The sequence below is a fragment of the Ammospiza caudacuta genome, chromosome 9 (assembly GCF_027887145.1).
Source record: "Ammospiza caudacuta isolate bAmmCau1 chromosome 9, bAmmCau1.pri, whole genome shotgun sequence".
Classification (NCBI taxonomy): domain Eukaryota; kingdom Metazoa; phylum Chordata; class Aves; order Passeriformes; family Passerellidae; genus Ammospiza; species Ammospiza caudacuta.
This window is the reverse complement of record NC_080601.1, coordinates 22,679,699-22,749,427: the sequence shown is the minus strand read 5'-3', so window position 1 is coordinate 22,749,427 and position 69,729 is coordinate 22,679,699. Positions and strand designations below refer to the sequence as shown.

At 39.4% G+C, this 69,729-nt stretch overlaps 2 protein-coding genes and 1 long non-coding RNA gene across 4 annotated transcripts; 1 reads left to right on the top strand and 2 right to left on the bottom strand.

The window, feature by feature from the left end:
• Positions 1-6,117: 6,117 nt before the first annotated feature.
• On the bottom strand, positions 6,118-34,455 carry TNKS2 (tankyrase 2). 2 transcript variants are annotated; one of them, XM_058810912.1, is made up of 27 exons: positions 34,244-34,455; positions 29,853-30,077; positions 28,827-28,922; positions 28,146-28,182; positions 27,762-27,837; positions 26,346-26,440; positions 25,729-25,795; positions 23,870-24,056; positions 22,819-22,940; positions 22,237-22,328; positions 22,072-22,150; positions 20,973-21,144; positions 20,246-20,325; positions 19,134-19,279; positions 18,541-18,706; positions 18,037-18,256; positions 17,530-17,639; positions 16,653-16,841; positions 15,617-15,869; positions 14,921-15,003; positions 14,366-14,486; positions 12,326-12,423; positions 11,605-11,679; positions 10,516-10,621; positions 9,706-9,892; positions 8,169-8,325; positions 6,118-7,872 (listed from the first exon to the last, which is right to left on the bottom strand). In XM_058810912.1, the coding sequence occupies exons 1-27, from the start codon at positions 34,446-34,448 to the stop codon at positions 7,810-7,812; spliced, it is 3,507 nt and encodes a 1,168-aa protein (XP_058666895.1). In that variant the 5' UTR covers positions 34,449-34,455; the 3' UTR covers positions 6,118-7,809. The 2 variants fall into 2 exon arrangements, with proteins under 2 accessions (XP_058666895.1, XP_058666896.1); XM_058810913.1 differs by lacking the exon at positions 34,244-34,455 and adding an exon at positions 33,740-33,952.
• Positions 34,456-39,374: 4,919 nt separating this feature from the next.
• On the bottom strand, positions 39,375-64,292 carry LOC131561215 (uncharacterized). Its single transcript, XR_009275053.1, has 4 exons — positions 64,207-64,292; positions 51,340-51,412; positions 50,365-50,416; positions 39,375-39,444 (listed from the first exon to the last, which is right to left on the bottom strand). It is a non-coding gene; the product is annotated as an uncharacterized LOC131561215 (long non-coding RNA).
• PPP1R3C (protein phosphatase 1 regulatory subunit 3C) lies at positions 55,750-59,887 on the top strand. Its single transcript, XM_058810428.1, has 2 exons — positions 55,750-55,842; positions 57,363-59,887. Exon 2 carries the CDS (start codon positions 57,364-57,366, stop codon positions 58,306-58,308), a length of 945 nt encoding a protein of 314 aa, XP_058666411.1. The 5' UTR covers positions 55,750-55,842; position 57,363; the 3' UTR covers positions 58,309-59,887.
• Positions 64,293-69,729: the final 5,437 nt, after the last annotated feature.

Sequence of the window (69,729 nt, the reverse complement as noted above, 5' to 3'; positions counted from 1 at the left end):
GCTCAGGGGTGGTGGAAATATCCATTTCTATCCCTGGAAACATTCAAGTTGGACAGGGCTCTGAGCAACCTGATGACATAGTTGAAGATGTCCCTGCTCATTGCAGGGGTTTGGACTAGAGGATTTTTAAGGGTCCCTTCCTACCCTACTATTCTAGGATTCTGTAATAATTTGCTTTTAAAAGATGTATATTGAAAATACCACAGCAGAACTTTTTGTGTGAAGTTACCTGGGACCAAGGTGGATGAACCTCACTTTTATGAACTGAAATGTCTTTCAGTTTCTCAATGGATATTGTGACTATCACAGAACTCCATGTCAAATCACTTTATTACAGCACTGGGCTGAAAAAAGAAATGAGACAAAATTATAAAGAATGCTGTAGAGAAGCAGGGATTTCCAGCAATAAAAATGGCACGTGACTGTGTGCTATTACAGGTACAGACATCCCCATGGAAACTGCTGTTCATTTAGGATGTGTGCATTCCTGTCACAAGCCACCCACATCACTTCATTTTAGATCATGAAGCTGCAGCCCCACAGAACAGATTTCTCTGCTTGTTCAGAGGGTCTAGAGAGGGGCAGGCTCTAACTGAGAAGCTGAGCTGCTTAATGCTGGCAAATCCTTGCTCTCTGCAACAGGGGAGAAGGTGCAAAAAGCAGCCACAGTTAAATAATTCAGATGGGTCTAAAGAGACAGAATGCTGCAAAGAAGAAGAAACCCAAATGAAGTCAGTTTTAAAACTTAAGGACATAATGAATTTGCTTGGGAAATCCTGGTTGCATTTTGCCATTAGAATTAGATATGACGAGGGAGAATGCATTGTGTCTGATGAGATGATAACTATTCCAACTCAATAACCTAAAATCACTATTGCTAAATGATGATATAAATGTAGTTCTGACTAATTTTCTGGACACTAACAGAATTAAGAGGCAAATGTGTGTTCACAGGTTTGAGATAATTCATTAAAACTAAAACTAGTAGGTCAGTGAGTCCATTATTTTAAGTAGGTTAAAGATGCTGAACCACAAACTCCAGAAAATAAGTACTGTAAATTCTGTCCAGTGGAGGAGACATATTAAACATTATTTTGTAGTCTGTTTCTTTTTTTAAAGGAAAACATATTATTTATTGATATTGCAGTAAAACATCTGTAATACATAACAGTGGACCCTATCACACAATAATATCTAAGCTATTAATTGTACAAAGTCACACCATTTTTCTTTCTTCTTTATAAAATACTAAACACAGCTGAAACTTGACATATGAAATATTTAACTCATACATTTTGTTCAACTGCTTTACTGAACTAGCATTTCTGAGAGAGGGAAGTCTCAGAAGACATAGAGGAGGCATACCTAAACCCAAGAGTTTATGGACTATTTTTATATGACTCCTTGGCTTTTAAAATTTGCCACCAGGTTCTTGTATCTCTTGCAAAGTATTGCCATGATTTCAGTATTTCTGCTGGACTACCTCCCTACAGCTGACACATGGTACTCACGTGAATAAAACTATCCAAAACTTTAAAGCATGTCCCTGAAGAACTCTATTTACACTAAGTGCCAAATTTTCCTTCTAACTGAAACATTCTACTTAACTGCTCCAGGTCTGAAACTACTATTATTTCTTTCTGCATTTTATAAATATATGTTCTTTTTATTAGTGTTTCCAAATTTATAATTCACTAAGAACACTTTAAATAATAGGTTGGTATTTCAGAAGTGCTTTGGAATATGGTTTAATATACAATTACATAAAAAAGTAGGTTTCCATATTTGTCCAGTCCTATCCATAATGGGTTATTTCCATTAGAATTCCCCTGGGACTTATCTGCTCTGTGCTAATATTGAGAATTGCTTGAAATGAGCTAGCTCATCATTCTGCCTATCCACCTCATTTTGAGTCTGATTATACAAATGCCAAGAGGCTTTTAAAGCTGCCCAAAATGCTTACATGGCATATATATGTAGGATGTTGGATAGAAGGTTCACTGTAAGGTTTTTTTTTATTTCAGAAATTCAGCAATCTGACACACTGACAAAAAAGAGCAGCGTGTTTCTCTAATTTTTCCTCCTTATCAAGACACTTGGTGCCTTTCACTCTAATTTAGTGTGGATGATTTCCTTGACCTTGTGGTGTAACACTGACCTGATTTTCTCTGTTAATGCAGTTGCCACCACTCTGAGATGCTCAGTCAATTGCACCCACAACCCTGCTCCCTTCCTCTTTTTTAAACCTCATTTTTTTCTTAAGGTCTGTTCTGCACCTTCAGACATCCATCTCTCTAGTAATGTGCTAAATGGTTCTCCATTCAGAGATTTAATCCCAATAGGAGAATGTTTTCTTAAAACCTATCATTTCGCAGTTTCTAGTGCATTTTCACATTCCTAATCTTTTGAAATAAACTTTAACATTACCTCATTTAGTTTGAAGTCAGATTCATTTCACTGTCTGATTACCTGTTTTAGAAACTTGGCATTAAAAAACACCTTTGGCACAATGTGCTTCAGGGGCCTCATGTCATTACTGGAACTATGCTGCTGTCTACACAAATTGCACTTATTTATGTGGTTTTTAATTATTTCTAAATCTTGAAGTTTTAGTACCCAACTGCTAAGTGTTTTTTTTCCCTAAATACTGAATTAGACTTTGTTCAACAGAAACAAATGCTCTAATGAATACTTATTATTCAAAGTAAACCTCTTTAATTTCAAATCTAATTAGTTTATCTCATGTTTGCTATGCTTCAGTAAAATACTTTCAAATAGGGAACTATGATAAGTCATCATATGCAGGTTTATTTATTTAAAGATGACACTTTTGCACTGCTTAGTAGCTAACTCTGTCATTAATTGAAACAATACTTAATGCTGTCAGCTTCTACTTTGACTAAAAAGCTATTAGATACAATATCCGCCTCAGCTGGGTCATAAATTTATATAGACTAATTGATTTACTGTTACTAATTTTGCAACAAAATCAGTTTTTACCTTTCATAGAATCCCAGAATCAGTAAGATTGGAAAAGCCCTCGAAGATTGAGTCCAAACTATTTGCTTAATTTATTTACCTGCTTAATTTACTTACCAGCTTCTTTATCAGGTTAGTAAGAAATTCTATTTCTGTACACATCTATTGATCTATGATGCGCACAGCCTCAGAAAATTGAATAGATTTCTTGTGAAAGAAATAAATATGAATTAATAAATTTATTGTGAAATAAGCTTCCAAATGCATTGCTGGCAAAGTTACCTTTTGAAGAGGAGCTGGACAGCACAAAGCCAGACATTTCTGGCCCTGACAAAAACTAGTTCCCAATCCACTTCACAGGCTACTTTTATAAACTATTCAATATTAACCCTTCCCCACATGCACCACTCCAGTTCTGTACACAGTATTAGCAGGTGACACAAAGCCGCTTTTCCAACTATTAAAGGCCTCCATCACACATTCTTAGGCACTGGTGCATCTTCTTTTGCTCCTTAAACAATTCACATTTGTTTTACATGTTAAGGTCTGCAAATACTTCGTGGTCTTTTGAAAACTGCAAATGGTCCTACCTTAAAAACTCTGCACGCAAGTGTTCCCCTGGCTGTGTCACTGCACATGTCAGGAGCCACCCCAATCACCTTGGGTGCCGCTCAGGAAGACTCCAGCTGAAGCACACTCATAAATGAACCAGCTTTATCAACATTGCAGATGGAGAGATGGAACTCACCTCCACTTCCTTCGAATTTCCTGGCTGCATTAAAATCCCCACCTTCCCAAATACATCCTACCATTATACAGAATCCAGGGGGTTTTCTGCTTGCCTCTGATAAATCAATGCTTCAAAACCAAAGTTTTGAAGATCTGTTGCGCAAGACACTTGCCTTTGGTATTCAAACTCTATTTCTTTTCTTGCACACAGTTCACCAGGTCTAACATTAATGTTTTGAATTGGCTGCAAATTTTCCCTTTCTAAAACATGTGTTCTTCTCAAAAGGAGCCTCATAATGTCCATACATCAGTGTTTGTTTGCTTTTTTATGTCAAATGTAAATTGGGAACCTGATATACCATGACTACTTTGGTCATTCTCAACAATTATATTTGTTATTCCTAACATGCCTTTTCAGGGTGTATAGAATTTGCCTTTTTTTGCAGGTTACTATTTCTTCTATTCTCTCCTTTCTGTCTGTCTTCTCTCAGTTGCCATCCTTGCCCTCTTTAGGGCAGAACTTGTTATCTTCAAACCAATCACCTACATGCTTTTTCTTTTGTGTCCTGCTCTGGCTGCCTGTAGCTTTTTCTGATCTAGTGAGCCACAGGGAGAGGGAAGAAAGCCCTTGATACTCTCAGAAGCAGCAGTGCTTATGCTTGCTACACTGGGACAGGAGGAGGGACACACCTCCCCTCATGCCCTGCACGGTAACACCACCACCTCACCTCCTTCTGCAACTTAAGCACAGCTCCAAGAACCAGAGAGGGGCACGCCTCAGCCAGCCTCACTTCCAGGTCACTGAAGGCAAGAAAGCAACCTTCAGCTCAATACCAATCAAGTCTCTATTTTTTAAACTGGAAGGCAGAAGGAAAGCCACTCATGGGGCTGTTTCCAGTGAAAGAGAAAACCCATTTTATTATATGAAGTTCAGGAGATGGGCCAAAGAAGGGGACATGGCTCCTAGGCTGCAGCACTCTCACTGACAATAATGTTCTGCAAGAAAAAACACCTTCATTTAAATTTTTCTTTCAGAGACTGAGCAAGAGTATGTGTATGCACAGATACACATATGTGGCTAATGAGCAAGTTCAGGGTAGAAAGGACAGCAGTAATTCCTTTATACACTCTGTCATTTGCATTCTAAATGAGTGCCAACATACCTCTGTAACATGCACTGTATGGGTAATCAACTTTTTCAATTATATAAGAGTGTGGCTGAATTTTGTTTTTTGATTTCTAAGAACTAAAGTTTAACTTCTGAGTAAGTTTTTTAATAAAAGATCCTAATATTTCCAATTTGGTTAGTTGTATAATTTCTTTTTATACTAATTATTTAATTAAACAAAACCAAATCTAATGCAAAATGGAAAGTTAATTTTTACAACCCAGATAGGTGGAATTTTCAAAAGCAATTTTATCAGAAGTTATGTTTCCAAGACCCTTTAAAGATTTTCATTACCCTTGATCTTAGAAAACATTTGCTGTCCTGCCCTCTAGTGCTTATGTCTATTTAAGTCTTATATACAAACCTGTTTTTGGAAACCTACCAAATAAATGGTCCTATTGAAATAAAATTACTTACTTATTGCAATACTACCAGTGATCTAAACAGCTCCTTCTGTTGTTTCTCAGGTATGTATAACACCCATGCAGTTATCTGAAAGGTAAGACTCTTCAGGTTACTTTTCATTTTACCAAACCAATGTAAGCAAGTTTTCTTTCTCAGTTCTGGACCATATAATGGAGTTCGAAGTGCACAAATTGTAGCTGACTTCTGAGTTTATTACTAAAACATTTTCACTACTAGCTAAAGCTGTTAGTTAGCCACATATAAAACTACAGGTTTTCACAGTATTTACAGGTTTTCATTCACATTAAATGCTCTTCTACTTAATGCAATTAATTTTGCCTCCAGTGATGCAGTTTGTTACAGCATTGTGCATACTTACATTTAAAACAATGGGTTAACATACTACATCTGTAATTACTCCCAAGCTACCAGAAAACCAGTGAATTAAATTTATTTAGTGTTAAATGGATATGGAATGTCATACAGTACATGTAAAGACACTTCAAGATGAGTAAAGCAGAACTAATTGCACAAGGGATTAAAGGTTCACCTCAACAGTCAGTATTATCAAATCATTACAGCTTCCATCTTCAGAGTGCAAGGTATGTCATGCAAAAAAACAGCTCAAAAAATCCCCAAACAGACAAAACCAACATTGTGGTACCACTTAAAATGCTATCATACCACAATATTTTACAAGACATTAGGTGATCATTCATATAGAATGAAGCATTTTAGCAATAACAAAAAAGTTTTAAACATAATTAACAGATTTTGCATGAACACAAATTCCAGCATTACTATACCTAAGGAACAGGCAACATGCTGGGAGAAAGTACCTAAAAATCAAAGCCTTTTTTATTCATAGCCAATATTACCTTCTGCAAGAATTCTGCAATCTTATTCAATTTCCTTACATAACTGGGTAAGGTTCAATACATTTTTACATAGAGCATAATCACATAACCACCACATCAGCAAGAGGATTTCATTATCTTGATCAGTTACTACATTTAAAACCATGGTAAGATAACATGCCCTGCAAACAAATTGTCTTCTGGGACAGTGTTCTGTATGTAGAAATATTAAACAACTAAAATATACTCCTACCCACTTTAACCCCAAGTAACTTATAATTTGTATTTACATATTTTTGAAATATGTAGGTAAAAACTGCAGATGGCAGGAAAGCAGAACACACAGAGAGCTGTGACAGCGCTGACAGAGCGGGTGGTGCAGCCAGGAGCCCCCAGTGACACCTGGGCAGGGGCTGCACCTTCTGCACTCTTGCTCTGCCCAAGGGGCCTCAGCTGCTGTGGCAGAGCTGCTCCTCCCCTCCCAGCAGTTCCACTCAGCTGAAAGCAGACAAACACACCCTACACACCTGCTTCAACCACAGCTTCAATGTTAACATGGACAAGACACAGGAGATGAGAGGATGGCTTTTAATATGTCCACCTTGCAATGCTCATATTCTGAGGGCACCAACAGGTAGATTAATCTACCAAAAAAGCATACAAAAAAGGCCAAGTTGTTTGCCCTCATATTAGGAATAAACTAACTTCCTGGCTTAAAAGTAAGAGAAACTCAAGAAAGAGCTTCTTGAGGTCAAATTTCCATCTATATTCAAAGAAAATAATTTACTAAAACTGTAACTTGCAAGGTCTACTAGCCTTGAAGTGAGGATACAGGTTAACTATACCTATAGTTAAATAAAAGACTTCAGAAGGCATTTTACGGAAATAAAATATGCAACTCTAGGAAGTAGGTGGAAAAACACTTTAGTATTTGTCTGAAACATTCTATTTTCATAGCCCATCATTCTCAGGAATGTATATTTCATAAATAAAAATACAGAACAAAAATTTGTGTACTCAATCTAAATAATGAATATTGGATATTTCTAAGCATCTTCAGATAAAATTTGCTTTCTCCCCCAAAATTAAGTGATAAAACCTGAAAAAATTGACTTTTCAAATCTATCTTGCATGAGAAAACACAGATGAACAAACCAACAACTGGAAAGAACATTTTGTACAAGATTGCAGTTCTAAAACACTTATATTACAAAGCAATGTAAATAAATACCAGGCTAGTACAAAAGCTCTTATTTACAGTTTTACAAATGAAAACGTTTTCAGTGTAAATGCAGTGTTTTAAAGAACACAATATTAGTAAAATGAGTTCCTGTATAGACCATTACAATTTCTGCATGGTTTGAATGCAGTATTGTATAAAATCATTGTTTAAAGTTAATTTTTGTTTATAATTTAGTACAGCCAAACCCCAGTTTATGCCTGGAATGGTATCTGTTAAAGTGCTGAAAAAGAGGACATTTCTGAAATTTTAGAAAAACATACTGTACATTATTAAAGCTTTATCAAGTCAAAACTGGTGTATTTTGTTCACATTTGCTACCACACCACCTGGGAATGGGAAGTTTTTCAACAAAAAGTTGTTATTTTTGGGATGGCAGCCATTGCTATCTTCGCATCCGAAGTCTGATGGTTTCCCACAAGTAACTCGTCTTAAGCTTCAGTGATGGCTTCAGGTTTCATAATCTGGTAAGTAATCAAGTATTCTGGATAAGCCTGGAAAAGTGACAAACACATTGTTTATTACTATTTGATTCTCTGGATGAATTAATAATGTTTGTTAAGGAGGAGAAAAAATCAACACCAAAGGAAAAAACGGCAAAACGCCAAAGGTAAAATTCCCTGGATCATTCAGGAAACATGCATCCTTTCACCTGCAACCACAGCTGGAGTTTGTTTAAAAACAAAATCAAGCCCTAGCACCCACAAACCTAGGGAAAAAGCCCCCAGTGCATGACATGCCTTGGAAAAGACAAAATAGAGTCTATAAAACCAACCCAAAAGCTCTTTACCTGCTCTCCTCTGTAAATGACGTATTCTGCCAATGCCAATCCGTTGACACTGGGCCGCCCGGTCACTGAGTGATGTCCTGGGGGAGAATGAGCCATCTTCATGGCACTGAACTGCAGGAAGGACTTGCCCAACGTTACACGACAGAACAGCAACTGCCTGTGTTGAAAGGGAAAAAGAACCATGAATGCACAATGCTTATGACTCTGAACCTTGAAGCCACTTCAGCTTTCATAGCTCATAAATTTCTAGATTCTGTTCTGCTGAACAAAAGTTGCACTCACTTTGGAAAGCTCTAGTCCAAGGAAAGGGTTGGTAGTAATACGGAAAAATGTTTATCTTAGTTACTGGAAACAGCATGTTTAACAATGTACTCAGAGACTGCCACCACCTTTTCTTTGTCTGTTACTTATTTTAAAATTTTGGGCTTTTTAGGAAAAAGTTTTTTATCCCCTCCCCCATTACTCATCCTGACAATATAATTCACAATGTTCTAAATTAGATTTGTATCCAACAGCCAAGTCAACATCAAGGCCAAGGCAAACTCCAGGTCAATGCAAAACACCTCAGACTAGCATTTACCAGTTTGTAATGCTGTTTTCACTATTAAAAGACTCAACAAAGGCTCTTATTTCTGTACACATGTACCTACTGCAATGACAATGGAATCCTGGCATTTTTATGGACCAAGGTTATGTATCACCTCACTCTGCCAGAACTTTTGCTTTTCTCACTCTTTGCAGAAGACAAACTAAAAATCCCTTCTTATTCAAAACTTTAAAAAGCATGAAGAGACTCTGACATCCTCTGTAACTCTGGAAGAAGATCCTCATTATTTGAGAGTCCCAGAATAGAGTAAGCAACATGAAAAGGGGGAGAGACTCAAAGGAGGATCCTGGAAGGAAGACTTTATCTTTGTATACCAATGTAAAAGAGGATGTACACAAACACTAAATATTCTTCTGGTTGAAATGACTGCCACCACCAAAACTGACTCCATGACCTAAGAGTTTATTCTGAACTGATGGTGTTGCTAAGATGTTCTTGTTGAAAAGTGGATTCAAGAACTCAGTTGGTGGCAGCACCCACAAATCCACATCTCTATTTCAGAATGTGAAAAAGCAGTGATGTGAGGTGAGTGCTGACTGTTACAAAGTACATCCTCCTCAAAGAAATACTGCATCTGAATATCTCTGAATTTCTCCTTCCTCTGTAACAGACAAAGAACTAAACTGTCAAACTGCCTCTTTCACATAAGCATCTAGCAGATCCTCTTCATTCTCTGGCTTCCTAAGTCTGATTTTTACACTAAGTTAAGGGCAAAGATGTGGTTAAATGCACTTAAGATGGTTGAAAGTTCTTTAGGACTTTGAAATGTCAAAGTTTTCTGAAAGTTTCTATTAGGCCCAGCATTCAGCACACAGAGAGTACTGAGGAAGTCTGGTTAGCAAGCAAACCTCTCTTCAGAGAGAGACTGCTGCATTGATAATCTAGGACACAATATGCAAAAGAAAAATCAGATTCTTTCAAGGGACTTACCTGTGGCAGACATAGCAAGATCTATCTTTGTGGATTGGACATCCAGTGCCACCTCCAATTCCATACACATACTGATTGCTTTTGGAAGAATTTTCAGCAAAATAAATCCCAGCTCCAAACATGCCGCCTATATAGGCATGTCTCTCATCAAAGCCTTTGTGAATGATTGCATTCACAAATGGGGAGCCTAAGAGAGAGGAAGTAAAACACTGAAAATACAGTACACACGCTTTTGTATGTGTCACAACTCAATCACTCGTTCCCAGTGTGTTGGGAACTATATAGCCCTCCTTGTGAACATGCACTGTGAACTTTGCTCACCAGGACAAACTCTGTATTTGTGTACAGGAAAGGCTTCAACTGGCTTTACCTTGCTAATGATAAGCTATCTTTGGAATGCTTAACAAAACTAACTTATCAACTTATAAAACCAAGAAAACAAAAAAATCCCACCCCAAAACAATTCTTAACAGAATAAAGTTTGACCTTTAATCATTTTGGTCATACAGCTGACAAAACAGACTCAAGGAGGCACAAAACTTAACCTTCATTCATAATTACTGAAATGTTTTCACTTAGATCTTTGAAGTCTCCTTTGGGGAGAGACAAGGAGGTGCAAATTTCAGAAGAACAGTACAGTACATTGTATCATCCCTTGTGAAAGACACAAACACTTGTTCATAAAAAACTCATGTAAAACCTGGAACGTACTTCCACTGAGGAAATTTACTTTGTTTGAGACAGTTGAAACCCTCCAATAAAGAGTGGTGCTGATGAAATAAGTTCATAAAGTACATTTCAAATTCTCACCATGAAACAGCATCCTTTCATTGGCATGGTTATGGTTCTCTTCAGAGACCTCTTTCCTCCTGTGTGTGTATCTTTCCCATAGTTTTTTGTTGCACACTTTCTGAATCTGAAACAGTCAAAGTGACACCAAAAATCTCAGTTCACTTCACTGGACACATACTCTATAGCCACTACAGTACAGTTACACTGTCACTGCAATGAGATTATTTTTCTTGGGACTCAATGAAACACAAATTGAGTTACCCTGCACAAACTGATTGTTGTTTTATGACAAGTAAGTAATAACTATATACTTAAGAATCAATTCATTTTACAGAGCTCCTTGTTAATAATCCTTAAATTAAATAGGCTCTAATTGAAATTTAACAGGTTCAGTCACAATTTTTCGTGATGCCGAATCAATAGGAAAAAGATCAATCAATAAATTAAGAAATGCCTTCCATGAAGATTTGTGAAGCACTTCTAAAAGAAAGTAAATGACATACTCCCCACAGAAGTATGCTGGGCATTGCAAAGTCTTGTGCATGCAAATATAGCATAGCAATTCCACTGTAACTTCAGTTAAGAATTAAACTTAGTAGCATTTACTTGCAAATCAAAATATTTATGATATTAATGATAATTACAATAACTTCAGAGGGAAAGCCACATAAATACAAACCAAAATTCCATTAGATTATTTAAACTCATCTACTGCCTGTTTTTTTACACTTGTTTGATGTTAAATCAAGCCAAAATAAGAGTTCAAAAGTTTTGCTTTTTCTTCTTCTCTTTCTTTCCTGCCATTCTCCCTCAAAAGACACCCTCTTCTGTTTCTTATAAAGCTTCCTACCTTTTCCTTCAAACATTCTCCGGTTTTCAGTGACATTTTCCTATGTCAATTTCTTCCTGATCATTAACCCATAAATACCTTTTCTGTATAAATTAAGTCTTTGAATTTCCCTGGAAAGTGATTTTTATCCTATGCATATCTCAAAATGGCACATCTTGTCACTTTATGGAACTCAGGTGTAGAACATTTTACAGATATGTTACTTTAAGACAAAGCTCCAAACGTGTAAAACCACTGGCCACAAAAAACTCAGGCACCTTTAAGATGTTGTATCTATTGAAGACTCCACCAGCATGTCCTCCATCTCTGTGCTCTCGGACAGTACTCTGCATCTGAAAATGGAGAATTTAAAGAGGATGACATTCCTGCAGAAGATCTTCAACACGTTTCCTTTACACAAGTCAAGTAACGAAAATAATGAATTATGTATTAACACAATTAAAAATCACAAGAGAAATTTTTAGGTGACTCATTGTTAAGTAATGTCAGATTTTGTGAATGCACAGGAATATGTTTAATGATTTAAAAAAAACCCAAAACAGTATTGACTAGACTGCTCCATGGTCTAGTCTTCAAACTGGAGAAGATTGTCACTTATCTCTTTAAAATTGTATTTGTTCAGAATTTTGCCTTGTGTGATTATGGCACGTTGAAAGGAAGTGATGTAAAACTGTCTATGACAAACAGGCAATCAATTGGTAGCACAGAATTTATGTTATATTGAAGATACTTGATATATAGTACAGGTTTTAAAAATACTACAAGCAATAATAACGTAAGAAAGAAAAAAGTTACAGACATCATGACCACACATTATAAGTGGTGCAGTCAAAGTTGGGAGTCTGAAGTATCCTTATGCAGGTTTTACTTAAACTTAGTGATGTTTACTCACTGTTAAACTGTATAGCAATGCTTCCTTAGCTGCTTCTCTAGCAGCAATAGCAAAAATACTGAGAGACTACAAAGAATGGCATTTACCTCTTCTTCTACAGACTGAAATTCCTTGTCTTCAGTGGAAAGGTCTATGAGAATAGTTCCGCTAGCAGAAGTATTTAGAGTCAGGTATGGGTTCAGTCCTGTGAATGCAATAAAACAAAAACACAGAAAAATATATGTGAATTTAATAAAACACAGTCTCAGAAACCACAACTGTTTTCTCTCATCTGTGGACACTGATCCTTCTCTCAGCAAGAATCATCATTTCAGATGCACTAACCCATTTATCCATGCTTAGCTCAGTATACTAGTACACACAACAGGGGAAATACTTGTAAACACTGCTTACTTCAGGTCATTTCAACTCTAGGCAGTGACACAGTGAGCAACCAGTCCCTGTACAGAGTCCACAACTACTGGTGGCAGAGGCATCATGAATGGGAAGAGCAACCTGAAGCACTAATTTGGTAGGAGTACTTTTCCCATGGTCATGCACAGAGAACTGACAAAGAACTACGTCTGTCAATCCAACATGCTTGAGCCTGGTATTGAAAGCCTAAAAGATACTTAATGTTTAAAAAAACTTCTCTATCTTTCTAAATATGAAAAAAAAATTGGAATTTTACACAGAATCCAATGTCAGTTTGCATTGGATAAACTGCAATCACAACTGGCAAGTAATGGGAGCGTAATTACTGGATACAAGAATATGAAGACTGTGTGTATCAAGTGTCTTTCCTGGCCATGGCCTTTCCAGGCAACTAACAGGTGACCAGAATTAAACATTGGGTCTGCCATGAGCTCTTTAAAAGGAATAATCTGGGGAAAGTGGAAGTTACAGATTCATGCACAGTCTGGAGCCTCATGTTAGCAGTGTGCAACTGGAATAGTGCTCAGGAGAAACAAAGTGGCAAGAACCAAAATAAAGCTCATCCACTACTAACCTCAAAACAATGGTTATACTTCAGGAAGAGATGCCATATGTACAAATACACACATGTTCAAAAACACATCAGGCCTACTTAAAAGGCAAAGTATACAGTTAGTGGCTGTGTAAACTTTGAACTCAAACAAGACACGAGGCCGAAATCACACCTTAAAACTAACTTTTATCCAAATTACTCATGAGTCTGCCCAGAAAGACCTGACAATTAAGAGAAAATTATGCAGATTCATTTAAATACTTCATTATCAGGAAAAGAATTATCTTAGGGCTGGTTCTTACTGTTTTAAGGAACAAAAAGTAATTTAGAGCTTGGGATAGTGACTCATTATATGGAGTGAAAATTTTAGAATGAGATTTCAAAAATGGTGAATCAGGAAGGGAGAAAATCCTAGCAATTCTAATTTATTTCATTTCTGTGAAACATAGCAATACAACAGTAAGTGATATTTCAAGGAGTCAAAGAAGAAAAATAGATTTGGAGGCTTTTATTTGCCTTCTCTGCAGCCATAGTTAAATGAAGCATACTGAATGATGATGAATTCACAACTGCTGGGACTGTGCTGGTATCAAGACTCCTGCACAACTAAAGAGGCTTTAGCAGTAATTTCAATGCAAACTAAAGATGTTGAAAAAAGCAATTAGGTTAATTTTGGTTCACTGAAAGCACACCAACTCTATTTTTAAAGAAAAGTGTAAGAATTTCATCTGCTCTGAGTGAGCAGGCAGCACTCTGTGGCAGGACCCAACAAACAGGACATAACAGGCCTGAACTTGTCAAGAGAATGTGCTCTGCTCGTCAGAGTGCTCTGATGAAGATAAATATTCCCTATGTCAAGGAGCTTATGAGCATTTTGCACTAAGTCAACACTCTACTTATATAAACAAAAAAGAGTAACCACAGAGAAAAAAAATAAAGCAGAGAACTGAAAGGCAAGATTCACAGTAATTCACAGCATAAATAAAAGTACCCAAGTTTCCAGTCAGAAGACATTCTTACCATTTAAAGTGCCACTTTCTAGGTCAGGTTTTATTGCCAACTCTTTTTTAATGAGGTACAATTTGGAATAACATAAGTAATTAATAAAAATTGATTATGTAAAGGCAGTATTATGTGATAATTTAAAATAAGCATATACCTTGTTGTCCAGAAATAAGTCTTTCAACTCCTTTGATGATTTTATGCCTATGGCCATAAGCATTAATGCCAATTTCCTTCAATTCTTTGTGTCCCATTTCAACCAATATGTCCAATGTTATCTATAATGAAAGCAAGACCATGTTTTTTGTACCAGAACAAATGCCAGTGACAGTGAAAATGTACCTCACAATAGCTGTGAGAAAAAGCAAGTGTGAAAAGAACAGGAACATTAGAGGCTTCAGTGTATTATTTTTGTATTTCACTTTTACTCAACTGCTTTCTTCTAACTTTTTGTCTTAAGTAAACATGCTACAAACTACAAACTGTAACTTACATTGCTTGCGTTACATATATGTTAATATATACACATCTATTTTAAGATACATTTTTTAATATAGCAATTAAAAATTTAGTTACGGTCCCTTCCTTCACCCCACTCATTCTGACTGTCACACATTGAAAATATGTCTTATTACATTATACTAATATACAGTTACTATTTATTCCATTGCTTTCCAGCCCAGACTATCAGGAAATAAATATAACCACTTACCTGCTCTCTCTCAAATATGTCAATTAGATGTTCAAGGCCAAGGTTCCGCACAAACTGATTAATGCTAAAATCTACACCTGAAACTGGGCAAGAAGAAAAACACAATGTACATTCATATCTGTATGGTAAAATAAGGCATACACATCTGTCTGTGGCAACAATGAGAGAAGCAGAAATTCCTGGTCTTTTGCAGATGTAGGTTAAATATTAAATATCACTAATCAGTAGCAATCTGCTCTTCTACCTCCCTAAGAGCAGTCTTTGCCACAGAACGAGGCAACCAGCTACCAGAAATGCACATTACTACAGAAAATGTATGGACAAGTAAAATGTCATAGAAGTAACCTTTTTAAGATACTTTGATCTAAGAACAGCCTCTTAAAAACCACATAAAGTTTGAAGTAAAATACTGCTTGGTATGCAGCCAAATTTCATTTGACTTCTCTTTTAAAACACAATTCACCATATTGGTTCTGTTCAGAAAAAAAAAAAAAAAAATTATCGGCTCTGTAAGGGGAAAACAGTAAAATCTTACACTGCAAGACCTTCAGACTTCTGTTCCTCATTAATGACATCATAAGGAATCTAACTATTGTGTATGCTATAATATCTCGATGAATGTATGGGAAACTTCACACCTTTGTGTTCTTTTCACCAGTTGTTAAGAAATGCTATTCCCTCCTGAGAAAGCCTCACCTTCTTTTTTCTCCAGAACAGTAGCTCCCTCTGCACAGTTTGTACCAACAACAGAGGGAAGTTCAGAAAAACTACCAGACAAGTTGTCAAGACTACTTGCAGCAGACAGACTGGATGGACTGGATGGAACAGAAGAGAGGGAATCAGCTGCAGAGCCTGTAGTCTGAGACACACTTATAACCTGAGGTTTGTAGCAAGTCGGTAAGGCAGAAGGAGGCATTGCTGCAGTCAGTAACGCACTGACATCGTCTGCCTAAAGAGCAGAAAACAACTCATTAAAACAGACAAACACTTCTGCACAATGTTTTTTCCTAGAATGCACTATCATTATATGAGATTTCTTAAGTACACTGCAAAATAATACTGGGAAAATATGCATTTTACAGTATACATTTACATTTTACAATATACATTTTGCAGCTTACAAACGGCCTTTTCTGCCCAAAGCATAAATAAAATTGCAAAATGTCTATATGTAAAAGCTGTAAAAAGGTAAAGACTTCAGTATTTCTAAAAAAAAAATCTAAGGGCAGTTAAACAGAATTAACTTGCTATGAAAGAAGCTTCTACTGGCAACCAGAATTTATGAAACAAAACAATTTCTCTAAGTGTAGCTTTGGATTACATTATAACACTTAGAAAGAACACCCCAAGAACTTAACAGACAGATAATTTCTTACATTTATGCTACTACAAGGTTTACTTATATTTTATTGTCACAATTTTTGTATTAGTCAAACTGTAAGCCCTGAATTCAAAGCATCACATTACAACCATTAATCCATTTTGTTAACATTCTGAGGTTTTTTCATCCCCAGTGCATACTGAAATAAGATGCCTAAAGCAAGAAATTATTTAAGGAGAGTTTATAAAGCTCTATTGACTTCTCTTGCCAGGCACATACAAACTCCACAGAAACCACAGTATTTTTGATTTTGCAGAAGTGGTTGCATTACTGTTTTTTTAAAGGATAGTTTTAAATGAGGTGTCACACATAAATAAGTACGGATTTCCCAAGAGGAGCCCCATCACTTACAGTGACCAGGTCCAATGGTGTTTGTCCTTCTTGGTTTTTCAGAGTAGGATCAGCCCCATGTGCCAGTAACAAGGCACAGAGCTGAGTCCTGCCTTTCTGGGCTGCTTCGTGAAGTGGTGTGAAAGCCCATTTGTCTGTAGCATTCACACATGCATTATATTTTATAAGTAAAGCTGCTACATCAACATGCTGGAAAAGTGAAAAACACCTGTTAAATTCCAAGGTACCACAGTGTACTAAAATAATTCAGAACTATTACTGTTATTTCTCTATAATCAGAATAATTCTGAATTTTCCTATAATGCATTTAATTATGATTTTAGAAAGTATTAAAGCAATGTGTTTTCTTCCTCACCTATGACATATCAGCAAAAAGATAAGTAAGATCTGTTCTTTTGTGAAAAAAGGATAGAGTAAAACAAAATTCCAAATCCAGAGGAATCTGAAGGAAAAAAAGCCTGATTCTGAACTTCCAGTTTGGAAAGTTCTCCAACTGTTTTGGCTAAAGAGTTGATTCAAGGACAAAGATTCAGGAAGTTCACAAAAAGAATTGCTGTCTCAACAGCATTCATATAAGTGAAAGCGAGATCTTCCTGACACAATTTCACTGGCACAGGTAAGGAAAGGCATTTTACAGTACACCTTTCAGCCTGCTGGCTTTTTAGGCATTCATGGTCAGAAAACTCCACTCGTGACTTTACAAATTTATGAGTCTTTACCTACAACATAAGCTGTGATCTGATTATTCATTCTGTGTCTTACAAATAAGATTACACTATAACTCAACAGCAAAAGCCTTCTACAGGGGCTCAAAATGCTGTCAATGAAATGTACCATTTTTAAAAAAATAAAGTCTCAGAAAGTTTGAGCTATTTACCCCATAAGATGCTGCATTATGCAGAGGAATCAAGCCTCCTTTATCCTGTGCATTCACATCTGCTCCATGCTGCAACAGGTATTCTGCAACCTCCAAATTATTGTAACCAGCTGGAATTGCAGAAGGACAGAATGAATAGAATTACAACACCACCCCCAACAGGCTGTGGAGAAGTTAATAATTAACTTAAATTACTTGAAAGTAAATTAAATTGTCAGTCCCAGTGAAGACTGTGCAATACCTATTATGAAGCACAGCATTACCTTAAGAATATTTGGTTTTAAAACCTGCCAATAAACAATAAAAGACCCTCTCTGGCTAGACAGAACAGGAAAATAATTAAACAGTTTGAAAAGCAACCCAAAATTAATATGCATAAGAATTTAATTTTTTTAAAGAAAAGGTACAGAATCCTCCAGCTTGAGGCTACGCTATAACTTGTGTAGACATAGAAAGTTCAGGCACAGTAATTAGTAACCAATCAAACTAGTTAATTAGAGCACTGACCTGCTAAATGTAGTGGTGTAGAATGCCGTCCTTGTGTGTCCCGACAGTTGACATTGTCAGGTGAACAGAGCTTTTTTACTCGGGCCAAACAACCTTTCTTGGCAGCATCTAGGAGAGCTGCATCTCCTCTAAGCAGGTCTTGAATATCAGTATCACCATCTTTAACAAGGTCTAGAGGAGTATTTCCGTCCCTGTTTTTCTTTGTAGGGTCAGCTCCATGCTGTGCACACCAAAAACAGGTGGTCAGGATGTCAGTAGAATAAACATGATGCATCTTAGGCATCTATAATGCCTTGTTGAGCAAGTATTCTGACACATATTGGAATCCTGAAGAGAGCCTTCCATTTACTGTGTGAAAAAGGCCAACACAGGTACTAACAGTATCCCTTTTCCTAAAAACATTTAACTACAATAAATTAGGAACCACAAATCAATTTCTAAAACTTAAATGGACTTTGAAAGTGAACAAGAAAGAAATGTACCTCCCTCCAGCATATGTAATACCTGTAACAGGAGTTTGCAAATCTCGTATTTTCCTTTTGCTGCAGCTTCATGCAAGGGAGTGAATTTCCACAAGTCAGCTACGTTGACAACGGCACCATGTTTAACCAACAGCTCTGCAACTTCATAGTGACCGTATGAGCAGGCGTTATGTAAAGGGACAAGTCCTCTGGAAACAATCAGAAGAAGAGGAAAACTCTCTTTAAAAACAGGGTATTTTTTCAACAATATAAACTTAAAACACTTCAATATAAACTTAAAACACAATGCATCTTTGACCATATCAAACCATAACAAATTATTTCCCTACCCCCGCCAACAGTCTAATACCGTAGGAACACCTACTGCAGTAAAAACTTAATCAGCAGGGCACTAAAGAGAAGTAAAAGCACAAGGCCAGAGAAATTCTTGATACTCTAATATTAAGTACTGCAAAATGCTTTTGGATATTCTTAACATTTTCATTCTAACAGAAGTTTCCATGAAAATAAAAATACGTCTTAAGAAAAATGGGATGCTTATCAGTTAGCAATATTCAAAAGCTGACAGATATGACCAATTACAATTGCCAAGAAAATATATATTCAAGCATTTACCCCTTATCTTTTGCATGTACATCAGCTCCATGCTGAAGAAGATACTCCACAACAGATACTCTGTTGTACCCAGCTGCAAAATGAAGTGGTGTAGACTGACGTCCTTCAATATCTCTGCAGTTCACACTCTGGACTGTACACAGCTTCTGTGAATTTCCCCAAACAAAACATGTCACTATATGCAGTGTCAACACTTCTAATTTAGTCATAGAACATTGTTATACCCATCAATTTTGCACAACCGTTTTCAATAAAGAAAAGTATTTTTACAGTCTTTACTTTTTACAGATTTCATCCTGAGGAAAAAATCCACCTGCCCCCATATCCACACCTCTGACTTTAATTAATGCTTTTTATATAAGGTATCTGGAGGTGATGAATATTGTACTCTGCAATCTGTAGTAACTGTGCAATACAAAGGATTTAGGATTGATCATAATTCTAAAACAGTCAGTGAAGGATTGGTTGATTGCTTGCTTTGAGAAATTATACACTGGCATATAATTCTGTGCTACTTTGGCTGGGGTGCAGTTAATTTTCTTCACAGTGGCTGGTATAGGGTTGTGTTTTGGATTTGTGCTGCACACAGGGCTGATAACACAGACATGTTGTTGTGATTGCTGAGCAGGGCTCAGACAAAGCCAAGGCCTTTTTGTGCTGCCACGCTGGCCAGGAGGCCGAGGGGAGACACAGCCAGGACAGGTGACCCCAACTGACCAAAGGGCTGCTCCAGAGCAGATGGCATCATGCTCAGAACATACAGTGGGGGAACAAGGAGGAAGGGAGGAGACATTTGGAGTGATGGAGTTTGTCTTCTGAAGTCACTGTTATCCAAGATGGGGCCCTGCTCTCCTGGGGATGGCTGAACACCTGCCTGCCCATGGGAAGTAGTGAAATAACTCCTTGCTCTGCTTTGCTTGTGTGTGTGGCTTTTGTTTTCTCCATTAAGCTGCCTTAGTCTCAGCCCACGAGTTTTCCAGCTTTTACCCTTCTGATTCTCTTCTGATCCTGCTGGGGGGAAATTGACCAAACATCTGTGTGGGGCTCGGTTGCTGGCTGAGGTTAAACCATGACAAATTCCCTCTTCTTTTTAAGGAGAGGTTTAAGCTTACTTTTACAGTATCCACATCTCCAGCCTTTGCAGCCTCCAGCAACTGTCGATCTGCATCAGAATTACCTAATGGGATACCTTCTGCAAAATAAATGAGATTGCATGACAGGTAAGTGTAGGCAGTTGAAGAAATTTGTTAAGACAGGAAATAACTTGAGTTTTTTTAAAGGGAAATCCTTCAAATAAAGTAAACTAATTACCGACAAGTTTTGTCTCTGTTTACTATCTACAACAATAGCTGCTAGAGCTAATGGTGTTTAACCATCAGCTAATGGGAAGTTAACTTCAGCAGCAGGCTTCCTGTATGTTTTGGAATATTGTCGAACCAACAAAGCATTCTTATTTCTGTTTCAGAATTAGACCAGATCAAGTTTATGTATGTATTATAATGTCCAAACCTTACTCTTGAAAATCCACCTACACTGCTGCCTCCACTCACAAATGCAAATCAAGCATTTTGTGTTTTAGAAACTCATTTTCTACTTTCAAGATTCCCCCTACCCTATGTCAGGATTTTAAGAAAATTATTCCAGGTGACTATACCCCAAATCTTCATATCTGATTATTCAGACAGTAAATGATATTGTTAAGTAGGAAGTAAAACATCACCTAGTAGCGTCTTTCATAGAACATTTTTTTTTGTTGACTAGTCTTCACTATTATTTGGCAGCACCTAGAACAGCAAGTAAAACAAAGCACCTCAGTGGATGCTGAATAACTCAGCATACCTTGTAGTAGCTGTTGCACACTTTCAGTCCCCATTTGTAAGGCTGTAAAGCCCTGCAGAGACACGATGGAAGGATCACATCCAGAACTCAGCAGCAACCTGCATGTCTGAAGATGACCACAATGTGCTGCTCTATGAAGAGAGGTCTGGCCAAGATTATCTAATGCATTAACCTAAAAAATAACACAGACAAGAAATACCACCATCAAGCTGGTATTAAGATGTTTTCATTGCTGACTGGGAACATTTCACAAATAGCATCCTTACTATACTAAAAAGAACATATTTAGTGTATTTCCAAAGGTGATGACATTTCAAACAAAAACAGTTCATAAAGTAGCCTCCTTTTAGAGGTATGGGAATAATCCACTGCATTTTTACCACAAACAGGAGTAATTCACTACTTTGCTCCTTGCAGTACTAACTCCAATGCTAACATGTAGAACAGCTTCTACCTTGCATTGGCTTACTGTAGTTTCTCAGACTGAGGGCTTCCTATCTGTTGGTTCAAAGTGTATTCAACAATTTAAAACTCTGCACCTAAACCCTACTTTTATTCCCTACTCTTCCTCTGTTTTTGAAAAACTTCATACAGTCAGGCTACAATCAAATTTCTATGAGAGAGATTCAACTCAGTCTTGGAGGATTCAAGCACTAGAGTCTCTCCACATTTTCTTTCTGTGGAAGTTTGAACTAAATACTGTATTATGAATTAACATTTTGTTTTAATTTTACTTTTTACTGCATACAACATCATGTAAAGTCTGTCACACAGTTCAGTTTAGCTTCTTGCTGTTCATATACACCCCTCACTTTTCTTCCCCATGTATTCCATTATTCCTGCTGGACAATGAAACATTGAATAAGACACTTTGAAAGTTTTCCATTCCCAGAGAGAACTACATCCTCACTTCTTGAAAACAGGACCAAACCAATGATGATTTTGTAATGTACAAGGCTGTACTGATGGATTGATGGCCTGTAGCTGAAGTCTCCAAATCTAGAACCTTCCAAAACAAATTATTTTACAAAAACTTCCACTCTCATGGTGTGAAAACCTGTATAGTACATGAATGTCAACAGAAGTATGATACTCATACCTTAGCTTCATGTTTCACAACTACTTCAACAACATCATTATGAGCTTTTTCTGATGCCACATGCAGAGGAGTCAAGAAGCTTAAAAAAAAAAGAGAATAATTCAAAATGTATTTTGTAAAATCTTCTAAACAAACAGTTAATAGCATTCATTTGTAACCACTCACTCTTTTGTTTTTTCATTGATATTGGCTCCTTTCCTCAGCAGCAATTCACATACTTGTTTCCTCTTAGGATACGGAGATGCAGCAGCACAGTGCTATAAACATGAAAGAGTTTACAATTAACAACCAGCTAGCAATACCCAGGTTTTGCTGATCAGCAGGCAGTTAAGAGCTGGTGGTGTACAAAGACAACAGAAAAAATCCCCAAAACCTGCAGACACTTATTAATTTGGAAGATTCTACGTGGGCTTTCGGATTTACTCTGGTATTTTCAAGAACTCCCCTAATAACTGCCGGAAACCATCAAAACAAAGCTAGCACATATAGCTTGCTGTTGCTTAAGATAAGACTGTTCTACAAAACCCAGTCATTTAGACAATCTTAACAGGCCTAAATAATTTATGTCAGTCTTAACATAAAGAACAAAATATCAGTCAGTGTTATTTGCTTAGCTAGACACTGTGTATTCCAGCTTGGTCTGAATTACAGCACTTGACACTGCAGTATTTATTGCTAAACTATTACCTAGTGTGCTTAGGTTAGTCACAATATATACAAAGCCATTAATAAATCCTGAGTTATTACCAATGCTGTCTCATGTGTCTGAGGATGCTTGAAGTTCACTGTTTCCAAAGAAAGATGTTTCTTTATACGAGCTACATCTGATTCTCTTGCAGCCTGCAGCAGTGAGTGACCTTTGAATTCATCTTCAAAAACAAAGAAATACATAGCAGAGGGTTACACTCCTTGGCTCAAGAAGGATCAAGAGAATTGCTTCTTTCAGTTGAAAAAAAGGAAATTAATTGTATTCAGCAGACCATGGAGCACACATTTCCAAGTCTGACTCAAGCTATTACATCAACTGACAGAACTTGTTAGTTAAGTCAAAACACTACACAGCTTTGGCTTTGTTTCTAAACCAAAGCCAGACAAATCCAAACTGGCTGCACAAGATCTATTTCACTCACCTCTTTATAGGTTCTACTGTTCACACAGGTACTAACTCAGGCACATAAAAATCTCTACTTCTGATCTATTTCTGGAAAATAATTTCTAGATGCTTTCATGAAGCCTAGTGTAGTATTTACTGACAATTTTTGTAAATACCCCAGAAAGTTATTGTTTCAACCACTAAAGGACAGAATCTGAGTTCGCTCTTTTCACTCTTCAAGTTTGTTGGACAAAAATCAATGCCCTTCATCAGGTTTTTTCAACTTTCAGTGATTGTGGCACACTCAAATGTATTCAGCATTCTAAACAGTTCCTCTTTTCTTCAAAGAAAAAACTGTGGAATAAAATTTAATATTTCAACACTCTTAATGCAATGACAGGAACAAGTATGGGATATGAAAGTGTATTGGCAAGGTCATGAGGGAAAGCATTTAATAGGGGAAAAGCTGCAAAACCCACCACAAGCACTTGACTATAAAACTGACAGTAAAAATATTTTAAATGCTTTCATTCAGAAAATATAGCAGTTTCAAATTATAAACAGTGAAATATACTGTGTAACACTGCACAATTACTGTCAAAGCATAAGCATGTTCCAAATCTGGTTTCTGGCAGATCACTGTCTAGGGAATCTAATGACACATTACAAGCTGTAACTGCAGAACTGATCCCACTTGATACTCACATGCTAATCGTTCTTTTAACTGGGGCGTTGGAGCCAAATCAATGGTGCTTTTGTTGTGACAGTTCAACAGTGTTGGGTCAGCACCATAACTTAACAAAAGAGAACATACTTCCACCCTGTTCTTAGAAGCTGCTTCATGCAGAGGGGTGAATTGCCACAGATCCATTGCATTCACACATGCTCCATGCTTGAAAGGGAAAGGGGTAAAAAAAGATGCAATCAAAACCAGGACGTTAGAAAAAGACTGTTATTAGTTTTAATACAGTAGACTGTTAAAATAAAAATCAATGCTTATATGCAAACTGTTTCCAAGACACTAATTTTCAATCTAACACAACATTTCAGCACATTGTGGTTTTTAATCACCTGGTGTCCCACAGGTACAATCAAAGAATCCAAAGGCTAGCTAGTCTTTTCAGGCTTTTTTCAGAAAGGAAAGGAGCTCTGCTACAGGTCAAATCAGACAAAGAGAAATATTCACATTCTCCAAATCACCTGTGAACAAGCTCTGGTTCTTTGCAGCTCTAGAAAATGTCCAGAGTGACCAGATGCACTATGATAAATACATGTTCTGTGAATAACCCCCAAGATATGAATGCCACGGTATCTCAACTGAGATGGGCACTCAATTTTAATTCAAAACATTTAAGTACAAGATTCTACAAGTAATACTCCTGGATGAGTAATGTATGTGTAATTTTTCTCCAGTAACATTTGGATTGTGCTTCAAGTTCAGCCTATAAGCAAGTACATGCTCTTTGCCACTGTTTCTCTTAAAGATGTATAGCTTTGCAAAAAGTAATTCAGAATTTTCTAGAGCAGAAATCCAATACAGAACACAACTCCAGCTAAATCATTAAGACACACAGTAGTGTATAGCCAAAAGCTCATTTGTGGGGCTGTGTCTAGGACCACCACTGTAAAAATTCACTTTACAACTGGCCCCTGAAGTAAAAAAAATCATGACTATTTATATTTACTGCAATGTAAGTTTATTTCAATAGGTTCTTTTACAAAATTTTTTGCTAAACAAGTAGAAAGATACACAGAATTAGTGGGGGACTGAGACACACATAGCAGAACAAGAGCTATTCTCTGAGCAGCCAAATGTCTGGAGTTAGACAACAGAATACTCTCAGTTGTTATAACAATCTTGATTTGCTGTGGCAGCTGAGAATAGGCACAGCTCAAAACTCCTTTGGTGGAGTACACATATCATGCTGCAGCCCACATCTTCAAGCCACTAGTTTAATGTGTATCATACCTATCTTCAAGACTAACATAATCCAGATACACTGCTTCAGTTCCAAGAGTTCCCTTTTGTTAGGAAAACTGACAGGTTTCTCTTTCTTTGGAGTAAAGCCTACAATTCAGGGCCAGAACTGATGCTGTAAAGTTAATTTCCTGAAAAGACTGACTGCTCTTTAGTTTTAAAACATTTACTATCTTTACCAGTATTCTTTTAAAACATCTCTTATTGCTTTGTCTTCTAAAATATTATTCTACTGTCAAACTAAAAAAACTACTCAGCTTGTAGGAGGTTTTCTGGTGCTTCATTTTTTTTTTGTTGGTGAGTGTAGAAAGATTGAGATAAGCAGTACTTACTTGGTGGTATGAAAATATTCAACTTTGGAGCAGAGAGTTAAAAACAGAAAGCACATTTATAAAGAAAAAAGCTTCCTTGCAAGCAGAAGATTCTGTAGCTCCAGCTTAATAATCACTATCATGTAGAGCAAAAGCAATTTATTATTAAGTTTTGTAAATCTACGTACAAAATAAAAAAATATGCAACTTGTATTAGTCTATTATAAACTGTTCTTATTTAATAATAACGCAATTTGATCTCTTCAAAGACCAACCTTGACGAGAAGCTCTGTTACTTCGTAATGACCGTAGGAACAGGCATTGTGAAGTGGTACCAGGTCTCTACAAAGAAGAAAAAGGAGAAGGATGATTAGTTTAGAATACACACATATATTAATTTCAAATGCATCTAACACATTGCAACTGGTACTATGCTTCATATTCAACATTTTACAAAAATAATATGACAAATGTTCAAATGAAACTATGGGGAAATAAGAAGCTGAAGAAGAAACAAGAAAATCCCATCAGCATTTATCAGAACAGTAAGCATCTAAAAATAATCAGAAGATGAGAAGTGAATTGCATTGTCTCAGTGCAGATGAAATGGTTCCACTCGGACTTGGAACCCTAAGCAGGAAGACCTATCTGCAGGGGATGTTCAGGAGTGACCCTAATTATATCCTTTTTCACAAGAACAATGCTGTAATATCTTCTCCTGTGAAAACAAATCAACTTGCATTTTGGTCACAACAGAAAGTTTAAAGGTTACAGAACAGTCTAAAGTTGGAAATTCTCTGTGGTTAAAACATTATTACTTCACTTCATCTTTACTTCACCTCCATTTTTAAAGGATTCTGTTTATTCTGAAGAAAGGGAAAAAGGAACCTACCCTTTATCCTTAGCGTGCACATCAGCTCCATGCTGCAGTAAGAGCTGCACTATTTTCACACGGTTATACCCAGCTGCTAAATGCAATGGAGTAGACTGAAACAAGAGAATGCAGAATGAATCAGTAACACAAAATCAAGGTTCAGTTTCTATTCATTTTTTCACAACTTGTTAACAGTACTAAACGATGAAGTCCTTCAAGACTTACAAGCTTAAAAAAATCCCAGAGTGCTTGAATCAGACATTTGGTAAATATGTTCACTGACTACTCTTGAAGTCAACATAAACACAAATCCCAAATTTACTCCATCACTAATACAAAGGCCACTTTTGGTTTTTTAGCCTACCATAGCTATAAATACTCTGCTGGCACAAACTATATCCTTGTGAAAGGGGAAGTAGGAAAACCATTAGCAACAATGACTGTTAAACTATGAAGAAGTCTCTCTGCCAATCAGTGAAGTAAGTTTGAAAATTATCAAGAGTGATTGTTATCCATGTTTGTGAATGCAGTGAGCAGGGTGTGGGGGAAATTTCATCTCTTCTAAACTCTCACCCTCCACAGAGCAGACAGATAACTAACTGCTCTATGATCTTTTCTAGCAAATGCATTCAAGCATCAGCAGCACAAAAAACAGAGCTACAAATGAGTGAGTAGGAATCGTATCCTCTGCATTTACAAACCCATCCACTGAACCAGATTTCTACAGTTCCTAGAGGATGAGCCTCATAACCAGATGAGAAAACAGAGATGCATCAGTGTTTTGGAGATCCCAGTATCTTACCACAAAGCTTCACAAAGGGGAAGTAACTAAATCAAAACTTGGGTGAATGAGTACAAATACTTCATGAGAATAATGATGCCAAAAAGTGATACTCAATAACCTGAACCTTCTGTAGGCCAGGGGCTGAAACCAGAAGACTCAGGATTTTTCAGAATGGAGATTCTGAACATTTTTATGTCCTTCTTTACTTAGAGCAATGAGCAGCTTGCTCCTGCATCAGGAGCAGCAACTTGCCTAAGGGTGCATGTCAAATAAAGCACCTGTGTATTTCTCCCTGACAGGGACAAAAATCTGTGCAAAGGCCTCGCTTCTTTATCACTGCAGATATGAAGGTCAAGCAGAAGCTTCAACTGAGGAGTTTGCTTATTGATCCTATATAGAATTACTTGCATAGTCCTTTTAAGATTAAAAAACAAAAAAAAACAAAAAACAACAACAAAAAAAGAAAAAAAAAAACAAAAAACAAACCCAAAAAAGCAACCCCTAAGCTGGCTGCTAGAGAGGTGGAATCTTATTTTCCCACATACAGTGAAGCAAGTAGATTTTATGTTTAACATTTTTAAAATCTGATCAAACAGTAACCGGATCATGTAAGAGATAACTACTTTTAAATCAGTTTTAAACAAAAATACCTTTCTGCCATCACTTGCATGACAGTTAACATTTAATGGTGTAAGAAGAGACATCATCTTTTCCTCATTTCCACTCCTGAAAAACAAGATGTGAAATGAGCAGAAATATTCTTATCCCAATTTTTACTAGCTTATTCTGGTTTCTATTTTTCATTGTGGTAACATTCAACAGATCTGACGCAACACATCCCCCTCTGTATTGTCAGCATTAAAGAGAAAACAAAAAATGCATTTATGGAACTACTTTTGTAGCTTCATTCACAGAAAACAGGCAAAACTTAGCATCTAGATGGAATGCAAGCTCCAAAGACTACATATCTATATATTAATGACACAAAATTTTGCAAATACAACTAATTCCAGTTATTTTCCAAACATACATACCTGGCACTTTCTAAGAGTTCATCTTTCTTGTATTCACCTAGAAGACAAAAGGGCTTTCTTTAGCTATCAAATAAATATCTGCATGTGAAGTTTACTATTTATCCTCCTCTTCAAAAATTTTAGAGAACATAAGTGCTAGAATACTTACAAATACTCTTCTCAGTTGTTAAAAGAGAGCTTTTAAAAAAGAGGAAGGGTGAGTTTTACACATGTGGGTATTGATAGGACAAAGTGAAATGTGCTGAAACTGGAAGAGGAGAGATTTAAATTAAATGTTAGGAGGAAATTCTTTACCCAGAGAGTAGTGAGGCACTGGAATAGGATGCCCAGAGAAGTTGTAGATTCCCTGCCCCTGGATGTGTTTAAGGCCATGTTGGACGGGGTCTGGGCAGCCTGGTCTAGTCAACATGACAGGGGGCTGGAATTATGTGATCTTTAGGGTCCCTTCCAACCTAAGCCATTCTATGACTCTAAAAATTTGACAGTTCATTATTGAACTAGCATGATAAACTATCCAGAACACATGCCATGACTGAGATGATGAAAGCCATATGTGAATTCTATTTAGAATTATAAACCAGAGACCAGTTAAAGTAGTATCAAAAAGACAAGCTCCAAACTACTGTGTTACATCAGTTCAACTGTTACTAGTCATAAAGGAATCTAAAGATTATCACTTACCAGTCAGCACTGCTTTTGCAGACGGGTCTGCTAGATCCAAAGCTGTTCTTCCATCTGTGTTCCGGATGGTTGGTTCAGCACCGTGCTGCAACAGTACTGCAAAAATGCCAAAGTTTTCCATGAGAAAACAATTCTACAAGACAAGGTTTATGAGACATAACATTACTGTAATCTGCAAACAACAAAAGAAACATTCTAACTTCCTTTTTCAAATTTTTAATGTCAGCATTCTGCAATGTCATCTGTGACCAGTGTCTCTGATGAAATATGTCTAGACACATTTTAAGAGAAAAAAGCAGATCAGAAAGAGAACACAGACAGAACCACAGACTGACCAGAGACAATCTCTCTTGAAAGCTTGTGACTGACCCACCACAAAACTCAGCTATTTTCCATCAACTCCAGAGCATGCTGCCCCAAATCCTGTGATAACCTGCAGACAGCAGTGGCAGTCTGTGCATGCTGCACTCAGGCCAAACAGGCAATGTTATCTGTACAGCTCTCTTAAAGTAAATGGCAGCAAACCACACAATCAAGAAATGTGTTTCGACTATGTGTCTAACTTTCTACCACCTCCTTAAAGAGTTCCTCTTAAGAACTGTGTAGGTAAAACAGGTAGTCAATATAATTGAAGTTTTCCCATCCTTAACTAATTTAACACAGCTGCTACACATAAGACAGAATGAATCCATTATTAAGATCACTTTTGTTCTTCCCACTGCACTGTGATCAGAAGCAGAAGGCAGCATAAGAGTCTAGGCTGAAATAGAAGAGAATTTAGCTCCATCATCATCACTTTAAAGCACTTTCCCCATGATGAACCTTAATAGGTAGACAATTATAAAAAAAGAACCAAAAACCTGTATCTTGTAACAGTGACATCTGTATTGAAGTTTATGAAAGATGTTTACTTTTAACCCTTGTATCAGCCATAGCTCCATAGAGTTAAAGTGGTCTTAAAAGGGTTCTAGATTGTTCACAGTGAAAACAAGTGAGTCAGTCACAGGAAGAGTGGGAGAAAATTACCAATGCAGACATCTGTCTTCCCCTTAATGGCAGCTTCATGAAGGGGAGTGTAATTCCAATTATCTCGAGCATTGGGATCTGCACCGTGCCGCAGGAGCAGATTGACAACCTCAGCATGGCCGAAGGAGCAGGCGTTGTGCAGAGGAATAAGGCCGCCATCGTCCCGGGCGTGGACATTGGCACCGCTCTGGAGTAAATACTCAACCACATCCTTCCGACCAAAACCTGCAAGAGGAAAGGGGAGAAAAGGCTTCAGGGTGGGGGAAGAGAAATTCCTGCCCCAGATGTGCAGATTAAACCAACAAACTTCAGTAACCATTCCTAAAGACAATCACAACTGGCATGGTTTGCTAAAGAAGCATTTACATACTAAGGATGTTTCTGAAATTCTTAAAAATTAGATTGAATTCAGCAGAAAAGTAATATTAAAGATTACAGAAATAATTAATACCTTGATAGGGTTCCCTCACGTTTCAGCTGTATCTGGCATACTTATACAATGGCAAATGAACTAGGACATCAAACTGTATCTGTATTTGCTTTACTATCTCCATATGAGGCCAGAACCACAGACCCTACAGCAAATTCACTTTTGAGTCTCACCATGGCACTTACCCACCCTGCCTGTCCTAACAGAGAACAGAAGCTCAGAATACTTGGGATGAGAACTGGATCAGACACATGGTCCATGCAAAACCAATTTATCTGCACAGGCACAGTAACTCATATTCACTGCACATGCAAGCATAGTTTTGCTGCCAAAAAAAATTCTTAGTGGCTGTACCCATGCAGTCTTATTGTCTATATTACATTATATGCAAAATATTTCTCATTTTTCAATATGTTCAGCTATTCTAAGTCTTATAAATACAGTTATTTTTCTTAAATGTGTCCTGACATTTTTCTTGTTTCCTCAAGCTTTCAAAAAATTCTGTTTATAGTTTGAATGTATACTCAAAATGTACTAAATTATTCTGAGGAACTACTCAGAAGAGACCTTCACATGTGCAGGAGTCCTGCAAACACATAATCAAAACTGTTATTTGAGTACAAAGTGCTCGGTATTTTCTTCAGAGTACGGAGAAATGTTCTCCAGGACTGCTGAAATTATGCTACAAAAGACTCTGATCAAATTCTTTACTACCTATCTGGCAGCTAAACCACTCATTCTTGTACAGAAGAATTCCCACCCCTCAAGGTGTTGATGTAAAGTCACATTTTTACAAGTAAAATTCCTCACCAGGAATCAACATCATAATTGAAAATCAGCTGTAGTAAATCTTATTATAGGCATAGAGAATTCCCTCAGATCCCTCCATTTAATACAGAGGTACAATCAGATACAATTCATGAGCAATCCACAGCTTCTCTCCCAGCAAAGCCAGCATCTATTCACAAAGTACCTTCAGTACAGCAACACCCCTGCAGTTAATTTCATGTCCATGAAATGAACTCATTTGTATCACACCAATTTTTGTAACTTCTCTCCAGCCCCCAGTGCACAGCAGGGATTCCTTACTTCCTTGGGGAAGCATCTGTACAACAGGGCACCATATATGGAAGGGGAATTATTTTCCCATTGCTTTCTAAAGGATGCATGAGTACAGAGGAAGTGGCCAAACTGCACAATGGTCTCTGCCTCTGCTCTTTCCTGAGCGTGGAAAGCAGGGGCAGCCTTTGCTATCAGGGAAGGCAGTCACTGCCTGCTCTAACAGCTCCTCTTCACCCTTAGCTGGCTGCAGGAAAAACTATTTCAACACTTTAAAAAACCCCAAGACTGTAATTTTTAAGAGGTAGGTGTTTTCTCTAGCTCTTGAGCTTTTATCAAGAGACCACCTAGATGGGATCACACCTTTCAACTGTGCACGGTAATGGTCTTATCATCAGGAACTCTTTGTTTTAATTGACAACAAGAAAGGCTGGCTACTCAGGACCCCGAGCTGACAATCTTTTATCACCTGTGACAGCTGAGCAGCTCACTGCACTTGTTCCCTGGAAAGTTACAAATTTTTAGCTGACAATTCACAATTATTAATCATAGATGAAATGTACAATGGTGCATAATTTAAAAAAGGTATTTATTTACAATCACAGTGGGTTATAATTGACATTCAGCTACTTCTGATGGGATAAAAAGCTAACAGAAAGAACTCAGCTCAAATTCTTCTCCCCTGCCTTGTGTGTTCATATATTTTATGAAATTTAGATTGCAGGAAAGGCATTTTAGTACCTGCCAAGTCCTTAAAACCCTGTGATACTTTGAACTTTGACACACACTGTGATGAAAAAGACTGACTTAAGGAAGTAGATGCAGTTTATGATGGGAAAGGATGGAGCCTCTTTTATTGTGAAGGATGGTGGGCTCTTGTCTAAACCTTCAGGATAACTTAACTATCACACACAGTTGTGTACTACAAAATCCAAAGAGCAACCTCCAGCAAAACTCCAATATGTATTACTTCTGATAATGACACATTTCTAGGGAGAGCCTGAAGCTTTTTTTCTTTTACATCTTTTACTTCAAAATCTGCTTTTACAAACTGACACATGAGAAAAAGGAATTGGGTTTATTATTTTTTTTTTAATTGTTAAGTAAGATCTGGGAAAAGACTTAAAAATTAGAACCCAAATTCAGACCCAGAATGCCACTAAAAAAGGAAAAAAGGGCAATACAAAACATGATGACATTATGTATTTCAGCTCAAATTCCTCCATAAAAGAAATCTCGAAACTGAATGAAACTAGTCAGAGAAGTTTTGTAATGTATTTTCTAAGAACACCCAGACAACTAGGATAAACAAAGCCAGAATAAAACAGATTTTTGCTTTTACTTCCTGGAATGTGACTCTTTCAGAGGCAAAGACAAAAGAAGTGAGTATTATTCCAACTGTGAATAACAGGGGAAAGGCAAAACCAAACAAAACCAGTCAGGCCCAAGTCCAAGAGCTACTTATGTCCACCTTTCACACAGAGCCTATTGCAGGTGGGCTGACAACAGCAGAGTTCCACCTGAGGGGTAAAGAGAGTTCCTCAGAGAAATCACACAAGTTTTCTGTCCCATTTAACCAGAAACTCTCAGCATCTCCTACAGGCCGCTGAGAGGAGCAGTTCATTTCTCTGTAGCAAGTTGGAAGAAGATTCGGGATGACAACAGTGTCTCCCATTTACACACCAACCTGTTCAACCTTAGAAATCTAACAACTACACGAACCTGTGGCTACACATTTTAAAAGAAAAATCTTTCTACAGATCAGGAGTTATTTAAAGTCAAGACATCACGCCTGTTCAGAGAGATAAATCAGATCATTATAGTGAATGAGAAACATTTAGGCAAAAAACCCCCAAACTAACCAAAAGCAAATAAATAAATAAAACCTACCCCTCACTTCTCTCAAATGCTCTAAAACATACACAGCTGTTTAGAAGTTCAGAGTTTATAAGTGGACACGAAGGACTGCTGCATATAAAAAATTAGCTACAAAAATTTATTTCCCTCTGACAGGATATTTTAAGTTGTCTCCTGAGCTCTCTTGCCAATTAAGCTTCTTGAATTTATTACATACTGCTGTCCTGAGGAGTCTTTCAAGAACCTAGATCTAAGTCTGAGTCAAGCTCTCTTAACATGAGGAAAGGACACCTGAAACCTTTACCAAAACAATCTAACAAAGAAACAAACATCTTTGTTACTATCGTATTGATTAGCTGAAAAGCAGCTGGTGTTTTCTGCAGCCTGTCAGCCCTGGAGTCCTACATCTAAGGCTGTAATTAAACGAAAACAATCAACATGAAAACAGCAGTCACAGTCAGGTCTTTGTCTGAAAAGGTGGGATACAATCTTCTGGCCAGTTGCCAGTGAAAGCAGTGACGCCAGGCGTTTGCTTACTTACGTCCTGAATTAACAAAGTCCATTTGTCAAAGATAAGAACGAAAAAAGCTTAGAAACGGTGGTGTCTGACAAACACCTTCACGCGTTCAATTCTAAAAACGCACAGGCCCGCTGGAATCCATGAGAACTGTACGTGGGACGTGTCCCTGTCAGAGCTCACGTGTCACAACACGAACGGCAGAAACCCCACTCCAGATGCGTTCTCAAAGCCAGATGAGGTTTGTTTTTTTTAAAAAAAGGAAAAAAAAGAAACATGAAATAAGCGAGCAGACAGGGCCGTACCGCTCGCTGACCCCTCCGCGCGGGTGACACCGGTTCGGCCCCAGGGCCGGGCAGGGCCGCGGGGTGGGGGCGATGCTCGGGGCCGGCGGAGCGCTCGGACCCCGGCGCAGCGCCCGGCCCGAGCGTGAGGCCCGAGCGGCCCGGTGCTCCCGGCGCTGCCCCGCGGCCCAGCCCGGCGCCCCGGGGAGGCGGCGCTGCCGCCCCGCTCCCCCTGCCCCGGTACCTGCGGCGAAGTGCAGCGGGCTGGACTTCCTGCCCGCCGTGTCGCGGCTGTTCACGTTCTCGGGCCGCACCAGCCGCTTGACCCGCTCCACGTCCCCGTTCCTGCAGGCCTCGAACAGTTCCCGGGCCGGCTCGGCCGCCGCCGCGCCGCAGCCCGGCGCCTCGGCCAGGGCGGCCGCGCCTCCCGCGCACCTTCGCCCCGCCATGGCCGGGCCGGGCCCCGCGCAGCCCCCGCCCGCCGCCCCTCACGGCCCGGGGGGCTCCGCACGCGCTCCCGGGCGGGCGCTGCGCCCGGCGGAGGGATCCGGGCACCGCCGGCCTCGTGCGCAGGCGCGCGCGGCGGGAGCCTCCCAGCGCCGGGCCGCGGTGCTGCGGCCGAGGCCGGGAGCGGAGCTCAGCGCGGCCCCTCACGGGCTGCCCTCAGTGCCCCCTGCTCCCCCGGGAGGGATGGTGAGGAGCAGAAAATAAATACAGCGCCAGCCATTCGTCCCATATGTACAAATATGCCTTAGGTGCTCTCAGTAATTAAATGTAGGGATTTTTCCCCCCTGCAAGTGTGTAAGACTGCATTTTGGTGCCAATGGCTTCATGATCCTTGCACAGTTGCTTATATAGGAAAACACCGTGACTCCGAGGAAGTTCAGAACTTGCATGATAACTATGAAATGGAAATTATACAACTTAAATGACACAGTTCTCTTTATTAATCTCTAAACACAGATATTAAAAAACCTGTTAGTTGACTTTGCCAATTCAAGGTTTTGGAAGAGAATAGGAAGTGTTCTGTCCCTCGCTGCCCCTGCAGTTAGCTCATCGGCTTGATGGGGAAGCCTGAGCCTCTGGGATTGACTGGAATAGAATTCAGCTGATCATTCTGAAACGTGGTTTTTTTTCATTCACACCATATTAAAACACTTTGGAAAAAAGTAGTTGAATAGGGTCAGTACCTTCCTGTTGCAAATGCAGAGATGAGTACCTCCAAAGTAAATTCACCTTGCAGACTTCTGTCACATCAGGAAATTAAACGACTTAAGTACAAGGAAAAAGATCTAGCACATTTGTACAGTCTAGTCACTTCCATTCTGTCAAACATCCCTGTCCCTGAAACAACGCAGTTACATCCAAATTTTTTCTCCCTGGTCCATGCTAATTCCTAAATTGAACTCAGGAATTTTTTGGGGGTGACTACAAGCTGTACCAGGCTGTCACCATGCTAGTGACAGAGCAAGGTTGATGCTTGTGTCAGTGTGTGTTCGGTTTGGTAACTTACAGCCACAGCAGCAGAGTGACAGAAGAATGCAGCCAGTGCAGGGCAGGAACCACATGCTTTGACAAACGCGATGCCTCAGTCATGTGTGTTTCTGTAATCCCACTGGTTTATCTCTGTGTCTCCATTGAAATTTCAAGCTGTGCTCAGCAGGCAGGGAATAGCTGGAGTCCCACACGTACATAATCCATCCACTGCTTTGCATGGGGCCATGATGTTCCCAAATAAACTGTCATCAACTGTGGCTCATAGGCCCTCTCAGACCTTCCAGCTTCTCCAAAGTGTGCATGATGAGAGCTTTTCTTCCGGCCTGCAGGCACCACAGACTGAAAACAAGACCTGCAATGCTGCCATTTGTATCTTTTATCATCACCATTAGCATAACTTTGAAAATGATACAAGCTTTTGAGTACACAAACCCTTCTCTGCAGAAGCAGAAAAGCAGCAAATGCATTAACTTGACTGCTTTCATTTCAAAATTAAAGAAGGGACTTTGTATCTAGAAATCTGTGGAAGTGCAAATACCTGTGTAAACACAAACACACCCTGCTCCTCAGTCTTTTGAGTAATTTAAAATCCAGAACAATATTTTACTGTTCTGCTGGAGCATGATTATAAAGAGCATAGCCTGAAATAAATTCTACATTTTCTCCACATCACTGTACCCAAAAGGTACTATTATTCTAAATTATCTGCAGCCTGATTTCCTTTTCCAGCATATCTTTGTGATAGCTTGACTGTGAAACTACCGCAGGTCTTTATGAATGGAAACAATTTAAAAATTACTCTGTAAGAGCAGGATTCAAATAGCCTTGAATTCAGGAGGCAAAGACTCTCAGCATATTTTGGTACTGGTGTGTTAATAGCCTTCTCAGTGACTTTTGAGATTCACCATACATACCGCCTCTTTTATGTTATTTATATGTTTATTTATTTTATGAGAAAATAATCTGTAAAATTCAACATTTTTCTTCCCTCTTCTGTACAATAGCATGGTTAGAAAATCATAACTGAAATATATGCCAAATCCCACTCAATACAGGTGGCAGGGACTTTTCTAGATGCAGCAGGGGGTTTGTAACTGACCTGTTACTAACCCAGCCTAAGAGGCTCAGCCATGAACAGCTCAGAAACATTTCACTGTTATTCCTTTTAGTGTAATTTGGGATATAACAATGGCCTCTGCCTTTGAAGTATATTTATTCTGGTGGCATAACCTCACAAAACAGAAACATGAAGTATTTTGGAAGTGTGCTCAGTTTGTTTAGGAACATGCTTGGTTGGTCACTAGAGGGCAGGAAAGGAAAGCAGATAAAAAGGAAGGAAAAAATAGAAAAAATGACGGGGAAAAAGGAAAAAGAAAAATAAATAGAGAAATATACAGAAAAAGAAAGGAAAAGAGGGATTGTTGGGCATGGAAAGACTAGAGCAGCCTTGCAGCCTTAAGAAGAAATTATTTTTCTTTCTGCTAAGGAGATTAAGGTTTACTTATGGGGAGAGACACTGTTCATGCCAATCTACTAGGCAGTCCATCAGGTTTAGGATTTTCGCCTGTCAGCCCTTCATGTTATGAGTATTTTCCAATTTTTTCTAATTGATCCCCACAGTTCTTTGCCTTGCTCTTGGAAGCAAAGTAAAATGCTGGAATAAATAGAACATTTCAAGAGTTCAGAAATTTAGCTTATTCCAAAAGCAGAATGATTTAAAATTTATTCCATTTGAAGTATTTCCAGATGAGACTTGGGAAAAAAGCCCAAACCAGGGATAATTAATGTGTACATCAGGAAATAATAAAACATTCCTGTAAAGAAAAGAGTTTATTTTGGAGAGAAACAGAAGTGATCTGTTGTTTATTACTATATTCTTATAAGTATAAATAGAAACTTTCTCAGTGCAAGCTTCTTTTTCTAAATTAAAATATAGTTTATGAAATATAGGCTCACTGCAAAATCAAAGCAGTACAGGCTGTACATCAGTGAGTATGTGTAATACTGGATCTTTACAGAAACTTTCTCCCTTCCCCTTCTTATTTCATCCATCAAGTACTTTGGGCATGTCTCTTAAACAAGCAGGAATTGGTTCTTTTTTTCTGCCAGTTACCCATGTGTAGTTAGTGGTGTTTTATATGCAACACCTATATTTAACCAGTGGTTGGGGGTAAAGTGTAATAATCATAAAATGTTGTTCTGGAATAACAAAGGAATTAAAAAGAAAAAAAAAAAAAAGAGGAGACATGGAGATGGTGAGATGTTGAGAGACTGAGCTTTTCAGAGAGGAGCAAGCACAAAGCCAAGTGGTCCCTCTAGGACATGGGGAGATACTGTCAGTTGCTAACAAGCTGTAATAGGAGGCCATTTAGTTATCAAAATACTCTATCTGTGTATGCAGCAACCCAGATAATTGTTCAGCAGCTGCATGACCAGCTGTGGGGACAGCAGTTAGAGAAGATCCTTTTTAGTGCTAGGGAGAAGCTTGTGTTCTATAAGAGTTCATGGAAACTAGATTGCACAGAAAAAAGAAACCTTTGGTACAGGATGCCCGTGATTTGTTTAAAATTCTTCCAGTCAAAAACTGCTGGACAGAAACATGTCTAGAGGGCTTAAATGGAGCTCTTGTTTGTTTTTCTGTAGTGCCTGGAACATTCTGGGGTGACAGAGAGCTTTTTTAAAAGCGTAGGCTCCTTGCGTGCAAAGCAGAACTACACAGGGTGCCAGCATGAGAACATGGCAGAGGCCTGGGAAGTTGTGATTTTTTTATTGGGAAGAAACCACAAGCAGCAGAGGAGCAGTAGGGCCAAAGATCAACATTGACTGGGGATGCCAGCAAAACAGATTCATCTGTACCTCAAATAGGGATAATAATATGAACATGCTGAAAGCAATTGAAGGCAAACCAGAATATCTGTCCAGCCATGAAATTAATTTTTTCTGGAGCCAGTCAAAAGAAAAAAAAAATAGTGGGCTAATTAGGTTAAAATCTGTGTAGAACTGACTGAGACAGTAATAGGGAAAGAGCAATTCTCTTGAAAAATCATCCGAAGGGAGAATATTTAGAAGGAGCAACCAACAAGTAACAAGAGACTCTCCATGCATTTAAATGGCAATTCAAGTGACATTTTATTAACAAATTTTGGTAGTTGTTTTCTGTCCCAATTAAAAGCAAAAAAAATATAAAAGGCTCTGTGGAGGTTCAGACAACTTCACAATCTGCCCCAGGCCTTTAACAGAAGTGCCCAGGTCCTCCAATAAATTAACAAAGCAGGCAGATTTCTCAGTGTTTTACTCTTAATTGCCCTCTGAAGCACTGTTCCTCTTTCCACTGATGGCATAAGAAGCCTATACTTTTAATTTGGATACCTGAATTGGTTGCCTATAGTATGTAAATACCATCCAGAGCAGGCAGTGTGAAGGAAAGCAAAGAAGAAACTAAATGTAATGTTTTTTTAAGGAAGTAATAGTGTACCACTCCAAATAGTTGCACATAGATTGTCAAGTTGTTATTTCAGGCCAGATCTTTGAGAGGCAATTTCTCAACAATTTGAATGATGGCTTCTTGGAACAGCTAGTTCCACAGTCCAGGGAAAAAATAGGAGAATGAACAAGATATTCTTGACTTCAGCCTAAGGAAAAGTTACTTAGTTTAAGAAGTTTTTACAGTTTCACCATGAAGTAATAATTGTCAAATCCAGTGAACTTCAGTATTTATAATGGAAGGCTCCTGCTGAAAAGTAGTCCATGGCAGTGATTCAGAAGAGGAATTTTGATGAAAAGAAGGAATGTCATTACAGTGATATTGAAATCAGACATTAAACCATTAAAATCCTAAGACTTACTGTGAACAATACATGCAGATTTTTAACTTCATGACAGAAAGTACGAAACGTTCAAATGGTTGTTGGTGTCACACTCTAATGGTCAGTAATCTTCAGTAAAAGCCTATAAAAATGAATACAATTTTTTATTTTTAAAAGGAGGATTTTGAGAAGTGAACACAGTTATGTATATGTCCTACTAAGCATAAATTATCACAGAGCTAAACCAGCAGTACAGCTAGAAACTTCTCCTTTGGGAAGATTTTTCCCACACCTTAAAATTCATCGTAACCAGTAATGTCTCAGAAATGGTAGAGTATATTTTGTGAGGGATATTCTTTGAGGAAAAAAGTGCTCCATTAAGACAATTCTTATGTTCCTGCAAGCAAGGTTTAAAATCTTCATCCAAAGATATTTTTGTCTTTAACAGAAAAATGTCATAATACTCAGATATTTACCAGATAAAGATATTTGCCTTCCTACCTGAATGCAGACTAGACAGCCACTCTACAAATAAGGGGCTAATCCTCACTTAAGGGATGTATATTTCATTTATTTGTTCCCTGAGTCAGTTGAAGACAGAATCCCTTTATCAGATCTCTGAGATCAAAAAAAGCAGCAAAACTGCTGGTTACACCTTAAATTTATTGAAGGCTTGAGTCTAACAAAAGTTAGAAAAAATTGAGTAATCAGAAAGTTCTAAAACAACTATATACTTGAACAGTGTTGAAAGCAAATTAAATTGCAAAAATAAGTTAAAAGCCTTTAGCAAGAGAGAGAAAGTTTTAAGCACTTTATTTAGGCAGTTTATTCTAGGATTATTTCTGTAATCTACTTTTTAAAATCTCTAATTATTATAAGCAACTGAGATTTCTTCTATATAGTTTATATGAAGCCTTATAGCAGTAACTTATGTCTTTGTTTATCCATGGAAGATAATTTTTCCATTAAATTTAGAAAATTACTAATTTTCTTCTTTTATCAAACATGCCTTGATTGTTGAAATGTTGCCTTATAGTGACTCTCAGGATCATGGGTACACAGTGATGTAATCTGACTGCCTCAAAATAGTAAATGGTGCTAAATTTCATCCGGGAATGTGATTATTTAGCAGAGCACTGTGTACTTGGCCAATACAGCCAATCCCTAATACCTGATAAATTCCTCTTTAAATGGCAATAATTTTAGTGTATAGGGTAATGCTATGTAATGAAGATTTTAGCTATCTGGGAAGTACATTTTAAAGTTTTCCTTTTTATATTTTAGAGTTACTGAATACATTTCTTTATAATTAAAAAGTAGGTAATTTTTACTTTGCATGATTACACAAATGCTAACTATTGCTGCTAAAAGGTGAAGTTACACAATATTTCATTTCAACAGCAAGGTTACTTAATATATCTTATGTTCTATCTCTCTGGAACGGTTCCAGGAACATGAATGGTCATCCTTCTCTCTTTCCTTTTCAATTCTTTGCCTCATCTGGTCAGGCCCTTTGGTCTTCAAGATGAGAAATACTTAACTGAGTCTCCTACCTCACTTCCCCAGAAAATACCCAATGGAAGCCTATTTTACTTCCAGATCTGTCTCACAACTTGAACAACTTCAAGACTGGAAACAGAACAGCTGAATGGAAGGTTAGACTGGTGTGGAGATCTTAAAACCTTAAAGACATTGAAAGTGTTATCTCTGCACACAATATGTGTGCACACAAATCAAGGTCCCACAGACATCTAACAGTGAAATAGCATTTTTCACATTGGGTTACCAACTGGTTTTCTTCAGAAAGAATTTTACTGATGATCCTTTCTCTGCTGTCTGGACAGTTCATGGAGCAGAGCTACTGCTATATTCCTCAATACTGTCCTTGCATGGAAACTATTCAGTGTGGGCCAGAATAGCCCTTGTAATCTAGATGACAGGACCCAGATGTTCTTGTGACCTTCTTAGCTTGTAAACAGAAGTTCTCTGCAACAGATAAACATTGGATACAAGTTGGCCTAATTTGTATTTGATCTAAGATAAATGGTATTCCTGGAAAAAATATATGGAATGCATGCTAGTTACTGGGGATCCTAAATAGTAGGCAAACAAATTATCATTTGAGTCAGTTTGACACAACCAGCAAAGTCTGCTGTGCATTCAGAAGGGAGCAGAACACTGTAGAACTGATAAGAGCACATGCACAAATGGCTCAGGGGTTTTCTTCTCCATTCAGGACCTTACACTGTAACAGTATTTGATAATGCTATTAAGAATATCAGTTTCCCTTTTTATGGCTACATGGAGAGATCCAAAAGCAGTCTGTGCTATAGCAAAAATCTGAGAAGCCACAGCGCAGATTTACCACAACTACTGATACATGCCTGTGTTAATTTTGTTCAAGACAGAAAAACTACAGTAAGGAAACATCAGGAGGTATTGGGAATCCTCCAATTTAGCCAAAAGAGCTTTTAGCAAAACAAACTCGGAATAAAATAAAATTGTACTTTTCTGAGCAATTCTCACTTGGCATTTACTCAGGTAACAGAGAGAGAGGGAAGTTCTGAGAAGTTGGATTTACCTTATAGGGAGTGTAAAGTAGAAACTGTTTTTTGCATCTAACAGCACAGTAACACCATATTCTGAGGGAGAACTGGTCTGCTTTTAGCAGAGGTCTCACAGAGTCCTGTAGGTGTAGCCCACCTTGGCTAAGAACTGAATTAGTTTTTTTTTTTTCCCACATGGCCTAGTTCTGTCTAGCAAAATATTGGAATATTTGGCAAGTAGTCATATTGACTTACATAGAGAGCTTTGATAATTAAGCTGGTCAACTGCCAGTCCCTTTGGGATAGGAAAAGAATCTGAAAGCTTTGCCTCTGCACTGGCAGAAGAGTGGGAGAGAAAGAAATAAATCTACCATAGATTCCCTTAGCTAACATTCCCCAGCACCGTGTTATTTATTTCTGGACAGATTTATAATGTACTTTGATGCTGAGCTCATAACATTCTTAAAAGGAATATTTAATAAATCCCTGAAGAGAAGAACCAGAAATCAGAACATTATGCTTCAGTATAATAAGAAATGAAACAAGTATTCATGCTACTTTACATTGTTCAAAAAAGCTATGGGAAACCATAGTGGTTATATCTAAATGATGCATTAATGGCCACCCTGAGACCACTCTCTAAAGCAACATCCTTGTCCAGCAGCTGCTGACTTGGAAGCTTGGGTTAAGACATGCTGTGAGCTGGCCCTTCCACTGCACAGGGCCACGAAGGCTGCAGGCTGCAAGGGGCTTGAGAGGCAGCAGGATGGGTGGAGGATGGGCAGGGAGTGCAACGCTGCTGTGTGGAGTGTGCACCACTTTGCCCTTCTTGCAAAGCAGCATTTGTACAGCTACCTTGTCTTTTTTATGGAGGTAACTACCCAGTTGGGATGGTAGAAGAGTTCACTGTAGGTGTGATAAGAGTTAATTTAAAAATGAAAAAGGGGTGAAGTAAAAGCAGATGTTCTGCAAAGTGATACTAAACCACCTAAATAGTTCTGTTGGCAGAATGAAGTAGTCATAGCCTTGCTATTATTATTAGTCTGATCAGGAGGGATGAAATTCAAGCTATGTTCCCACACAGGCCAAGCTCACAGAGTTGCTCAAGATTGATATCTGTATGTATGGATAGAAGTCAGCTTGGCACAGCACTGAAGCTCCTCCTTTAGGAAAGCAGCCTAAGGAATCAGATTTAACCTTTAGTTACTGACTTACTTTGGAAATATACTTTTTCTTGACAAGGAAACAAGGAATCCAAGATTGTGTGTTTGTATTTTGAAATTGCCTGGTTACTGATTCTTTTTAATTTCTAAGTTACACTTTGTCCAAATACTTTGGACAGAAGATTTATTGGCAGTTTGGTTTTTTTTTTTACAGGCACACTGCCAGTGTCCTAGTTTAAACCCCTGCTTCTGCTCTAGCTGTTCCCAGCACAAATGTGAAGGCTTAGGTGACATTATACTCTTTGGACAGGAGTTCCAAATTCAAACTGTGACAAGGCTTAATATAGGCCTCTGTGGGGTTATAATTGGGAGGAATTGTATAAAGCAGCTGGGCATGTGGTTACTGTGAGTAATGGCAAAGTCTGATGGTCTTTTTAATTCTGATGCCAAGCACCCTGATAAATCTTAGAACATGGTGCCATTTGGAAACCCTGCCTTCTGTCCATTGTTTAGGGAAAAATAAGTTAAATGAAGAGAAACCACCATAAACATAATGTGAATTATGTGTCAAAAAGTTTCAAACCAGAAATTTAAAATCAGTAAAAGACCTTGATTTTTTAGGCCAAAATGGTATTTCTGTTATGCTAAAAACTGAATTAGAAACATGGCTAACAAATTAAATTATAATTCTGCACACAGGATATTTTGTACCCTGTTCTTTTGCAAAACACCACAGCACTTAAAATTACTAAATGGAACTATTTACATAAATGTTAACCAAGAACCCCAAACAATAAAAAAATTTCCATATTAAAAAGTCTAAGAATTTTTTGATATTTGGGAGGTGAGAGGGAAATATTTTCACCAGTGACTGACAATTATCTGCTCTTTGTGGCTTCTTCATAGGAAAAATTTTATTCCTTCTCTTGTAGGAAAAAGTATGTTTACAAAAAAAGCCCCAAACAGTAACAGCCTTTCCAGGGACAAGTCCCAGAGAAGATCTTCCATAGTTCCTTGGTACCTTGATTGGTGTTCACTTCACATTCTGTCTTTCAACTCAGGGATCTCTAAACAACTTCTTAACTAGCAAATTTTCTGTCAGCTATTGGAAGGTTTTAAGTTATCAAGTATTTAAGAAGGAAAAATATGAAAGAGATAGTGGAATTTGTTTTTCTGTTTGAAGCTCAGCTTGGACCAGTTTTGTTGTGCTGTGTACAAAAACAACTTCACATGGGCATGGACCCTCCAGGCTAAATTTGGAAGGAACTCAAAGCAGGCCACAGTGACCTGCAGGGATTTATTTGAATGTTCTTTCCCTTTGCTGTGTACCTTTTATTATCTTATGTCAGTCCTCCAAGTTTATCTATGTGAAACTAACACTCTCCTAGTTTTAAATTGCTTCTGCATAAGGTGCAGAGCCTTTCCTTTAAGATAAATGTGAATAGTTGTGCATTTGTGCTACCAAATTGGCACGTGTTGGCAGCAGACCCACTGACACACTAACCTTGTTTTTGCACCTGTTGTGTTAGCATATGGTTAGACAAATTCACTGGTTCTGTGAGGGATCACTTGGAGCTCACAGGCTGTGCACCTTGGAAGCTGCCTCAGCTGCAACTGAGAACAAGACTGCTCTTAGCCATTTTTCAGGACAAAGGAGTTCATCTCAAGCCCTGCTCTGTCTTCAGCAAACACCTGACATGACCCTAAATTTCTTAGAAAGATTCACTGAATCAATTATTGACTGTCAATTGACCGACAATCAATTGTTTTCTGTCAGCTACAAGTGGGAGGAGGCAAGGATGAATCTGATCCCTGCCCCTTGAGTCCTCTGGGCAAGAATGACACACTGAGTCCCTGTTACATTCCCTCCAGTAACTTGCTTTGCCCCAGTCCAGGGATGAATTTTCCACTGAGGAGAGTTTGTTGTGCAGATATGTGAGCCCAGCCCCAGGACTGGCACACAGAGCTGATAGACACTCGTGACTAGCATAGCTCCTCTAACTGCAGGGATGAAAAAAAAGAGGTAGGAGGAAAAACTGGGTGTCAGGAAAACGTGCTTCTTAAAAGGTCACGTGTCATTTTAGCTGTCACCTTTTCTTAATTTTGTACTGCATCAATTGAGGCACAAGGTGAAGGAAACAGAGCAAAGGGAGGGCAGTGGCCAGCATCTCCTCTGAATTGGAGACCTTGTGCTTAGCACTGCTGAAAGACACTAAAAGATTTTGGGGTTTTTTTTTTTTTTTTTAAGTAACATGCAAGACTGATTTTCTGTCAGAGTAATGATGTTCAGATAAACTCAAATTTGCCTACAAAACACTTACCTGCAGTGAATATACAGAATTTATGAAGGCTTAAAATTTCCCTTCATATTTAGACAATGTATCTAAATTATTTTTGCTTGGGTCTTTCTTAGCACATACTGCTTTTAAATGATGACATTTGTGATAGAAGAAAAGGACTGTCATGAACTGGCAGCACTCCCTTCTGGGTCCCCTTTGAAGATAATGCATGACCCCATAAAAATAGGCCTCTGTCATAGCATCTACTTAGAGACACAAGAAAGCCTCTAGATACAGAGCCTCTAGGCCAATTTTTTTCCTGACACCCATTTTTTTTTCCATCATGACTTTCTGCTGCTCTCTGCCGCCTACTCCAAGTTAAACCAAATTTAGTAGGCAATTCCAGATATTCCTATTCAAAAGTGTCCCCTGGCAGGAAATCAGTGCCCTGTTTTTCAGATTAAAAAAGAGCAAGCAAGCTAAGCATTTTCTCAGGATGTATGCTTTTATCTCTCTCACCCACTATAAATCCATGCACACGCTTTTTGCATCAGCCATCCTATCATCAGTCCTCTGAGCCTGGCTACCAACAGCAAATTTAAGGTGGTTGAGTAGTCAATTATCTGCAGGAGTGAAGTCTCAGTGGGAAATTGAACTCATCTACTCAAAAGACTTAGAAAGGAAGAACAGTGGAATTAGATTTGGAAGGAATTAGATTTGATACTATATGTCAACAGTGGAGCCACAATACATGTTGGTAGTAGTTAAAATATCGTGTGACATAGCAGTACCTCAGAGTTCTATGCTACTTTGGCTACAGGTTGTTGGAGTGTCTGGTTTGTCTGTAAGTCATGTTTCCTTCCTGCTATAAATTCTTGCTCTAATTCAAATCTTTGACTATCTAACTCTTTTGATAAGGCATGGGAACATCATCGTTCCAGTGTTAAACTTACACCAGTATGAATCTGCAGGGAAAGAAGGTGTGCTCATCTGGTCTGCTGAACCACTCCTTCTCCCATAAACAGACAATATAGACAGATGAAATAAATGTTAGGCAACACTTCATAAAACTGTAAGCTTTTCATGGCATTTCTTTTCAGCATTGCAGCAGACTTGAGTTGGTTTTTGCCATTTGACCTGTTTATAGCATACTGAAGTACAGAAACCCACAGATTCAAAGGAACCCCATGCTCTGTTAAATTTCTGCAAACTACTGTGGCTGCGGGAATGATGCACAGTGAAAGTGTAATTGTCCCCGAGCTTGGAACACACCCCACTGAATGTGTTTCTAAGCACCATATTGCCCCATCAAGAAAAGCCTGGCAGGAGTTTCAGGTGGGGGTTCCCACCTTTGTTATTAGCTGCATTGTAAGGGTTACACACTGTGTGCGGTAACATTGCTCAGGGAAAGATCTTCAGGAGTATAATTACTCTTTCAAATTCATATGGATAAAGAATAGAAATGAGCCTGAGAACAGAGGACCTCAAAGACCCACGAAAGCAAGAGATTGTATCTCTATTGACTTCGCTGAGAAGGTATCATTAGCCAGAGAATCAGGGCAGGGACTTTTTATATTGACATGGTAGATGTTATTCATACTTCACACCAGTCTGATGTGCTTACACTGGAGTAGGTCTCATGCAGTTTCATTAGGAACAGCTGTTTTTTATCAACTTTGCATCCAACTTTCATAGTTTATACAGTTAAAATGAAATAGAGATGAATGTCTTCTTTTGATAAAAATGGTAGAAAGAACATTTTGCTAGCTTCAGCAAACTGATGTAAAAGTTAAAACCATAAATGTCAGAGTCCAGGAAGCTCCCTGTCTTGAACAGAATTACTTTTTCCTGCAAGAAGGATTAATTTGCCTTTATTTTTGTATATGGTTATCATATAAAACAGAGCACAAACATAAGCCTGGAATAAAAAGCTGTAGTGTACTATCAACTATATTACATGTTTTTAAAGTTCCATATGCTGTTTGAAAATATAGAGGACAAAACAAGTACTATATCACTTGCAAAACTTATAACAAGGGATGGTAGAAGTAGGATATACCAAAAGAGACATTAAATGTGACTGACTCTAAGGCTGATCTAAACCTTTTGATTTAGAGCAAGGTCAGTGACAGAAAGCATAGCCCATCTCCTTTGCACAGTATCTAGAAAGGTGATTTGACAATAGTCAAGAATACGTTTAGACTTGTGGAGCTTTAGGATGTAGTATGTGAATCAGCATTCTTGGTTTTTGGATGAACAGATAATGAATCATCACTTCTCTTCCTCTATCTGTACTTACACTGTGTTACATAAAAGGGCTAGGTATTCTGTTTTATTTTCTGGTATTATACCTGCAGGGCATGCCTAACCTGATTTTGAAACTAGCAGCCCTGATAATAGGGTTTAATTTCTAAAACAGAGACATTCCAATGACCAACACCCCATCCTGCTTTCAACATTGTTGTGCTATGACTAGCAGAGAAGTTTCTCCTTAATTCCTTCTTTGTGGGATATTCAAACGCAGACTGTATAAATTATGAATATGGTTATTTTCTTGAGAAGCCAAATGTGTAATATATGACAGCAGTAATAAAATCAATGCATAATTTCTGTGCTACCTGTTTATACAGAACTACAGTTTATTTTCTTTCATGCTCACTGTCTTTATTACTGCCTTGAGAAAAAAAGGTACCAAGGGAGCAACTTCTTTTTCTTTTGGGGTAGAGAGAAATGAAAAAAGTTAGTAATTTAAAGGGGATGGAAAAAGAGTTATTGTGTAAATATTTTACTTCCCTCTATTCCCCCACTTGCTCCCAAAGGACAGAACCACAACTTCCTCTCCCATAATAGCCAGTTGATATGGCCAGGCCCTGGCTTGGTGACAGCCAGCTCCTGTCCTATGAATAGGCTGAAAACTGCTTTGGCTGGACTCCATCTCTCTGAGCTTCTCCTGTTAGAGCTATGCATCTTTGCATGCATAAATATACTGCAGAGAAATATATGGGTGTATAAAAAAGGATCAAGTACTTCAGGATAGGTTGTCCTAACCTAGGAGAAGGACATGAATGCCATGCCACCAATGCCATGTGTTATTTTGTGTCCCATCTCCTTCTCCACGGAGGGATCCTTGATAGAAATCTTTGCCAAAGGCAAAGAGAAAGGTTGTCTTTGTTGAGCTTTGTTTTTTAAATGTTATGTTTCCAAGAAGCACTCTGGATATTTATTTGGATATTTATTTCTTTAAACATCAGAACTTCATTAAAAAGAAAAATTTCTAACTACCTCTGGGTTAAGACAAGCTTTTTGTTTTCACCTAGTCTGGGAATAAAACCAGAATTCCTTTTCCCCCAAGACACTCAGTGATTTCTCTTCAGATGGAAGCCCTCAATCCTCATACCCTTAAAGGGTACATTATGGCTAGGAAGTGCATGTCAGTGCCACCAAGGGGAGATCCATGCCTTTGCAGCAGAGTGAAGGGTAGATGAACTTAGGGCATGAGCTGTGTTTTGCTCAATGAACTAAGTCCATCCCAGTGCCAACGTGAATAAAAGAGCTAGCCAGGAAGGATGTAGGGGGGGTAAGTTTGTATTTGAGCATTAGGCTTGGACTAAGAGCAGTGGAAGGTCACCAGCATGGTTAGTGGCCTGGAATGTGCTGCAGAGGCTGAGACTGAGGGAGCTGACTTTGCTTAGCTTGCAAAAGAAGAGCTAAGTTAGAGTGGCTCAGACTGCAGCCTCCCAGAACTGAGAGGAAATCAAGAGAAGATGGAGCCAGACTTTCCCTTGAGAAGCACAGCAAAAGGAAAAGAGGGAGCAGTCACATGTTGCAGAAAAGGAATTCCAGACAGATAAACAGAAAAAAATAATTGAGTTGTTAGCACTGGCATAGGTTGTCTAGAGAGGCTGCATCCTTGAAGTCATTAAAAGCTCAGCTGGAGGAGCAATCTGAGCAGACAGATCTAACTTTGAAGCTATTCCTGCTTTGAGGAGGAGACTGGATTATGTGACCTCAAAAGGCCTCGTGCAACCTCCACTATTCTTGTGATTGCAATTCTCCAGAGAAGCATGCAAGATTATTCTCACTGATTAAAGCCATTTTAAATCTTGCAAAACTTACTGTAAGCATTATTGCATATATGGAGTAGCACATTTTGACAGTAAACCATCTGTGTTCTGGGAAGCAGCATCTAAGAATAACCCAAAGAAACCAATTTATTGCAAATATGTTATTTAGGCCACAATCTTTCTATGCTCAGGACCATAACTAGTTCCCCTTCCACTGCAGGATGAAAGAGGACTGATGATGTTACAGCACTTGGATTGAAGAGCTTCATTCTTTCCAGCAAATCTAAAAATGAAGTGAATGTCTGCATGAAATTTGACCCCCATGAAACTGGGGAAATATACATTCATATACATATGTATGCTGCGCCCTAAGAGGCATAACTGGGTCAGATCCTGGGAAACTCAAATTTTTAGTCTGAAGTGGTTAGAAATTAAACTAAATCTAGAAGAGAAAAGATTCATTCATTCATCTCTTAGTATGCCATAGGGGAGTTTTTTCCCTGTGCAGAAAATCCAAGAAAAACTTGGCACAGAATTTCACTGTACTGATTTCCAAGCCCCATTCTTCCCTTGTGATACACAAGACAAGAAGGACCTTGTAAGAAAACTGTAAGAAAACCTAAAATAGAGAAATGGATCATGTCTCTTGGGTGGCAGAATGAGAGAAGGAGTGTTACTCAGACCCTTCAAGGGCTTCTAAACACTCTGTGTGAACATCTTGCAGCTCTCAGTTGGGCTGCTGTCAGATATAGCAATGCTTATTCAGGATGAAGGTTTTAGTCAATATAAATTTTATGGGAATGGTAATCATATTGAATAATGACATGGCTCCTGCAAGTCTGCAGGGAATTGTACACATGTGCATTAAAAAAATCACATTTTTCCTTGAGAGATTGCAAAGGACCAGAACACTGCCCACATAGCTGATGGAAGCGTCTGCTGAACCAACATTTGCTTCTTCACACAACATTAAGCATAAACCAAATTGCACAAAGCAGCATTTCACTTACTGTTTTCTTTGGAAAAGACTATTCATCAGCAGAGGTAATTCTTTATTTGGGCCTAGGAGAAAAAAAGAGAGAATAGACACTGATTATCTATACACAGCAACATGATTTATATTTATAAAATGTTTGGCCACAGGTTATCAAGGTTCACCATCTTAGGTGTGTGGTTAAAAAAAAAACATAAAAAATGGAGAAAAAGAATGTTGTAGTATTGAAATCCTGCATTTATTTTAGACATCTAGGACAGCTTGTGCATTCTCAAAAGCGAATCTGGTCTGCACTTATAAGCCAGATTTATACTCATGTATAAAATATACGTACATGTTTTGTTTTCTGCACTCTTGTAAGATGCTTCATGGAAAGTTCAGGTTATTCCATGAATGAATACCTACATTTATGCTCTTCCTTCTTTTGGTTTTCTTTCCTTTTTCACTCTACATCACAGCAATTAATAAATAATGTGGCATTGGCTTTATTTCATCTTATGACATACTAGCAAAGACTTCTAAAAGACTGCATTTTGCATAAAATCCGTTTAAGGAATTTTGCTGAAAATATCCTGAATTTGATATAATCACATGACATTAAACATTTGAGCAGCCTGAGACATGTTTTCTTGTTTTCATATGTCACTTTTTTTCAGAAAGCAATGCACTTCTCTGCCACTATACATTTTCAAAGTGATGACTCATCTACAATTGATTAATTTATCATTAATCAGCTTTAACAAGATTAGACATTTAAAATCAATTTCTAGTTTTTAATTCAGTCCAAAGTTTTCAGTTACAAGGAATTTAAATGTCTTTGAATTTAACCTTAGAGATTTCCGGGAGTGGCAAGAACTTGCACTATTGACTGATATAAAATGAGAGCTAGAACCCCTGTGAATGCCCAAAGAATTAGACCCATGTCCTGTTGCTGTAAGAAAACAAAAACCCCATCCATTTTTGCATGAACATTTGTCTGCACGTTGCTTACCCTGCTCTCTAGGGGATGTGGCAGTATTGCAGTGAGGCAGTGCAATATTTTTCCCAGACTTTCTCTGATTTGCCTATTAGGAAGTGATTACAAGGTAATTACTTACACTTTCTTACTTAAATTACAATTTACAGGTATTTCAGTGAGTGCTTCCCAACAGCTGTAGCATGTTGGATCTAATTGACACCATGCCCTCCCACCAATCATGAGAAATGGGCTAATAAAAATTTGTTTCTTCCTTGTATGGACTGTACCAGTGCTGAAGAAATTCCTACAACAATAACAGAGTTTCCCAGGATTAGTTTCCTTGGTATATATTTGCAACCATTAGTAATTTTCAAAGTTCACCAAAGGATTCTGAGAAGCAAGTAAAGAATATAGCCTTCTATTAAGATTTAATAAAACTTCTGCCTACTGTATTTCATCAGATAAACCATTAAAAGTAATTTTAAATTTTCAAAGTCTTACAGGCTCAAGTAACTCGCTATGTATCTGAAAAATCACTATTTGCCTCATAGTCATATTCATAGAAAACTGAAACCCAACTTCATAGATTATACACTTTACAAAGATTGGTCTTAGTAGCAGAGAACAAATATTGAACAGAAGAGCTCAAAACAAGGGAAAAAAATGCTGCTGTTAAGCTTGTGTGACAGAATTGTCCCTATTACCACAGGTGTTCTTTAAAGTCATTAAAGCTCTGTCCCTTTCACAGGTGTTGTGTGATGCTGCAGGAACGTGCCAGCCAATAAGGTGGACATACTCTGTTTTCTAATGACACCAGTGTAGTGCCACTGGCCTAGCAATTTGTTTTAGCTTCAAGCCCAAAACCAAATCAAAACCTCCCCTGCTCAATTGCATACTGTAACTGCATTAAGCTAGCATTGCTCTCCCTTGCAAACAGCAGGGATTTCTCAAGAGGTACTATGCAAGTGAAATGGACTTATGTTTTTCTCTCTGGACTTTTTTACCTATAAATGCCGTCATGACTTTACTTTGCTCTGAGGAAATATTTGCCTATCTTTGCTTCAAAAGCCTTTAATTAAATGCTAATAGCTCCTCTACTCTTTCTATATCCTCCACTGCAATGTATTTCCTTTCTTCCCTCCCGAAGTTGTGGGGGAGGATAGCAAAGAAGCAGAGCGACCTGAAAGTAATAAAATCAGAGTAAACACAAAATCCTTGCTTAATTACTCAGTCTCAGAACAGAGGCTGAAAAAAAGCAATTCTTTCATTCTCATAAAATGACAAGAGCCAGCAAAGAGATTACCAGAGCAGCCCATTGCAGTGTGATAGCTGACAGGAAGGCACAATCACTCATTATCTGTTCCTAGAACTGCTGATTGAAAGGTCGTGGGTAGTTCAGGTGAGTTGAAGAATGGCAAGACCCGGAGGACCATCTGCATATAAAAGCATTCACTATGGAGCTAATACCATATATTTGTCTTTGAACAGAACAGCGTGAACCCAATTGCCAGTTTGTCACTGAGCAACCTCAATGAACTCCTTGAAAGCGAGCCTGTGCCTTCCATTGCATCTGGACCATCTAGGCTGCAAAGTGTTTTTAAAAACATACATTTAATGTTTAGTGAAACTGTGGTAGCTATGATAAAATTGTGTTTTCGATAGCTAATATGTTGCAATTAACTTTTTAGATCTGATGTGCCACTTTTTCAGGAAAAGACAGAGAACTAGTCTGGGTGATCGATTTGGGTTTCCTTCTTACCGAAGTGGTTGAAGGTACAGCCCCCTGTGATGGGGCTTGATTTTATAATCAGCTGTGCTTTTTCCAGTTACATATTTCTGCCATTGTGCTCCTACAAATGTCAGAAAAGCTGATATGCCACAGAGTGCTGTCAAATGCACAGTAAGACAGTAGGTTTTTTCCTCCGGTGCTCCCATTTTAGCAGCACTATTTGAAATTGGTAAGACAGACAGATCTACATTTTAAAATGCCAAACCAAAGTATCTGGAAACCTGAGTCCTCTATAAAAAGCACAGCTAGGGAACCATCACTGACAGGACAAACTGGTGTGCTAACTCAGATAACCCTGTCAGTTTGCCTCAATGCAGGGACACCTCCCTGGGTGAGGAAAGAGTTACCCTGGCTCTGCACAATGCTCTCTGCTTGTATTGGCGACCAGGAACTGGGACACAAGTCCACGGCCATGAATGTGCTCCAGATTACCAATTAGGCACAAAGTTACCGTATCCAGTCTGTATTTACTGACTTGGGCAATGATCTGTCTGTGAAAGGCTCTGGATCTCACTACTGGCTTTTTGCTAAACATTATCACTTTAAACAATCTTTCAAGATGTTTTCCAAGTTGGGTAAAACAGGTATTTTACACAGCAAGAGCAAAATATTTTATAGCACCAACAGGGCAGTGAGCTACTACATAGCAACAGAAATATGTGTGGGAAAGCCTTGAGGCAACTCCTTTTTTACAGGAATCAAGCAGCTCTTATTTAGTGTCTGCAGATAGTGGGACAGAGCAGCCCCAGCTGCTGCACGTGATCCCTGATAACACAGCAGCCCAGCTAAGCTGTGTCTGGGGGAAGATCCATGGACAAAGATTCAAGTAGTACAGGCAAACAAACTCCAGGGTTATTTACTCATTTTTTATAATGGTAAATAGAAGAGATTTGGTAAGTGCCAGCCATGTGTCCAGTCCTCCCTTATACCCTTATGGGTATGTTTGGCCTGGCTTACTGCAGGTGGGGGGCTGGGGCTGAAAGTCTTTGTAGTTCCTCCAAAAGAAAAATACATTTGCTACTAGTAAGGCTACTAGCAAGGCTTCCAAAACACAGATGCTGTTTTCTATCACTTTCTGTAGACAAACAACGAGAAAATATCATCTGCCTTTGATAGGGAGCCAGCAGTCACCAAAAGATAAGAGAAGGGAAAGGAGAGGAAGAGCAATGTGAGCAGCAGAGATGCAAGTTGAGAAGTAGAGGACCAGGGAAGGTTGTCCTGAGTAAGTGGCTCCAGGGAACGGAGCAGGACCTTGCAAAGCCTTGTCTGCATTGCCAGTTACTGCTTCAGGCTTCGTCTGGGCAATGCTCAATGTCATGTACTGTCACGAAAGGCAGGAACTTCAGTCACCAAGGGGCAAAACTAAGAAACTGAAGTGTTACTGTCTTATGAATACTCTCATTATTTGTGCAGAGGCAGATACTGATCCATGTGCTATGCATCTGTCAGCAGAAGCCTCCAGCCTTTCCTGTTTCCTCCCTCTGCTTATATGTAGCTTGAATCCAAGGTGAAAGTGTCCTTATCATCATCTGGTATGCTCACACCCTATCTTCTAATAACTCCTCACACATAAGCAGTAGAGCTTTTAATTTCTTTTGCTCACAAATCAAGAACAGAAAAATCCTTTACTGTTTGTTCATCACTGTAAGCCCCCTTTGCTTCACGTAGAACATAGGACTTCCTGCTGCTTATACAGATGTATGTGTCTCATCTGCTGGTAAAAGCTGTGAACTCAGAAAAATCTCAGTTCACAGACTCCCTATCACATCTTGTAGGTTGACTGCAAGTCATCTACCACCCTTGGGAAAGGGCAGCTGGGCAGCAAAAAGGTGGCAGTGGAACTGTGGATCCACAGAAGACTCAGGGAGAAAGCAACCAGGACATGGTCTTTGAAGAGTAGTAACTCAGTGATGAACCTTCTTTAGTAGGATTACTCAGCCTGCAGAAGGTTGGCTGTCCACAGCCTCTGCATGGGCTTGTTTGCCACGGAGCCTCTGGGAGGCAGGACACCAGCAGCGCCACAGTATTGCTATGGCTAATGCTGCGGGGGCTGCCTTCCAGCGGTTTTTGTCTCTTTCCTTTGGAAAAAGGCAGTAGATAAAATGTGGGGCATGTCGCAAGGCCTGTCATCCTCAGATAGCACACAGATCACCAGGTGTGGGTGGTGAAAAGCTATCGGTGCCATTCACACTAAAAGTTCAAAAGTGCTTTTTCACTGACGACAAAGGCAGTTAAGATTCCAGGATGATGGATTTCTGGCCCTGGGAACATTACCTTACACCTCAGAGTCTCAGCTCCTTTCCAACGGAGCAGAGAAGTCTATAACTTAACTAAACTTAACACGGGTTTGGTTCCACGGGGCAAGGTCCTTGAGCAGCGCCCCGAGCAGCGCCGCCGGGCACGTGTTCGCCCCGCCGCAGGGTACAGAGGGTCCCGTCCGCTCCCCGTCCCCTGCACAGCCGCGTGCTGCACCAGCCCTGCCCGCCCTGCGTGCCCGCAGCTGCTGCCGCCCTTCCCGGAGCACGAGGGAGCGGGGGCAGCTGCGGGCACGGGCAGGGCACCGGGGGCGCGTCCGGCCGGCAGTTCCCGGGCACGCGGCAGCCCCGGCCGGCAGCGGCGGCCGCGCCCCCCTCACGGCCCGGCCGGGGCCGCCCCTTGGCCGCGGGCCGCGCCCGGCCCCATAAAGGCGGTGGAGCGGCGGGCGCGGCCCCGAGCGGCGGTGGCGGCCCCAGCACTCAGCGCACCAGGTAAGCGCCGCCCGGCCCCGCTGCCCGCCCGGCTGTGCCGGCGGTGCCCGGGTCCCGCTGCGCTCCGCGGCTCCCGCCGGGCGCTGCCCCCGCTGCTGCCCGAGCGCCCGGCAGCGCCCGCTGCCCCTCCAGCACCCGGCAGCTGCTCCGGCGGCGGCGTGGGGTTTGCATGCTTGGCGCTTGTTTGCTATTTCCGTGGGCTTTTTTCCTTTTCTGTTCCCCCCCCCCCCCTTTTTTTTTTCTTTTTTTCTTTTCTTTTCCCTGACGCTGCAAAAGCTCGGGTCACCAAAGTTGCAGAGAGAGTATTTCTGAAGCCTTAGTTCTATTCCTAATAAAGCAAAGCAAAAGTTGATTAATTTGCTTCGAGTACTTTCCTCCTACTGCTTATTATGGTAAATACTCCACAATTAAAAAAAGCAAGAAGAGACCAGTGCAGCTTCTGCTTTAGTTTTGGCAGGGCTCTGAAATACCAGTGAGAACCCTGGGAAGCAGAAAGCCATTTATTTAAGTGACAAAGCAAATGCCTTTCTGTGACTCAACAAAACTCTGCATTTCCTGCAAGGACTGCATCCATCTCAGCAGGGATGTTCTATTGTTGAAGCCCCTTTTTAGAAATATTCAAGCTATCTGGTATTGTATGGGCCATGGCCTTGCACAGTAATTTTGCTATCCATCATCTGTAACTCTTTACAAAAAAACCTGTAGTATTCTTATTGAATCCTTGCAGTAGACTTTCAGCATAGTCTTTAGGGATTATCAATAGTTGTTTTAAAGTAAATTCTTGAAGCCTAATGAGGTGAAAAAATAGTATGTCCTTCTCTTCTCCCACTTTTTCACCCTGCTTCACTCAGCAGTTGACATTAACAGTGCAAAGAGCTCTATTACTTAGACCTGGGTTCACAGCTCAAAAATATTTCTAAAGGTGCTTTAGTATTTTTAACAAGTTCCTAAAAAGATCAACTGACAGTTGTTCAGAGTCACAGAATGATGGTTCTGCATAAAGATATATAGAATCCCATCTGATGCTCTGATGGGATAGGCAACTTGCTTAATATAGTGCTGTCTGTGCTCAGAGATGAAGCAGCTGATCCGGCTTGTTGGAATTTTAGGACCTCACTTGAGGCCTCTAAGAGGGAAGTTCAAGTGGATGAGCTCTTCTACTCTAACTGGATCTGTTTTACTCGCTACTAGAAGGTTCTTTTCTGTATTTTCAAGAAAACATGTTCAATTAGCTTTCACTAAAATCTGTTTTTTCAGAGGTTTGGATAAAGAAAGGACAGTAGATTTGAATTGAAGAAGTTTAGAATGGCAAGAAATGACTGACTAGTTTCACCCTGGTTCTGTAGGTAGGACTGTCAATTTTGATTTAAAATTGTTTAAATTTTGTTTAAACAATTGTTTAAAACTGTGCAGAGATGAGGCCATGAATAATTAAGAGAATGATGAAGTAAACACCATTCTTGAGAAGCTTCTTATCTGATGTAATAAATGATGACATCCTGTGTTTCTTCTCCATTCAGAATGATACAGATCTTGGACCCGAGACCCTTGCCCAGCTCCAGCATGCCTGTGGATATGGCCGTGCGAATTTGCATAGCCCATTCTCCACCACTGAAGAGCTTTCTCAGCCCCCTTGAGGACTGCCAAAGAAACAGCTTTGTGAACAGAATCAAACCTCTCAGGCCGTGCCTTCATGTGAAGTGTGACTCAGAAGCTCAGAAGAGCGACTGGAGCCCCTCGGCAGCCCGAGCCAAGAAGCGCGTTGTGTTTGCCGACTCCAAGGGGCTGTCCCTGACAGTGATCCACACCTTCTCCGAGTTCCAGGAGCCCCCCGTGTGGGATCTGCCGTTTGACCTCTTAGGCATTGAGGACATAACATCTGACCTAAAACTCCACGAGGAGAAAAACTTGATTCTGGGTTTCCCTCAGCCCTCAGCTGACTACCTGGACTTCAGGAACCGTCTGCAGACGAACCTGGTCTGCCTGGAGACCTGCACCCTGCAAGAGAAGGTCCTGTCAGGCACTGTGAAAGTAAAAAATGTCAGCTTTGAAAAAAAGGTTCAGGTTCGTATTACTTTCGACACGTGGAAGACCTACAAAGATGTTGAGTGTGTGTACATGAACAATGTTTACAGTGATTCTGAAAATGATACCTTCTCATTTGCCATTGATTTTCCTTCTGCCATTTCCCCTGAAGAGAAGATAGAGTTTTGCATTTCTTACCAAAGTGGAGAACATACCTTCTGGGACAATAACGAGGGGCAGAATTACAAAATTGTACACACAGAGTGGAAGCCTAATGGTGTTCAGATACCATCTGCCAAAGAAGGCTATGTAGATCTTCAGACTTCAAGGAGAGGACAAGAGAGAGAAGCTGATCAGCTGGGCAGTCCAAGGTTGTCCAGTGGCCTGTTTCCCCAGTGGCAGAGCTTGGGTCAGATTGAAAATTCATCACCATATTGGTGATCCAGACTGCTGGGGAAGAATCCTTCCATTTGGCAACAGAACAGTGCTAGATTTCTGGTTCACATGCTGCATGGTGAAGCCACCTGGCAGGTTTTGTTTGCTGTCCGAAAAAATCCAAGTTCATTAGACTGTGGGACTTGTTAAACCATATTATGCTCCTGAAGTTCTTAGCCAAACTTTATCCTTGGAAGAAAAGAAAACCAAGGTGCAACTCATGTGTATGTTGCATACCATAGGAGTAGCTTGCCTGTATCTCAAGTATATGCTGCTTTCTTCCTGCTGTCAGCTCTCCTGGGTCACTAGGGGAGAGACTTGCAAAGTGTATGGAAGGCAAGGGTGTCTCAGCAAGCTGTGGTAACTGTGTGAGTGTATGTGTGTGCACAGGGGTGGAAACAGAATGTCACAACTCCTTCTGCACCTATCAGGAGTGCAGTAGCTGCTGTCAGGAGGCTTGCTGTGACCCTCTATGTGCTTGCAGCAAAGGCAGGTAGGGGTGCATGGCAAAGATTTGTGGCTTCAATACATGTTAAGAAACTTGGAGAGGATAATGGACAAGTGGGAAAAGGGGAAGAGGTAGTATGTGCTACATAACTTGGAGATGTGCAATGTTCTGATTACTTCTTTCCAAAGCTGTTTTTCTAAATCTCAGAGAAAGATCTATGGGATAGAAAGAAGACTAAAGAAAATGATGCAAAGTGAATAGTAGAAGTGACCACTGCTTTAAGAAGTCTTCTCTGTCCTTACTGTCTTTGTGAAGCCTTGCATTTGATAACAAATGTAACCTTGACTTCATCATCTTACTTATTTAGCAGGCAAATCGTTGCCTTTCAATGTTAAAAAAAAAATGTGCCTTTGAAAAAATTTTAAAGCCACCCTAATATGATAAAAATAGGGTTAAGCAACAAAAGAAAGTGATTTTGAATTTCCTACTCTGTAGTATCATTAGGTGATTCCACTTATCACCAGATCTAATCTTACAGCATCTGATGGTTGAGTATCTTGCTCCTAATTGCAACTTCAGCCATGACTTTTCACAAGTAACATAGGCAAGGTCCTTCATATTGAAGACAGTGAATTAGCTGCACTTTATGAGAGCTAATGTCTTTAAAAGAGCAGGGTTGTTACTAGTTTTTTCTAGACTGAATATAGGCTTGCACATAGAAAACTGTTCTGGTTTACCTCATTTTTATAAGCTTGTTTTTAGAGTTTAGTAAACTAATATATATTTTGTATCTGTATGCTTATAATTTAGCTTTCTGAGCTGTCAGACTTTAAATGTTATCTGGGTTTCATGCAAGACTTGTGTGAGAAATTGTCCAGTACATGCTCAGCAGGTGTGAATGCTGGCACACTTTTTAGCTATACTGAAATGGTGTTAACATCAAAAAATAAATCACATTTTTGTCCACGGCTAAGAAGTATAATAGCCTGAGTGTGAAGCTACTTACAGTGCAGCGAGATGTTAAGTACTAAGGTGAAATAAGCCTCCTCCACTAATTGCACTTTTCCTTATGCAACCTTTGCTGTTATGTGTAAACTAGCCATTTTAAGAATAAATTTTATTTTGATACATCTGGTTCTCACTGTGTCAGCTCAATCTGTCTATTTTCTCAGTTTCTGTAAAACAAACTTAGCTGTGATACAAAGTACAACCAGTTTGTTCTGTGCCATGGGATCTGCTAAAGCTGGCTAGTATGGCATCTCAGATCAGAAACTGGCACTACCCTGAAAATGAAATCCAACCCCTTCACTACATGACAGTATTCACCTTGCAAGTTGTATCATTTTAAGAAACACTGTATCTCACTAAATTTGCCTGGAATATTTTGGTTTGACAGATTTAGTCAAGGATCTTGCTGTGCTGTGGGCAAGTCTGGCAGGAGCATGTCTTAATCTGAGGGCCAGACTTACCTGCTGAGCTAGACCATATGTGATGTGTGGATGGGTGAATCTACACAGCAGCACTTAATGTTTTCTGGCTTGGTTTCACCTGAACTTGGCTGGTTGTGCTGCCTCCTGCAGCTGTGCTGCTGTCTGGGGCAGTGGGCGTTATACCCAGGAATCCAGGGAGCTGCCATCAGTCCCAAAGGACTTGCTGTGAAATAAAGGGTCTGCTGTGGGCCAGCCATGCACTGCTGAGGCTGCAGCCTGGCCTCATGGGCACTGAGAATGCAGAAAAGGGTGGGGGTGGTTTCCAAGGCTCCTCATCCTCTGGGGTGTGGGCAGAGGGCACCCCTACTCCCCTCCATGGCCAGCTGCACAGAGGATTTCTTAGTATATCAGCTCACTGACAAGATGCAGTTTAGTTCTGTCTGCTGCACACAGTGTCAAGGGTTTCCAGCAGGAAATCTAGCTTTAATTGTGAAAAAGCAATTCCCAAAAGGCAGAAGACATGAAGCTAACAGCAAGTTGCTGACCTGAGGAATTAATTTAGTGCTTCTCCATGGCTGGACACAGAGCCTACCTACCAATCCCAAACTCAATTACTAAGTACACTGGGTCTTAGTGGGCAGGAGCTCTTACATACTGGACCACCAGGTCCCTGCTCTAGAAAAAAAAAGTGAAGTAAAGAAATTAGTGGCTTGAAGGCTGCTCTGCCTCAATGTGAAATTTGGCTTCAACTACCACAAAGCTGCTGGTAAAGCAGAAGCCCTCTAGCATGAGGAAAAGAAGCATTTCTTACCCTCCAGCCAGGCTTTGAGACCAGCCAGCCCAACTGCCCTGCTCCTGACTGAGACATAAATCACTTAAAAATACCAGAAGACAGATTCCTTTGACCAAGCCTTGGCTTTAAGCCAGCTGCTTTGCAAAGATGCCTTGCAAGGCCCTAAGTGCCCAGCAGAGAGTCAATGTGGTGCTGCAGTGTTGCTCAGCAGCTTCAAAGCCCTCCCTCAGCTGAAAGGGCAAACGATTTCTCCTTTCTCCACTCCCTACCAAAGCAGCACAGTTTCACTCTTTCCTCTTTCAAAAAGGGCAAAGGATTTCTCCTTTCTCCACTCCCTACCAAAGCAACACAGTTTCACTCTTTCCTCTTTTAAAACAGCTCACGTTCAACACTAAAGCTCACATCCATCAGAAAGGTAACAGGCTCCTGGAGAAAAGTGTTAGCAACACTCAGGTATATTAACTGAGAAAAATACTAGTCTACAAATCTTTTTATCAAACACTCAAAAAAACATCACCATTGGAAAATTGTCTTAGCATCTTAGATGCTGCCCTTTCAGACATATCTGTTCCAAAACCTGAAGGTATAAAGCAGATGTTGTCCTTGGAAAAAAAAGCTTGTAACCTGTGGCATTGTCTCATTATCTTAGGAAGTCACTTTTCCAGCTGCACTGTAGGTCTGTATTTCCACCACTAATGTGACAGTAGTGAGTAACTGGATTCACTCCTATACCTTTGCAGTGTCTGACTTTCAGTTATAGTCTATGGATGGCACATTGCTTACAGACTTTATTTTTCAAACATGAGTGTTTTAAGTCGGATTCCTAATAGCTGTGCTCACTTTTGAGAAGCTAGATCTAATTTTGCCATGCAAAATTAAATTAAAATTTGCTGGTGTTTCATATTAACAAAGATCTATCACCCTGGAAGATCAGTGTCTGAACATTTCCTGAGAACATAATTAGAATTTTCATGGGCAATTACTGAATGTCTTTTTCTGTAGTTAAATATAGCTAAGCAAATCACCACAATGTATATGGTAAATCTGGTATATTAATGGTAATGTGGTAGATTTTACAGTGTTAAATATGCATAAAGCAATAACTCCCATCTCTCTCAGACACTTCTGAGATTTAAAATGAAATGTAATTAAGAATAAAATATTTCCATGAGGCTAAAATAAAGGAAAGCAAGAATGTGCTAAATCCTCTTGAGAGGTCTCTGCTCCTGTTTCAAGAACCACCTGTACTTCAGCCTGTTCTGGCTGGCATTCCCTTCACCTATTCTTACAGCCCTTCAGTGGTTGTGGCTTCCAATTATTCTTTCCTCATTTTAAGAGTCTCTTCAGGTCCGAGCCTGATTAAAATGAAGCTCTTAGCTTCTTGTTTCATTCTGCCTAGGCAAGAAGAATCACCTATTTCTGTCTTTTTACAATAGCCTGTAATGGCTTGAGAGCAAAGAACAGCTCTCTCCCCTCTCACCACATCTCTAGGCTATGTAAAACTTCATTTCATTAAAATCAACATATAGACTTCCTATCCTTGTTTGGGAAGAACCTCTTACAGCTCTGAATTTTCCTTAAAGCAGAAATATCACTCTTGACCAGTCTGGCAAAAGCCTCATGGTGTGGTCCTCAACATCACCAGTACAAACTTAGCACAGCTCAGCACCCATTTTTCATTGCTCAACTGGCTTCATGCATGTCATTCAGAAAGGCCTGGGGAATGTACAGCACATTTCAGTGCTCCAGAGCTGTCTGTGAAGATCATGACAGCTGGGCAGATTGAGTCACTGATGCACCTCACTGACCATTCATCCTAACAATGGCATTTCCTCCATTAAAACCATTAGTGTTTTTCCTGGTCCTCCTTCCTATATGGCAAGGGTCCCAGACAAAGAAATTGGTCTACAATTTACTATACTATAAAAAGAAATAAATGGGGAAAAATCAAATAAAATTATTTGCCTCAAATATATTATTGGGTAAAAACATCTGCTATCTCTTCATATTTCAGGTCATTGTGATATTTTATATGCTTCAATCCTTACTTTCAGGAACAACATTAAAGTGGCCATTGCTACAGACTTGGTGGCAATTAGAGTGTAAGGGCAATTCCCCTTGCTTGCAAAAATGGGAAAACAAAACAAAAACCTTCACACAGCACAACTCCTGACCTAAGCAGTCTCCTCATCCCTGAATCACACACAACAGTAGTTAACCATGAAGTCAAATCTGTGAAATTGTTATACCAAAAGCAACCATCTCAATATTTTTTTTCAAAAAATGTTCCTTACTGATAGCCCTTTGAGACAACAACATTTTAACAGATGAATTCAGAATATGCAGCAAGCATCATTACCTGAAATCAGCAGAAGGTCAGGGTGAGGGGTTTTTTGTTTGTGTTCTTTTGATTTTGTTTGTTTGTATTTTTAAGTGCTTTTCTTCACAAAGCTTTGTGGTTTTCTCCTGCCTTCCCACTCACAATTCCCCTCCCCTTTTCCTTGCCTGGAGCTAAATCAATATTGAACCAGGAGACACATGAATTCTCAAAACATCCAGCCTTATTCTGGCCTAAAAGTGAATGGAATTTATAGAGATATACAACAGAATTTCACATACAACAGAGTTTCACGAGATATAAGAACCCTCAAATACAAACCCATACCAACAAAGCAAAACCCCAAATCTTCAGTTCTTGTTCTTAGTTTAAAGCTAATTGCACACTACAGGTCTATCAGCTGAGGCACCAAGAATGTTATGGTACAGCACAGACATCTTTGACTTGGCTCAAAGCACCACAGCAAATTTACTGACCCCAGGAAAACAGACCTGTCCATAAACTCAGAGGTCAGCCACAACCATTAGCAGCCACCTCTCTTCTGCCCATCAGAAACTCAGGTCACACACTGATACAGCACAGAAACCCTCAGGGCCTGCAGACTTAAAGGTGATTTTTGTTCAGGTGACACAGTCATACGTCAAATATTGATATCCTTCCAACTCTTCACCTAACAAAGGCAAGTAATGGAAGACCTCCTAATATTTTCTGCTCCACTTTTTTGTTTTCTTGGAACAGTCACATTCTTCCACAGCCCAAACCAGCCCATGGTCTCTGTGTCTGTAACTATCACCTCAGCAGCTGCACCACCAGAAGCATTTCCCCTTGCTCTGCATTGGGAAATCAGGAAAAGTTAACTTCCAAACCACACTCCCCAGCCCTCGAGTTTCTTTACCTTGTTATCAGGCTGTAAAATCCTCCTTTTTCTTACTGCTGTAATCTTCTGAAAGACCATGGTTGTCTGAATTTCTGGAAAATACCACTTTCAGAGGTCTGTCATCATCTTTGTTCAAGAGGGCCACCAGGCAGGATTTAATCCCAGTGCAAAGGAACTGTCTGCTGGTGCAAAGGCAACCCCAGCAACTGAGATAGGTTGAGTTAGAATCAGTCATAGGTCCAAAGGACAGGAACTGAACCACTTCCAGTGGCAGGAGCTGGAAATGATGCTTTAGGGATAGCTGCTATTGCTGAAGGCAATTTCCTGCAAGCTTGATGTCATCCTGGGGGTGGTGGGTGAGTGATGCATTGGCAGCACCTGGGGAAATGGGCATAACAGGTGCTGCTTGTATGGCACACATGGTGGCTAATTTTCTAAATAACAGAATTACATTCCTCCTCCTCCAAATCAAACCTTTCTAATGCTCAAGAAAACAAAAAAGGGTGTTTCACAGGCCCCTGTCTCTGTCTCTCTCCTAAGCGTACTGGGACCAGCTGCCCAACTTTGTGCATTGAATCACGGTGAAGTCAAGTCACCAACAGAGAAGCAGCTGGGGCTGTGCTGAATGCAGTGCAGACTCTGCTGCAGTAACAGCTGTGGTACAGAGCATCTCTACTCAGCTGCAAGAGAGCAACCAGGCACTACATTACATGGTAAGACTCTGCTTCTCTATGGCAAAATCCATGAGCAGCTGAATACTGAAGAACTCAACTCTGATATTTATTTTAGCTAGTAATTAGAAAAAAATAGTAATTTTTATTTTGGTGAATGGCAAATGTCAATTATTGTATTATTATTCTCAAGATCAGTTACATAAATAACATTGCATTTTATTCTATACAGTGAAAAATATACTACCTCAAATATAAAACGTCATACAAATGCTACAGGTGTACATCCTGGGCATGTGCAAGTTAAGGTGCCATGTAGCTACTCATGCATTGTACTATGTACTCTTTATTTTGTTTTCACCCAGGAAAAGCAAATGCTACAGCCTCAAGCAGCTGACTGACATGGCAGAGAAGGTTGTGCTGGATTTCTCCCATCACGCTTCAGTCATTATTCAGAAAAAGGGAAAAAAAAGAGGGATGAAAAGTGTTTCTGAGATCACATCCTGCTAGCTGTTTATTAGAACTCCCATCTTTACTCCTACCTACATCCAGGAGAATGCCCAGGGCAGGGTCATGGTGGCTGTGAAGTCATTCACCCTGCAGTCTTTCTTCTCTCTTGTGGTAGCATGGGAAGAGTTACTTTCTGTCCGCATGGCAGTGAGGAAGGATCACAGAATCAAAGAGAGGTGATTCTGTCACAGAATCAAAAAGAGAAGTCTGTGAAGTCATTTTATATAGTCAGTCACCTTTCCTGGACTAAAAGCTCCTTAGAGAAAGAAAATTTTACCCCTTAGGACCTGCAGTTCAGGGGTGTGTACTAACGCCTTCTTCAGCCACTGGTGCACATATTGCTATGCCTTTACAAGGAATAATTAGGCAGAGACATATATTTGGAGTTAATTATCTTGTTAGGGCAGCAAGAGCAGAGTGAATTCCAAATGCAAAATAAATGGCCCCCCTTCCTTTCCATATGGATTATATTAGCCCCTCTGGTGTTTGCTTATTCCTCTTGGGAGCCTTTTCAAAGTCTTCTCAGCTCTGAGATTTAATGCCTGGCATTGCTGACGTGCAGAATTAAAAATGTAAAGTGCACTTGCTGCCTTCTGTTTTTAGATTAGCAATAGAGAAAATGGAACCTGACCTGCACATAAAGCCAGAAGGGCCCAAGGGACACAGCTGCAGTGTGAGCAGAGTAGGAGAACAAAACCCATTGCAGGCAGCCTGGAGGGGCAGAAGTCCCTCTGGAGCTACAGGAGCAACTGGAGGAGAGGGAAGTTGTGGAGAAAAGCCCTATCAAATGTTCATTGCTGACATGGAGATCTGTTGAAGTGTTATTTTAGGAGACAAGAGAAGAGTGGTTTTGGCCAGGGAAAGGACTGCATCGCAGCTTTACTCATATCTGCAGTTAGTGATCAAGTGGTTTGAGGAAAGAGTAAAACCCCATGATTTTCACTGGATGTACAAAACTGAAAATCTTTAATTAAAAAAATAAAGAGAATAATAAAAGTGTTTTTTCTACTTTCAGTGGAACATTATTAACAGCTCTAGTGTTTGCTTTTTGAAGTGGCCTACAGATAGTTTCCAGACATCATTCTACCTATTTTCCAATTTGTCTTGTTTATGGAATATTTTTTAAACCCTGAAGGCATAACTATTAAATCAGTACTTACAAAATGTTTCTCATGACATTTTTGAAGGATTTTCTCAGAAAACAGGGTTACCACACCACCCTTGCATGACTAGAAACTAGAATAAATTCCTAGTATTTTAACTCTATTTTTATACTGTACTTTTGGTAAATAGAGCAGTGTCATTCACAGGTACATAACCTGAGACTTAGGTGCCACAAGGCTTATTTGCCACAGGTTTAAACTAATCTTGGGACAGTGGTGGGTTTTTTTAATCTATGGTTTCAATTTTTGTCAGAGCAATTTTCTGCCTTTCCTGGTCTGAGTCACAAGTTTGTGAGAACAGAAAGCAGCTCCTGAGGTAAATTTACATAAGGGTTTATTTGTGCGCCTTTCTAGAGACAAATCTGCACAGTGCTTTGGGATGTATTCTTTCTCAGCTGAAGTTCTGGCCCCCTGCAAATAACCTTTCATGTTACTATGAATTTGCTGGGTTTGTGACTACCCTGGTGAGGGAGAAGTGTCAGTAGGGCAGTTCCTCTGAAACTCATGCCAGTCCTGCTGGAAGTGACTTTGGCTGCTTATGTTCAAGCACCTTTTGTTCTCCAAAGGGCATTCCTTTTCAACACCATGAGCCCACATGATTTCTTGGACAGTTTGGATTTTCCTTCACATAATGGTGCAAATTAAGTGCCTCTGGCCTTCAGTAGAATTGGGATATGTGTGACTGCCTCTCAAAGAGGCAAGAAGCACAAAAGTGAAGAAGGACAGCTCGAGGACTTAAGTCCCTGGATGTTTTCCACCATCCGGCCGTAGCTCCTCGCTTCCCACGCCGGCTGCCAAGCTGAGCCCAGGCAGCTCCAGACACAGGGGGAAGGGGAAGGCTCAGCAGCTGAGGGCTGGGTTGCAGCTCAGTGCTTCTAGAGGAAAATATTCCTCTGCTCTAAGAAGATGCTGAAATAGTTGTACTGCCAGCATCTGCTTCCTCTTAGACACCTATTCTACTCCTACATTTGACAGATGGACCAGTGAAGGGGAGATGAGTGCTGAGAGCCTCCTGTTAATTTCACTGATTTGGAAACAAAACTGAGAAATACATGTATTTTTGTCTCTCACTTCTTTCAAAGGCCTTCTACTCCTTCATTCAGCAAGGCTAGAGCTACAAATCAAACATGGATTTTGTTTAACAAGGAGTGGAGTAGAAGATGGAGGTGTGGCTGATCTAAACCATTTCACCTGTTTTCATGTTTCTGAAGGCCTGAATATTTAAAATACAATTAAAAAATATATTCTTGGTGCAAAGACTCCTTCTGAAGTAGAAGGAGCTATTTTTCAATATCCAGCTGAATTTCCAACTCTATTCTGAACATGCAGTAAACAGTTAAGATTTTTCTTGGATAGCTCTCAGTTCTGTAGGTCAGGTGACACAATAATTCTATTGTGCTTGCCCCTGTTCTTGGGCTTCCTGCAGTTTTTCCTGTCATACACCCTCTATTCCCAAACTTGCTGTGGATCTATTCTCACCTCCTGCCCTGCCTGAAATTCACTGTATGTGCTAGAGTGAGTCAGCAGTAATTACACTTCATCTGTAGGAAAGACAGTGGAAAAGGAGTTGGAGGTGATTCAGCAGAACACTTTATTGGCAATATCACTCCGGAAATCACCACACCTGAGTCCTCAGGTTGAGGGCTTCTCAGTCATAGATCATTGTGTAACAGACAGCCATCCTAAAGGCTTTCTGCAGCAGTCTGAAATTTGCTATCCCATTATACTTAGGCTGCCAATCGAAGCACCATGGTAGGGCAGGGACAGTGCCTAAGTGCTGTGAGCAATTTCCCATTTGTTCTCTGTGTCAAACATTCTCTCAAGTCTTACAAAACACAGCCCTGGAGCTGGAAGTCATTTGAGTCTGATGAGTCAGAGCTCACAGTATTATTCTGGCACAATGGAGGCACTAGCAATTAAACCTTATTCTCCAGTTGTTCTGCCCTTTTAATCACTGCCAGTTTCTGGCTTATTGGCTGCTTTGAAGGAGATGGAGGCAGACAGCTGATCAGGTATCACAGAGATGTGCCATACTGATGTCAGTCTAACTGCAGAGTTAAAATCTACCGTCTGATCAAAAATGACTGGATTTATATAATGAACCCACCATGGGATTATGTTACCACATTCATTAAAACAAGAGCAAAACAGCACTGCACACCAATATTATAAAGGGAACCAGCAGTTAATTGTGTGATTGGCTTAGTTAATTTTTATTATAAATACAGTAATTAGCTGTGTAAACCAAAGTAATTTCTTCCAAAATGTAACTATTTCTATTTTTTTTTAACACTTTATGGCTGGGAATAGCTCGTTATGAGGCTGAGGGTGAACCCTCACTGGACTGGGCTGCACAGAGCAGGCTGTTCTGTGGGACGTGTAAGTTTGCATGTTCCTCTCCAGCCCTGCCAGCACTCTAACCCTGCGTGTGGTTCTTCCTTTCTGGTCTCCCCTTCCAACCAGAGCCTAGGAATTACATGATAATTTGTACAAGACAAATCAATAAAGAGTCAACACAAGAACAAGAAACTCCTAGTTTGTGGCTTAAGAAATGCAGTGCTTAGCATATTTTTCTTATAAGTATTTTGCAGCAATGACATGCTGTCCTTGCAGTGCTTTATAAGGCCAAGGCAAGATTATCTTTCCTTATCTCCTAAATATGTGTAATACCCTGAACAGCATTTGCAGATGCTAATAAAGACAGTGTATTTTATGGATGTTCTAATTTTACAAAACCATGTTTCATTATTTGTTTATTTAATATATTCTCCAAATATTCTCCTTAAGACTGGCAGTATTTTGAACACATATCAGAAGTGAAGCACTGGGTGTTTAATGTCAGCAAAAGAGACTGTGTGAAGGCCAAGTAGGGAAAGATGTGAGTGGAATGAGAGTGCTGGGCCATGCAGGGGGGGTCACATTCAAGAGCAGATGTGAAAGCTGCTAAGCCTATTACTGAATCTTAAACGTGCAACAATTTTTCCTTAAATTCAGAACTAAGACTTCTCTTCCTAAGGGGAATAAAGGCATTTCAGGAATAATTCTGTAAAAGCCACAAGGTTATGGAAACTATTGAAGTTAGCCAATATGAAAGTCTTGCTCTTCTCAATAACTTACTTCACATTTTACTGAACTGTACTTCAAATATTTTCTCAATTCACTGCTGCCAAATGCTTTGATGCTTTTGGTTTTCCTCT

Coding starts and splice junctions, on each gene's coding strand:
- PPP1R3C (XM_058810428.1), top strand. CDS start 57,364: ATGATACAGATCTTGGACCCGAGACCCTTGCCCAGCTCCAGCATGCCT.
- TNKS2 (XM_058810912.1), bottom strand. CDS start 34,448: ATGGCGGGGCGAAGGTGCGCGGGAGGCGCGGCCGCCCTGGCCGAGGCG. Junction 17,640..18,036: donor TACACCACTACATTTAGCAG/GTCAGTGCTCTA, acceptor CTGCAATTCCAG/CTGGTTACAATAATTTGGAG. Junction 10,622..11,604: donor ATAGATACAACATCTTAAAG/GTGCCTGAGTTT, acceptor TGACTGTTTCAG/ATTCAGAAAGTGTGCAACAA.